The sequence below is a fragment of the Schistocerca serialis genome, chromosome 2 (genome assembly GCF_023864345.2).
Source record: "Schistocerca serialis cubense isolate TAMUIC-IGC-003099 chromosome 2, iqSchSeri2.2, whole genome shotgun sequence".
NCBI classification, from domain to species: Eukaryota; Metazoa; Arthropoda; class Insecta; order Orthoptera; family Acrididae; genus Schistocerca; species Schistocerca serialis.
In genome coordinates, this window is record NC_064639.1 from 540845814 (window position 1) to 540917902 (window position 72089).

The 72089-nt window shown below is 44.3% G+C and overlaps 1 protein-coding gene across 1 annotated transcript; it reads left to right on the forward strand.

The window, feature by feature from the left end:
• Positions 1–11194: 11194 nt before the first annotated feature.
• Positions 11195–41747, forward strand: LOC126456190 (brachyurin-like). Its single transcript, XM_050091944.1, has 7 exons — positions 11195–11224; positions 12369–12468; positions 16290–16440; positions 17797–17975; positions 28987–29085; positions 38174–38313; positions 41577–41747. The coding sequence occupies exons 1-7, from the start codon at positions 11195–11197 to the stop codon at positions 41745–41747; spliced, it is 870 nt and encodes a 289-aa protein (XP_049947901.1).
• Positions 41748–72089: the final 30342 nt, after the last annotated feature.

Here is a 72089-nt window from a genome sequence, read left to right on the forward strand (position 1 = left end):
GAGGATAACAGTATTCCTCATCATAGTGAATGTAGCTTAATATTAAAAGAAGAAAAAATTCTATGAAACTACACAGAGACAGGAAGAAAACAAATACACAAGGGTACACAAACACGTAATGGGATAACACCAATAGGAAAGGACAGGGTTCGTTTTCAGTGTAACATTTGGTACTGCAGTCCAACCCAAAACTTCATATATCTTTCCTCTTATTTCATCCTTTGTTTCCACCAAAAAAATTCTATCTAAGCATGCTTTCTGTATTTATATGTTCACACATTTCTTACCTCAACATTTATTTCCAAGAAAATCCTACCTATACCTGCTTTCTGTACGTTTTTTCGTATAGATTCTCAATGCATTTCTTCCAATTCATCGCAACTCATTCTCTTCTATAGTCTACCCCCTCTTAAGTTAACTTAAATCTACTGAGCTCAGATTCTAAACTAAGGGACGAGGCAATGCAGCAGCACAAAACAATTAACACAAGCAGCAATGACAAAAAATACAGATTGGCAAAGCTAGCAGCAGCAAATGTAATAACTTATATCAAAACATGACATAGCTCAAGCAGAAAAAATAGTACACTAAAGATAACAATGCAGATAAGGGAAATGTATAATCACATCTTAATGTCTATGTAATTAAAGTGGTGCACCACAACAACTTATTGTAAAAAAAAATATTACCATGTACTTGAAAAGAAAATTATGTGTTACTGTTACTAGGTCCTTCTTATTGTTCTTTCCTTTCCAAGTGCTCCTTTTTTAAAGAATGTGGATCATAAAATAATTATTTAATAGATCTGTTGACAGAAAGTGTTCACATTAGCAAATGCATTTCATTTTATAAAAGCAATGCTGCAACACAGCTGGAAACCAGATATCAAGTGAAATAAGCAACTACGAAAAGCAAAGTATAAAAATATCATTCAGTAGTCATGTGACATTTCATAAGTTAGTAGAAACTCTCTCAACTCTCGTAGAAAGACGCTTGTCATAATCAAGTGTGCAGATGTAAAAATATTTCTCGTCATTTTATTAGGCATTTCAGTAAATATCATAAATTACGAGCTCCACAGTATGCTTTCAACAAGGAAATGTCAGTAGCGCGGACAATGGCCTTCCCTTTCTTTTTTTTTCTACCTGTGCTTCTGATGAGGCACCCACTAATGACTTGTTCTCCCGGCGTCTGACACAGCTGCGTGCCCACGACGCATTGCGTGCAGGTGGTCACTTAACTATCTTACGGAAATATTTACGACGACAGTTTCTGCTACGGTGGCAGTCTCATATAAAAATATTTCACAGGTCAAGAATTAGCGTTGCAAATCTGTAGAAACAAAATCCTATAAATATAAGTGTCCAAAAAAAATATTCGTCAGCATTGTGATACAGTCATGCATATACACACACATTTAATAACTCTTAAAGTACGATTCTTGGTTTCCAACAACCTTTTCATAAATCAGAGTCCCTACCCACTATTCATTACTCCTTACCTTATTACACATATACGTATCCATCGACACTCGTCAATATTTCGTCATTATAAATATGAAGCATAATCAAATAACTCATATAGCCTCAGCCTATTAATCATAAACATACCTCAGCAGCATAATACACATCGTCGTCGTAAAAATAACATCATAACACCTCAGTCAAATGTCAAAATCGTCGTAGCTTCCTCCAATAATTAAAAAAATTCTCTGCTCATGTCAAAAGTGTCATCTGCCTCAAACGTACTTTAAAATCATGCTCCCTTACCAAATATATCATTCAAAGCTCTCATAGTATCACAATGGTTCCAAAAAAATATGAACAGATCACACAGTACAGACAAAATACAATTTCGTAAGTGTGAACTTATCCAACGGTGTAATTACGTAAACATGTGTCACTGACGTAGTAAAAAACATGTTTATCTCTCAGTTAAATGATCAGATAGCTGTGCAATTTGTGTGTTAGAGAAATATGGTACCGATGTGTAAAGTTGTATAAGCAAATACCATATTAGCTAGGGCTCCTTGTGCTTGCCAAACACATGGTACACAAAGCAGGCGTGTACCCCCCTGAGGATTAATGTAATTATACCCTCAGGTGTTACAGATTACACCAATGGAATGAAATATATCATGGAAAACTTTCTTTGTAATTCAAAAATCTTTAAAAATAAATGTTTTAAGTACAAAATTAATCACTGAAATGCGTGTCCTGTAGCGCTAAATGTGCATCTTGTTGTAAGATAATCTCTGTGGAAGTGTCGTAGTTATTTTCCTCCGAAAGCTAAGTTCTGCAGAAGTCAATGTACTTACCTCATGATAAACAAAAATGAAGTGCTTTGCGTATAGATATCGTAGTTATTATGCTTATTGGCGTGATGAAGAAAGTACTGTACAGTAACGTATTGTTATGCCACGAAAAAGGCTGTCTCATTGTTGCTATACCACAAAAGTTACTACTAAAACATATTTTACTTTGCAGAAGAATTCAGAAAACTGTGCAGATATAAAACAGAAACACCGCAAAATCAACATTGTAAATTGTCACTCATTAGTAGCGTCGTGATAAAATCGTGTAGCTGTCACATAAACTAACTATTGTCTCATCTGGTATCTCACAGAAAGTACTTTAAATCCGGAATGTATTTTCAAGTAAACCAAAATGTTGCATTAAAATCTCATTAGCAGTACCAGTATGTGTCCTAAGTATGTGACCCTGATAGTTGTTACGTAATCAAGCAACTAACAAGCAAGAATGTACAAATACAACACTGTGTCGTCTGTTCACTATAACAATGCATTCGTAATTTCTGTTTAAAAATGTTCCCTAGGTTCTAGACTGGATATTTAACTTCAAACATTGTTGCATGTTAACAGATTCTAAGTCTGACAAGCATACTAGTAATGTGAAGTGAAAAGTTATATGGCAAAGACAAAGTTAAAAAGCAGATTATCTCTCAGTAAGCGGTTTTACATGTGAAGTGTGGTGCAATCCTTTACTCTTCCTAGTACGCAGACTTTCAACTTCAAAGCAATTATCATGTTGTTTACATCGGTAAAGAATGCTAAATCTTTTCTCAAGGCTAGCGTCTTTGTTATTTTTCCCTGAGCCAGCGGCCGCACGCAGCTGCCTGCTGTGCGAGTCATTGTCTGTCTCTTTGTTGGCGCGCGTCGTTATTGGGGTTTGGAGACCTAACTTCTACAAATTCACCCTGACGAGAAGGCCCTGCTCTGTTTGAATCCCGCCAGTTCTGATGCAATTCAGGTCTGTCGTTACGATCATATCGTCTGTCGTCATGTCGGTAGATTCCATAGTTTCTTTCTTGTCGGTCACATGGTGGAGAATTTCTCCTTGAATCGTAACTGCGTGCTGATCCGTTGCGTCTAAAGTTATTCTGTCTCCCTTGATAGTATTTATTTTGGTTCCCATATTGTCTGTTTCTCTTATTGTGTCTGTGATAGTCATTACCACGGAGAGGTGATCTTTCCCTGTAGTTATTACTACTCTGCCAACGGTTGTCATACGGGTGGTGTCTGTTTTGGTCACGATTTGTGTTGTGAGAATAGCCTTGTCGTGTCAAGTTATTATTTCTTTCATCGTGGAATTGTGACAGATGTGACCTGTAATTGTTGTGCTCCTGTTTCCGCGTTCCCCGATTGTCAGTGTCAATTTCTAATTCTTGTAACAGACCCTGAAATGCTTCAATGTCGTCTTTGCAACGTCCTGCCAAAATAATATGTCGTAAATGTTCAGGCAGTTTGATTAAGCAAATGCGGATGAGTTCTGAGGGGCTGTATGGGTTTGTCAGGTACTGATTCTTGTGCAACATGTCTTCAAAATATTTCACAAGACTGGAAAATTCAGACTGTTCAAAGTGTTTCATCATCATGATGCTATGTTTTACGCGGTCTTGTGTGGCTTGAGACCAATATGCTGAGAGGAAGGCATGGTAAAATTCTCCCTCACTGTGGCAATCGTGAATGACCGATCGCATTCTTACAGCTGGTTCATTCTCTAAGTAGCCACACATAAATTCTAATCTGTGTTCTAACGACCAGTTGGGGGGAAAACAATGAGAGAATTGATGGAGCCATGCTTGTGGATGAATGTCGTTGCCATAATTCTTAAATGTTTTGAATTTACGTGTAGTAATGAACAGCTTATAGTCAAAATCGTCATGTCGGCGAGTCGCATATCGGTCATTGTTAGGTCGTGTCGGCCGTTCCATCTCACAATTCGGTGCACATTGCCAATTTCTTTCATAACTTCCGAAATGCCCTGTGTTATTATTTTGTGGCTGTTCCGTATTTCTGTGTCCCTCTTCCCGTATTGGGGCGCGAGTATCCTCTGAAATACGTAATTCTTGTACTACTTGTGCCAACTGATCTTGCACTTCCCGGATTTCTCTTTTGTACTGTGTATTGATTTGATTTTGATTTTGTTTGAATTTTCTAATTTCTACATACTCTTCAGTGTCAGTGAAGGCTACAGGTGTTGTGTTATTCAGATCATCATCTACCTTTGTAGATAAGTTAGTGAACTGATCTGAAAGTTCTGCTACTTTATCCGATAGTGAAATCATTTCCTCTCTATGTTTTTCTGAACCAAGTTACAGAGTGTCCATTTGTGTTGAAATCGTGTCTACTGTGACCTTTAAGTTTTCCTGAGTTTTTGCAAGTTGCATAACCGTATCGGTAGATGCAACTGAGTCAAATTTTGCTTGCAAGGTCTCATGATTTTCATGAACAATAGTTTGCAGTTCTTTTATGGCTGCTTCGTGATTCTGCAATGCATTTTCATGACACGAAAAAATAGGTTGGAAATGCTCACAAATTTGTGTTTTTACGTCATTACAGACTTTTTGACATTTCGATTCAATGTAATGTAACTCAGCAGTTAAATCCTCACGTGTTCGTTCAAGAGTTTGCTCCAATGAGTCTAACTTTTGAAGATTCTGTTCCATTGTGTCTAACTTTTTAAGATTCTGCTGTGTTTGTCTCTGATTTTGTTCCATTGTGTGTAACTGTTGCTGTGTTTGTTTCTGATTTTGTTCAAGCGTTGTGTCTAACTTTTGTAGCCTTTGTCCCATTTGTTGCATTAACTGTAATAACAATGCACTCGTGTCTGAAACATGTTCCTCAGTGCTTTTCGGCAGTGAATTTGCACCGGCAACATTCACATTTTGACAAGCGGAAAACGTGTCTTGACTCATTTGAGAAAACGGTGAGGACGCAAAACCTGAATCTACAGTGTTTGCAAAATTGTGTCCTATCATTTCAGATTCCTGAGGCGAGCTGTTGCCGACCGATCGATCGATAATGCTTCCCTCTTCACTAATTGTTTCACTGTCCACGCCATTGTTTGCCGCCCGCTCCATTTCCCTATGCACAATTATCAAATTACTACTTTGAACATCAGTTAATTCATTACTCGGTGGCGCTAACACACTGCTTTCATTTTCACTGTCATTTCTCAGTTTACTTTGGAGCCTAGTATTACGTTTTTCACACGCCATTATTGTTACAGTATTTCACACGACAACACAGAAAAACACAATTTGAAGAGCAAAAATAAAATAACATAGCAATGGAAATAATGTCTACTTAATTGCCAGCGCAGCTGCGAAATACTTGGTGCAAATCTACATGCATGCCACAACTGTTTTACTGTACAACAATGAAAGACTGCAACTACAAAGGAGATTCTCTCTACAGTTACGCGCTAGCAATAAACAAAATCTACACTAATTACACAAACTACAAGAAAAATCAGAAGATTCCAGTGAGGTATCCTCGGCTAAGGGTCGCCATATGAAACGTCCCCTTTGAACAATTTATACACGACTGTGCTTAAACTGACACACAATATTTTTAGCGCAACGCAATCTGACTTTCAAAATTCCCTACAAAAGAATGGCCCTGACTAACATTAAACTATACCTTTCACAAATCACTTACCTCACAAAAATCTTCGCTGCTCAAGCTCCTGCAATACAGCGAGCGCCACTACTGCCAGCTAAATAAAAGATTCAAACTACAGAAGGCACTAACTACTGATAGGGATAGTTAGCAAATGAAAGATATTAATAGAGAACGAACAATGTATTTACCTTGATATCATCATATATAAATATAGCAGTTCATGACAAATTTCAAAACTCCGCCATCTCTCTCCCCACATCCACCACTGCTGGCGGTTCACCTCCAACTGCGCAAAGCTACGCGCTGTTCACAGCCAGCTGCCTAACACTACAATGGCGAGTATTACAACAATGCAAACTAGCCACAGACTGCACACAGCACAGCCAGTGATTTTCATGCAGAGGTGGCGTTACCAATAAAAAAACCTAAACAGCCTACTTACACTGTAAGCTTTCCGGTCTCCGTATTGTGGGAGGGATTTCAATTCTTTACGGTCTCCTACTTAAACTTCTTATCCGTAAAGTTCAGTTTAAGAAGCGTTCTTTTAAAGACGCCTAAGCTCAAATACGTTGGAATGCTTCTCATTAGCTGCGCACAAGGAAATCTGTGACTGGCTGCCAGCTGGTGACTGTCAACAGTCTTCCCGCTCTCCAATACAAAGGAAGGAAGAGTTGCATTTCACGTGTCGTCGGCGACGAGGTCATTAAAGCCGGAACACGCGCTCGGCTTATATATGGATGGAGAACGAAATCGGACATATCATTCTGAGAGGAATCACCCCAGCATTTGCATTAAGTTATTTTAGAGAAACCACGTAAAACGTAAATCCGGATTTTCGGATGGGTATTTCAACCGTTGTCTTCCAGATTGCGAGTCTTGTGTCTCTTCTCACCAACGCAACAGGAGGAGTGGATCACTTTTTACACTATCTAAATTATCAGGACACCTAGTAGGGGACATTAATATGGGGTACGTCCACCCTTCGCCGTTACGACAGTTTCAACTCTGCTGAGGACAATTTCGGTAAGGTACCCGAATGTCTCTGTTTGAATGACTTCTCATTTTTCGGGAACAGCCGAAACCAGAGAAAGTAGCTATATAGAGATGTGAAACATCGGGGCTCTGGAGCGACGTCGATGTTCTAACTCATCTCAAAGGTGTTCCATTTTAGAAATGTCGTTGTCTATAAACCGTACTCGCGCAGACGCAGGGTGCGTTGGCACACTGATGCGAACAAGCATCGTCGCCGAATTGTTACCCTATTGTACGCAGTACACATTGCTTTGAAATGTGTCCATATCCTTCCGTAAGTTGTAAATAGGGTGCCAAAAGTTTTGTTTTTCAGTGTCCATTTCGTATCGAAAGAATCGTTTTGTCGACGCCCTAGCAGGCATTGCAAAAGAAATTCTGCGTGATGACAGTTGCAGAGATCAAGATAACAAAAACTTAAAACTGCATCTTCTTAGCCCTTACCTTTGTTTAAGTTTTTTTTTAAATGGACAATGTCTGTGTAAATAATTGGCTGCTTGTATGTTTCACTGGTCACATTCAGACACTGCACCTGCTCGGTATTGATTATAAGGTCACTGCCTTACTGTTTACGTCCTTGCAACTCAAAGGAATTTCTCTATTACAACGTAGAGTTCTAATTTTGGAGGGCGAGGTATATTGTGCATGACTGTCACCAAATGAGTTAGTTTCAGCTACTGGAAATCGCCTCATTCGATTAAAGACACTTGTTTCCGTTATCGGACGGATGACTTTGTGTATATTTATCAGATTTCTTTTATCGAGTATGGATGTGGAATTTACCAAGGTCAGGCTACATGTGATGCCCGAAGCTTCTGACTGTATAAAACCGCTACACATCGCGTCTTTCGCACTGGTGACCACAATGAAGTGCGCTTTAATTGTCATTCTGTTTCTGGCTTCTGCGTTGGTGAGTATCAAGTAAAATACCTTGATCCTAGCCATTCTTTAAGTTGTAACAAAAAGCTAATGGTAAGTGGATATTGTTTCATGGGCAGCATAATTTTACAGGAAACTGTTATCTCATAGCCCACTGCTGTTATGGATAAAAAGCACTGAGTTCGAAACTAATTTAGTTGTCGCTCAAGTGCCAGTAACTCGAATGCAGCCACTTACAGTAGATCCTTAAAGGAAGAGACACATTATAGCTATTTTTTTAAATTCCATCATTTTGAAACTATATGAAAATATTTACTACCAAGATTGTTGCAATCTGACCGTTACTACTAACGGACCTTACTAGACGCAATTCATACAGATTATTTCCGTCGCTGCAATTTATTGTTCGATGTACAAAATTGTTAAGGCTTTGGTGCCCACTCGTTGAGAAACTGCCTGTCGGCTCCTGTCTCGCGTTCTTCAGCCGACGTTTGTCTGATGATTTTTCTGACGATTCGCCAGCGCGAGTGGCTGGCATTGTCAGAGCTTCACTCTCCATTGCTGGTCGTGGACTGGAGTCGAGCTTGCTGCCGCAGATTGCATGTACCTTGCGTACCAACATTCAAGGGCTTTTCTGTGGTCATTTCTAGTGTGGTTCTCCTCTTACTATGGCCGTTCACTACAGTACAGGAGTACGGGATCTGTTCACTTTGAGGCTTTCTTTGTTCTTATTGAAGCTATCCTCATGCTTGTTATTTCTATAGCTTCTCTGAACAAGTAGGTGCGATAGCTCTTCTCTACAGCCAGAACTTTCATGTCAGCGAATTTTACTGTGTAGTCGGCCTCACACAGCGCGTGCTCTGGCACGGCCGATTTCTCCACCTGTTCCAACCTGAAATGCCGCTTATATTCTGTGATGCATTACAGTCATAAGTGGAACGGACGAAAAAGAATCGACGTACAGTGCCGGCTAAGAGACTTGCGGAGGTTGTTTAGCCACTTAATCGGAAAGTTTTTGTGCGTTATATTTCGAGTGTGTTTAGTGTGGTGCCACGATTCTCTTGTATGATGGTGCGAGAAGGGCTAGGGTGCTGGCACATAGCCCACCATTCTCCAAATGAACGAAGGGGGCCGTTAAATTTAACGTCCTCGTTCTAGTGACGTATGACTACCAGTCACCATAAAGAATCCCATATGGACTCATTTTATGTTAGGTTTCGAATTTACTCCATGCAAATGATGGAAAGTGGTGATCATGAACTTTATGGCACTACTGGTGAAAAAACGGCGCTGAAAATTCACCTAGAATTCGGACCACCTATTTCCCACTCGAGCACTACCGCACAAGCATGCGTCAAAGATCTCATCTACGGAAGCGGTATCACGTACATAACTGTCGCTAACTGCTTCTTATAATTAACTTGGAGGGGAAAGTGTTGTTCCTGGATGATACTGTACTTGGGAACACATGATGCTCCCAGGTCGGAGTTTCGATCAAGTGGCTGATTCTAGAACCACATGAATGAATCCGCACTGGAACCAGCAATAAGCAGTTTCCAGCATTTTCGACAGTTTTTGTTGTTGTGAGAGATGAGGCTGTGTTTTGTGGAGAGTTCGTGTCACGAGTAGTACGCATTTGAATGCTGCATAATATATTAAAGCTATTTAGAAGTTGCTGTTAACTTGTCAGTGATAGCCGTTTATCGAGAGCAAAATTCAGTGTACTTTGAAAATGTAACCTAACTTCTTGGCGGGTTGGAGACTCGAACTCGGGACCTTTGCGTTTGGTGAGCAAGTGCTTTACGACTAAGCTACAGAAGGACAACACAGGAGCTGTTATCACGGTCTTATGTCCACCAGAAGTGCTAGTATTGCAAGTTTTTCAGAAGTGCTTCTTTGACGTTTGGAAGTTTGGAGACGAGGTACTGACGGAAGTAAACCTGTGATGACAGGTCCTGAGTCTAGCTTTGGTAGCTCAGTCCGTAGAGCACTTGCCCACGAAAGACAAAGGTTCAGAGTTCGGGTCTAATGTGGTACATAGTTTTAATCTGCCAGCAAGTTTCATATCGGTGCATACACGGCTGCAGAGTGAAAATTTCATTCTCGTTACAAAACGTGTGGATGGTTAAGCCATACTTCATCGGGTGTGTACCTTCTCGTACCTTGAAAAGGAAGAACTTCTTCTCCTACTCTGTAACATACCACATTTGCGGATGAACTGAATTTCGTTAATGTCTTAACAGTTTTCCTGTCTTGAAAACTGAACTTTGTATGGATTTCTATTTTAAAATACTTTTAACTTGTACCTCATTTTTGATAATACTACTTAATTTGATTTCAGGTATTGATTATTGGATGCAATCAAGAAGTAATGTAATGAATACTATATTAGATGTAGAACTAACAAGATTTTCTCGACTGTAGCATTTTTAAATTATGATAGAGTATTTGCTCCTAAGTACATGAACATGATGTACCTTGAAACAGTTTTTCGAGTTTGGAAACACCCTAGTTTTTGGGAGTAAATTTTGTAAATTCAGAAAAACTTTGCAGCACACATAAAGCGAATCTTGTACTTTCAAAATGGAACAAAATAAATGTATTGAACATCTTTTATAAGGCTCGCTAGAGGCGAAAGTTTGAAAAGTGCTCCAAGGTACAACACTCTCCCCTATTATGTTGTGACTTTTATTCGTTTTTGCTTTGCACAGACTTAGAAGTTTCCTATTGAACACAATGTCAAAAGACAACTCTGTAAAAGGACGACAGGAATATAGGAATACAATGATCAGCAATGGAATAAAAGGTAGCTGCTCGTTAGAGAGATAACACTTGCGACACCTAGTCTGCAATTAATCACCGTGATGTTAGATTATTTCATACTGACAGTCCCCATATAAGCTAAGAAAGACACTATATCATACCTTATTAACGCACACTATATTAACTCAGTTGTATGGATGTTGTGCGTTCAGTGGCCTCTATGATAGGTGATAAATTGAGCACAGAATAGCTACTCATTTTCAATTCACTGTTGGATAGCTACAATCCATTACATTCATTATCATTTGTAGCTAAGTTTCGCCAAACATACTGTCCGTACCAGTACCATGGCTAATCTAACTTCAAGTGAGAACAACGTGGCCACAGAAACAATGGCAATGGCACCGAAGTCATGGATTGACGAGCGTTGTACATTTGGAATTTTACCAGTGGCATGGTGATCGCGTATCAGAGAACATACAAGATATTGGACCGCTGGTGCTATAAAAGTCAGGGATCACTTGCTAGTATCCTCGTAGAGGAAATAAATGCAGAGGTTTAAATTAAACGTCCACAGTCGATCCTGATAGGTGAGATATGCAAGATTCTGCTGTTGAATATGTTCACGTAAGGCAGCCTTACTGACAGTTGCATATTCATCAATATATCACTTCAGCACACTGGACGCAACAATATTTACCATTGCGAGAACATTACTTGACTTCAGTACTATTAAACACACTATGAAACTTGAGGATTTTTTTTTTTAAAAATGAAAGAAACTTCACGACATCGACGTTATTGTAACAGTAGCTTGAATCGTCATAGACAGTTGAGTTACTTAACTGGGGCGTTGTGTAGAAATTTACTACGCAAACGAGATCAAAGATTGTTTTACGCCACATGTCCTAAAGGAGGATGACAAGTATATGAGGAATCGTCCTTCCGAATCCAAGTTCAACATGTTCATTACTTCGTCGCTATCGTGAGAAAATGTGCTCATTTTGAGCTGTACTCGAATATGGTAGCCGTCAGTCCGATGGCTAGCCGACCGATGTGACCGAGCGGTTCTAGGCGCTTCAGTCCGGAACCACGCTGCTGCTACGGTCGCAGGATCGAATCCTGCCTCGGGCATGGATGTGTGTGATGTCCTTAGGTTGGTTAGGTTTACGTAGTTCTAGTCTAGGGGACTGATGACCTTAGATATTAAGTTCCATAGTGCTTAGCGCTATTTGAACCATGCGATGGTTACAAATCGAGGTGCTTTACCAATTTTTCTGAACTCTTGAGGATTTCGGAGCCATATTAAATTACTAGCAATCCTGTAACCTGGCCACGATCACAGGCGCTTTCTTTCAGATCGGCCATCAGTAAAGTAATCAGTATTTCAGACCAGATACAAACGATGAACAGTACGTAAGCTACTTAATAGCGGCATCCCTTAATATTTAGTGGTACAAATCAACAAACTGACGGCGTTAGAATGCAATAAATCACGAATATTGATATCAGTAGTCTCCAAGATTTCACTATCCACGTCTTTTCTTTTTTTTATGCGGGTTCAAGTGGGAGCGTAGACGAGAAAATCCTGACAGTGGTGTTCTTTATGATGCACTGTTTGCTCCTAACCGTTCTCGAAGATTTGCTGACCATCTCCTACAAGCCAGATTTGTGGTAGCAGCGGCCATATAATATTTAAGTCACGTCTAGGGACAAGACGGTCCCTGCCGGGTTACGTATGTCCTGTGCTGACCACTGACTTCTCCTCCAGGCAGCGGACCTGCGGCGGTCCGGCAGGCTTCGCTCCCTGCCCCGCCTCAGGAAGCTGCCGCGTGCGCCGCCTTCTCCCCCTGCAACCAGGAGGATCCCTGGTAAGTATATCATAGAACACAAATCAGTGAATATATCTTTATAAATAATCTGATAAGTCGGGCAACCACCGTTAAAGAACTTGCGCATAATGTGACGGACAATCAAAGCAATTAAAATCAAATATGATAAAACAGTCTATATTAAACTGAGTGAAAGTCCAAATCCGCATTACCTGTTTACTGTGTGTTTCCCTGTATGACGACCAGTTTCGTACCCTAGAGGCGTAACTTGAGGTCAACTCTGGGTATAGAATGAAAAGACATAAATAAAAGCGCTATTAATCAACATAACCTACCGAACAAGGTAATACCTCATGTGCTATGACTTCCAAGGTGCAAGTGCGTATAAAAACATGACTTAACCGGCAGATGGGCATCCGATACGAACCGTAGATAATCGGTAAAACATCTGCAAAACTCTGTCGAAACACGAGCCAGGACAGCACATGACAATCCACATCTGACAGACTAAAACCATCGTCAAAATCCTTGGGAGAAACAAAGAACTAAAAGACAAGCAATCCTTGGGAGTCGTCAACGTACTAAAATATATTGGCCGGCGTCAAATAGAACTGCACGGTTGTCAATATATTTTAGTACGTTGACGATTCCTAAGGATTCTTCTGAGCGGTGAGAAATCGTTTATGGGCTGCCACAAGGCTCTATACAAGGTCCACAATTGTTTCTCATATATGAAAATGGCCTCCTGTCTAATTACAACAATGAGAAATGATTCTTTTAGCGGATGACACTACTATTGTAATTAATAGAAACATAAGCCCCCCAGCAACAAAAGAAATGATAACTAATGATCCTGACAGAAGTACTAAGTGGTTTTCTGCGAATGATCTCACTCTCAATTTCAGAAAAACGGAACATATTCAGTTTTCCACATCTAGAGGTAATGCAGCGATTGTAAGTATAACGCATGGTCAGTAATTAATAACTACTGAGGAAACTGCAAAAAAATTTTTCTCCATACGAGGGATTAAAATTTAAACGGGAAACACGGATTTTGGAACTCCTGAAACAACCTAGTTCATTCACGTTTGCACTTCGAACCGTTGCAATTCCTGAGGAGGAGACACTTCAGTATGTTGATACACTTCGCACATTTTCAATAACGTCTTAAGGAATAATGTCTTGTGGTAACATATATTTAAGGAAAAAAGACGTCATTGCTCAAAAACGTGCTGTAAGAATAATGAAAATGATACATGATGCTTTTTCGCAATGTCATGGTCTTCCGTTGAGGGTCGGTGAACTCGGAGGCTACCGTAAACTCTAAGAATAATACTGCAGACAGGGGGCTGTTTTGCATCGTCATGTCTGTTAGCAAGACTGGTCATGTCCACCTTCTCTGCTACTCTCCAGTAAAGTTCAAGTACGTCATCGCGGCTGAGACGATAACCATGCTCGGCCATAATATGTACCCAGTTACATACTGTACCTCAAAAGTTGACGTGAGGTCATTCCACTACTTGCCATGTTATACAACATCAAACTACGAAGGATGATAAAACTAAAAAGTTAATTTTTCCAAAGAGTGGATCAGTGACCAAAAAAAGTTAGAACTTGCAAACCAAAGTTCAGGTCCAATATAAAAAAAGTTATACCTCACGCTGACTTCAAGTACGAACGTGAACTACAAATGGGACTCAAAAAATTTCACAAACATGCAGGTTCTAGCCGATAGGTGGTGCTAGTGTCCGGGGCGTAGCCTTCTGTTTTCTTCTCCCTTCATACTTATAAAAAGACAGACAGTCTTTAAATTACAGTCATTCTAAGTCAAATTATGAAACACGATTTAAATGAGTGTAGTCTCAAATTCGTAAATTTTGTTTTTAAATGGCGGCTCTTAGTCCATCTGGAGTTCATCTGAACTTGACAACAAGTATTCATTGAATCTGCTACACTATAATATCTTACACAACAGCCGCATGAACTTATGCATAAAGTACATTATCCATTAACATGATGTTCCAATTATAAAATTGGTGCTTGCTGTTATTATTACGCGTGTTCGATGAAAAGAGAACTTTTAGATTTTTTGTCTTGTGAAGATTGACGCTGTATAACAAACGCCTGTCGCTATTCACGTTCTTTTGATCTTTGCTGCCGATAACTGATGATAGCAGTAGACGGAGCAATGTGATAAACAAAGACATTTATTAAGCGAACTAGCCGTTTTCATCCACAAAATATTCACAATAATTGCGGACTCATACAGGAAACTAATTTTCTTTATTAATAAGTAGAAACAAAGCCCTGGGAGTAGACAACATTCCATTAGAACTACTGACAGCCTTGGGAGAGCCAGTCCTGACAAAACTCTACCATCTGGTGAGCAAGATATATGAGACAGGCGAAATACCCTCAGACTTCTAGAAGAATATAATAATTCCAATCCCAAAGAAAGCAGGTGTTGACAGATGCGAAAATTACCCAACTATCAGTTTAATAAGTCACGGCTGTAAAATACTAACGCGAATTCTTTACAGAAGAATGGAAAATCTAGTAGAAACCAACCTCGGGGAAGATCAGTTTGGATTCCGTACAAATATTGGAACACGTGAGGGAATACTGACCCTACGACTTATCTTAGAAGCTAGATTAAGGAAAGGCAAACCTACGTTTCTAGCATTTGTAGACTTAGAGAAAGCTTTTGAAAATGTTGACCGGAATACTCTCTTTCAAATTATGAAGGTGGTAGGGGTAAAATACAGGGAGCTAAAGGCTCTTTACAATTTGTACAGAAACCAGATGACAGTTATAAGAGTCGAGGGAAACGAAAGGGAAGCAGTGGTTGGGAATGGAGTGAGACAGAGTTGTAGCCTCTCCCCAATATCATTCAATCTGTATATTGAGCAAGCAGTGAAGGAAATAAAAGAAAAATTTGGAGTAGGTATTAAAATACATGGAGAAGAAATAAAAACTTTGAGGTTCACCGATGACATTGTAATTCTGTCAGAGACAGCAAAGGACTTGGAAGACCAGTTGAACAGAATGGATGGTGCCTTGAAAGGAGGATATAAGATGAACATCAACAAAAGCAAAACGAGGATAATGGAATGTAGTCGAAATAAGTCGGGTGATGCTCAGGGTATTAGATTAGGAAATAAGACACTTAAAGTAGTAAAGGAGTTTTGCTATTTGGGGAGCAAAATAACTGATGATGGTCGAAGTAGAGAGGATATAAAATGTATACTGGCAAAGGCAAGGAAAGCGTTTCTGAAGAAGAGAAATTTGTTAACATTGAGATTTAAGTGTCAGGAAGTCATTTCTGAAAGTATTTGTATGGAGTGTAGCCATGTATGGAAGCGAAACATGGACGATAAATCGTTTGGACAAGAAGAGAATAGAAGCTTTTGAAATGTGGTGCTACAGAAGAATGCTGAAGATTAGATGGGTAGATCACATAACTAATGAGGAGGTATTGAATAGGATTGTGGAGAAGGTTGTGGCCCAACTTGACTAGAATTAGGGATCGGTTGGTAGGACATGTTCTGAGGCATCAAGGGATCACCAATTTAGTATTGGAGGGCAGCGTGGAGGGTAAAAATCGTAGAGGGAGACCAAGAGATGAATACACTAATCAGATTCAGAAGGATGTAGGTTGCAATAGTTACTGGGAGATGAAGAAGCTTGTACAGGATAGAGTAGCGTGGAGAGCTGGATCAAATCAGTCTCAGGACTGAAGACCACAGCAACAACAACAAGTTCGACTGTTTGTCCAGCACATTGTTTTAATGCGCTAGAAAATTTCACAGCGGCTGCAGCCTGCAGGGTTAATTCTCTATCAGATGGCTTTCTTCCCGCAGCGTCTGCAGATGACCGCATCGTGCAAGGGTCGCTGGCGGCGGAGGGCCAATTCCCGTACCAGGCGGGCCTCATGATCGACACCTCCGGCTTCTGCGGCGGCTCCCTCATCTCCACCACCGCCGTCCTCACGGCTGCGCACTGCGTCGAAGTGTCAGTATATAAGAATTGCAGCAATAATGATATGTATATATGTAAAAGAAATTAATATAGTTACCAAAGTACGAAGTAAATAATAGTTTTCCCCGATTGCGCTTATTCAACAATAGCCTCAAAAATATCTTACCTTTCAGACAGCTTTCTTTCAAAAGTAGCAAACATTTAGGTAATATTTCCCTTAAGAGACCACATACCTTACGAGATAGTGCTGAGGTTTCTGTTATTGGACTAATAAACTGAGGAAGCTGGGATTTGCAGAATATGCCGGTATGTCTCCTTCTATTGTGTGAGCAAAATAACACTGGCGTGGAAAATGTTTACAATGAAACTAACTCTTGCTTCAACTATTTTTCGGGATAGTTCTGGTTTCTATTCGCAACAAAGTCCGATTCGCGTCATTTAGCCACCACGTTTTGCGATGCAGACTTCATTGTTTCACGTAAACAGTTCCTCACAAGTTATCCGCGAACTGCTCTCCGCACAACACTCGACAATAAACAAGCACTACTTTATCGAAAACATCATTTTGTGTTGCACTCAACTGGTCACTCACTCAGACGCAATGACACAGCGAGGTTCTTAGTACAGAGCATTTGGGAGAATCGTATTAACAGTAGCAAATTCCGTGTGAGCCTTTTAAATATTTTACGGACCAGTTTTATTTTGCACACTCTGTACAAGCCCTGCATCAGTTTCCTATCTCACCATTACGAGTTATTCCAGTGCCAACACAACTTTAGATGCTATTTCACTCACGATTAATTGGGCGTTGTAGAGAAATGCGCATTTCAGGCTCATCTCCTGGCGAGATTTCGACTGTTATTCAGGCTCTATTTGGTCAGTTCCTCTCTTCGACATGTAAATGCGTCCGAGGTTCCTTGATGAACTACAGTCGGAATGATGCAATGGATATGTCCCCAAAGAAGCGCTACAAAAGCCAGTACTGCAGCACGATAGGCAGTAAATTTGACACTCTAAACCACCGTTATGTACACATAATTTGTTGTCAGACACGCATTTAGGATTTAAAAAATGATCTTTGTAAATGAAAATATCGGATTCCCGGCTATCTTATGGACCCAGCAGCTGCTCTAGACGCCTGAAAGGGCGCCGCAGACGTATACACCGAGTTAAAAGTAATTGGAGCGTTTGGAACAATACCAATCGAAGCTTTAACATCGTGGGAATACACGATCTTTTTCATCACGATGATAAACTTCCTACGGGTCACAGGCCTGAACGAGTCTGTTTTCTCGCACTCTTTCTATCTTCCGAAGCCAGGCTGCATAGTGTCTGATTAGAGATGGTGACGTTAAACATGCCTAATCCGCCGCCCGCGCCTTGTTGCAGCGGTTCGTTCTTCACGGTGCTACTCGGGGGCTTGGAGCGGCTGCCCACGTCTGGAGACAACACCCAGTCGTTTTACACCTACGACGCCGTCATGAACGACGCCTACTACACTACAGACGACGGCGCCGCCTTCAACGACGTCGGCCTCATCTTGTGGTCCGATCCCATCACAATCACCGGTGAGTGTCTTCATTGAAATGTCATCTATGTTTGCGAGGTGCGATTCTGATATACTTACATACTTCTGTTCCAAGTATGGATACGGCTTCCAAGTCCAGATTTTACGTAGCAAAATCTGTGGAGTTAGCATATAGATACTTGGAACAATAGCTTAGAAATTTTCTTTCAATCAAGCGTTGTCTCCACAGTCACGTGGTTATGGTACACAGTAGGAATCGCCTGTAAGCTCCCTGAAGATTTTGAATGCCACCTCATTGCTAATACAGATAGCTCCCGTTAAAAGTATAATCGACTTTGTACACCTGAATCCCATCGGCAATTAACGCTGCTTAAAAGTTTAAAGAGATAAGCACAAGGGTCGTCTAGTTGTTTTCGACAAGTGCCACGAAGCTAGGAAGAACTGAAGAGGCACCGTTATTTTTCAAGCTTTTTTCACTGAATTGAATTGTATGCCCGACTCTCTGTTCTTATAAATTAGGCCTCCATGGCATTTTGAGATGCCGACCTGATACACCAAAGTTATAATAACACAAAAAACTTCGTGCTAGGACTTGTGACACGTAGAAACTATCGATTTATGAAACTTTGAAGTATTTTCGTGAGCGACCTTCTTACGTTTTTACTTTCTGGTCCAATATTCTTTGGACTTTCTTGGAGAAATTTAAACATTAATTGCGAATACTAGTAATCATGCTCAAAGATGCAAGCAGTACTGCTTTCTGTCATGACTAAGCACTGTGGCCTGGTTACCTGTAGAATCCGTAGGAAATGACCCAAGCTGTCAGATGTAGCTCTTATCTGAAGGTGGAATGTACTCTAAATGTGTATTCTTTCCCTACTTAATGTCAGCACACTTCAAAGCTACCGAAACTATCTAGAACCACGTCTTATAGTACACGGCCTATTAGTCATATAAATTAGACGTATGGTATTGACTCTTTATTAGACAGTGTATCCACATTTTTCAACCCACAAAGCATTTCAACTTTGCTGTCACCATCAGATAAATCTGTAAAAGCAGGTGAAACATGTGTAATATTAAAGTTTAGGTCTTACTGGGAAATGTAAATGAACAGCTTGGTACGAAAGTCTAGTCTGACGTTGGCAACTTGCACTGTACACTACGCTCAATTCATAGGTATTCCTACCCTAAGGTCCCCATTTTCGTACACTGCGCCGCAAATTGTTCCGTCTGCGGAACAGCTGTCTGCTCCATTACGTGAAGATATATCGGCATTTGAAAATGAAGACAGAAGAGATGCCTCCAGTCCTGCTAACTTCTGACTACAGGAAACCTTCTACTTTAATAGATCAGCGCACGAGTTTCCCATCAAGTGACTGCGTATCTGCTACAAATACGACACGAACTGAAGAAGTGTATAGCATATGTTGTTGTTAGATGAAGGAATAAAATACTTATACCATAGTCGATTACAGCAATATATGGTTGGGATTCCAACAACTGACGTTAACAAAGAATGGGAAAATAAAACTGCAGCAACAAAGGCAACAACAAACGGAGCACTCTGAAGAAACGGAAATGGAGGGGAAAAGTTGGGTTAAAAAGTTGGAATGAAGACCTTTCAGAAGATGTCAAGCTAATACAAGTAGCATACTTAAAAATGATACAGAATTGGAACCACTAAATTGAAGAGGAGTGCAAATGATGGAGCAGTAATGTTAAGTCTGTAACATGAAAACTGTAGGAATAGTTTTGGTATATATTAACAAATTCAACAGGAGACAATAGGCGGCTTAAAAATTTGTGAAATATCTTAATGGCGATGAAAGAGAAACTCGAATTATAAATGTAACTGAAGAAGGACTCGTGGACACAGCATTATAAAGTATTATGGCATACTGAACGCCATAGAGAGAGTGAAGAAGACCAAAGCATAGATACGGGTGCTGCGGGAATTCCTCCGGTAGATAGAGAGGAACTTAATAGACGATTGAAATCGTTTATAAATGGTAATGCCCCAGGATGAGATAAAATGAATTTGGAACTCTTCAGAAATCGTCAGATGAGTCTTAAATTTAGGTAGTTGCATTTATTTGCCCTTTGTTAGAAAGGAAAATCACACCGGAAGAATAAAGAAAATATAAGGAATTCTCGGTTTTTAGGAAAAGTGATAGAAGTTCTTGTAATAACTGACGTGGAATAAATTTGATAAATTTTGGTTATAAAATATATGCAAAAATAGTAATCAGTAGGCTTTAGGTTGTTGCACACTCTGTTTCACTGGAAGAAAAGGATTCAGAAAAGGGCTATCTGGCACTGATGGTACATTCATCTCAGATATTGAAGAAGAAAATTTAACTTAAAAGCTACAGTGCCATCCAAATTACATAAAGGCTCTTGATATGGTAGGAAGGAGGCAGCTATCGAACATAATGGAAAAGAGAGGCTACCCCAGAAATTTCATTCGGATTATCCAAAATGTATGCAAAGACAGAATCTGCCACTAGAACTAAGCCACCTCCGAAAAGTCTTCCGTGAAAATGGCAATAATCACCGCCGGGTATCGAAGGCTATTTCAGGTGAGACGCGCAGGAAAAACACTATCGAAGAACATAGCAGGAAACTTTACCTTTCTGTGGCACAGTGTCGGCAAAGTTCAGCCGTCTGCTGAAGAGATACAACATTTCATCAGTGTTCATGGCCCCAGAGAAGCTACGACACCTCATGAGGCCTGTGGAGGAAGATCTAGGGCTCAGAACGCCTGAAGTGGACGATATGCCATATCAGTATAGCTGCTGCTGCTACGTCGGCCAAACAGTTATCAACGGCAGACGGAACACGAGAGGTGCTTACGCATACGCTACCCGGAAAAATCAGACGTGGCTGAACACGCTTTAGATTACTGACAGCGAATTCTAGTCCTTTAAAAAGAAGCTACAGAAATAGAAACATCTGAAAACACCATCAATAAGGACAGTGTTTCTCAGCTCTGTACAGCCAAGGATGCGGTCATCGCGAGGTTGAAGTGGATGCAACGGACACGGAACGAAAACGTTACGATATTTGACGAGGAAGAGAGCACCAGTGACGCCCACAGTCAGCGGGGCGGCTATATAACGGCGAGGCAGCGGCGATACGGCGATCATTTCCAACCTGACCATAGCCGAGGTTAGCTCGGTCGAAAGCTCGTGGGTTTGTAACCACCCGACGCGACTGGAAGTCCGAGAAGTTTTCATTAATTCATATAGCCGGGAGACCATGCATTCATACTAAACAAAATTTATTTCATATATGAGAGATAAATTAACAGAAGATATTCTAATTAATGAAGGTTGTGGCCTCTCTCTAACACTCTTCAAAAATACGTACAGACGAAATAATTATAAACAGAAAGGAACATGTGCTGCCGGACTAAAATTCAATATAAATACTGCACTTTTTTCAAATGATTATTTCATTCAAGCTTCAGAAATCATTACATATTATGCTAAGTATCATTTTTAAAAGTTATAATTTTCAAATACGTATGACGGAGACAAGAAAGAGATCCAATGAAGCCAAGATAATAACTGACGATCAGCCAATAGAAAGAGTTTCAAGCTTCATTTCACCTGGTTGTGATTAATTCATTGACGATGATATCAAAGTGAGAAAAGAGCTTCATCAACTTCAATAAATGTATGGAACAAATCGGCAAACATTTAAGCTAAGGTGAGAAAAGAGATTCAAATTTTATGACCACGGCTGCTCCAACACTGATGTATGGAAGAGAGACATAGATGAATAAAAAGCTGTCGAAAGAAAATACAGTCATCTGAAATGCGATTTCTCACATCATTGAAAGGATCTGTATTGCTAAACAACCAACGGGTGGCATGGTAGCATAGTGCCAGTTGCAGGTTGCCTGTATAACAGTTTCCAGAAGCAACTAAAATTTGATTTACATTATTGCATGTAATTATTACCAAAAAGGAAAGTCTAAAATGCTGTCATAAACTACTAGAGGTACAATCTTATGTTAAAGGTTTAACACAGTAAGATAAGTCTTACAGATAGAAACTGTGTATGCTTTGAGGCGACGTAACTTAAGGCGCGTAAATACCTCGACTTCACTCACCCAGTACTTGAAAATGAGAGTGTATAATGACTACCGGTCTTTACTAAACGTTTTCTCGCTGACACCCGCCACAAAACTAAAGGAAATAAGTTTTTCACTTTCTACATTTTCGCTGTTCATGCAGTCATACTTCATAATCACGGAATGACGTTTGAATTTATGACTTTTTTATTACTAACTCTATTCCAAACATGTTCTGCAGCAAGCTCTATGTATACCACTTAATTTGTCTGCGAAATCATATCACTGCACGACACGTAATTCAGCAGATATTACGACGACATATACATTGAAAGGCACGAGAATTAGCTTTTCCTTAAAATTGAACGCAAATTACCCAGGCTACACTAATTCAGTGTTTGATAATGAGAGCACTTAGTGCTTTCTAACGACATTCAAATTTCAAAAATTTTCTAAACATTTTCTTACATGCTTAAGGTCAAGTACACTCCTGGAAATTGAAATAAGAACACCGTGAATTCATTGTCCCAGGAAGGGGAAACTTTATTGACACATTCCTGGGGTAGATACATCACATGATCACACTGACAGAACCACAGGCACATAGACACAGGCAACAGAGCATGCACAATGTCGGCACTAGTACAGTGTATATCCACCTTTCGCAGCAATGCAGGCTGCTATTCTCCCATGGAGACGATCGTAGAGATGCTCGATGTAGTCCTGTGGAACGGCTTCCCATGCCATTTCCACCTGGCGCCTCAGTTGGACCAGCGTTCGTGCTGGACGTGCAGACCGCGTGAGACGACGCTTCATCCAGTCCCAAACATGCTCAATGGGAGACAGATCCGGAGATCTTGCTGGCCAGGGTAGTTGATTTACACCTTCTAGAGCACGTTGGGTGGCACGGGATACATGCGGACGTGCATTGTCCTGTTGGAACAGCAAGTTCCCTTGCCGGTCTAGGAATGGTAGAACGATGGGTTCGATGACGGTTTGGATGTACCGTGCACTATTCAGTGTCCCCTCGACGATCACCAGTGGTGTACGGCCAGTGTAGGAGATCGCTCCCCACACCATGATGCCGGGTGTTGGCCCTGCACGGCGCCAAACACGCATACGACCATCATTGGCACCAAGGCAGAAGCCACTCTCATCGCTGAAGACGACACGTCTCCATTCGACCCTCCATTCACGCCTGTCGCGACACCACTGGAGGCGGGCTGCACGATGTTGGGGCGTGAGCGGAAGACGGCCTAACGGTGTGCGGGACCGTAGCCCAGCTTCATGGAGACGGTTGCGAATGGTCCTCGCCGATACCCCAGGAGCAACAGTGTCCCTAATTTGCTGGGAAGTGGCGGTGCGGTCCCCTACGGCACTGCGTAGGATCCTACGGTCTTGGCGTGCATCCGTGCGTCGCTGCGGTCCGGTCCCAGGTCGACGGGCACGTGCACCTTCCGCCGACCACTGGCGACAACATCGATGTACTGTGGAGACCTCACGCCCCACGTGTTGAGCAATTCGGCGGTACGTCCACCCGGCCTCCCGCATGCCCACTATACGCCCTCGCTCAAAGTCCGTCAACTGCACATACGGTTCACGTCCACGCTGTCGCGGCATGCTACCAGTGTTAAAGACTGCGATGGAGCTCCGTATGCCACGGCAAACTGGCTGACACTGACGGCGGCGGTGCACAAATGCTGCGCAGCTAGCGCCATTCGACGGCCAACACCGCGGTTCCTGGTGTGTCCACTGTGCCGTGCGTGTGATCATTGCTTGTACAGCCCTCTCGCAGTGTCCGGAGCAAGTATGGTGGGTCTGACACACCGGTGTCAATGTGTTCTTTTTTCCATTTCCAGGAGTGTATTTAACATATACTGAGGCCGGACGGTGTGGTCGTGCGGTTCTAGGCGCTTCAGTCTGGAACCGCGTAACCGCTACGGTCGCAGGTTCAAATCCTGCCTCGGGCATGGATGCGTGTGATGTCCTTCGGTTAGTTAGGTTTAAGTAGTTCTGAGTTCAAGGGGACTGATGACCACAGATGTTAAGTCCCATAGTGCTCAGAGCCATTTGAACCATACACTGAGGTTGTAAAGTGGCTATAATTTCCAACCCTACAATCACCCATCCTCATATTTTGCCGTGCCTACAAACACAATTAGGTAAAGGAGACTGTATGCCTTGTAAATAACTGTTAGCGCTTATTGCATGAAAGGTGTCGGAGTGTCTTTATTATCATACTAGTAGAGGTTGGAATGACAGTGGAAATGAAACGGCGGGCGGAACTCGAGCCCTGGGTGGAAGACCCACACAGGTGTGTTGGTCGTTCTTAAACAAAGGAAGTAGCAAGATGGGCGCTGGGACACCTGAGCGCTGGGGCACAATAGAGTCACGACCGGCCGATTTTGTAGCCGGACTGGAAGGATTATACTTCGGAAACTACGAAAATCTTGGACACAGGTGAGAGGAACGAGGAAGCGTCACCTAAGAAACCACGCATGCTGGGTTATTTCCAAGGATTTTTATTCACAAGCGTACCATTGTTCGAGTAGAGGTTTTTCCTCGCAAACTTCCCGCGCTGGACGAAAAAAGAACAAAATATGATTGGTCGTCTTTCGGAAGAATCTGTATATATGGAGAGTATTCCGTGGTTTCAGGAATATGATTAGTTTTCTGAATTATGATGGTGGGGAGCTGAGCCTTGCTGGGAAGCCAGCGGTGGAGAGACGTGGTCTTCCATTGTGAGCGCCTGTGTGTGACGGTCGCTCGACATCAGCTTTGTTGCCACAGATGGACTTTGTTAACATTGCTCTCAGGAGAGTTTATACTTAGAACAGTTAGGCACTGTACTGTTACGAACCTATACGATTCTAGACTTCACCTCCAGGTTGGAAGTCGTCGTTGAGTACGCAGCGTTCAGTAATTGGGAGCGCGTCTTCTGCCTATACTTACGTTGAGACGTTATCTGAACTCCCTCCTTGCGCCTGGTAGTTCGCGTTTCTCGTCTGTAGAACAAAGAGAGGAGAAGACGGTATTAGAGTATATTAGTCAGAGGACCGCCTTCATCCGTCCTAGTGTTTGAAAGAGTTTATTTGTGGCTTGAGTTCTTCCATCGTCGCAGACGAGTACGAGAACCATCACTTCGACGTACCGGATGCAGTACATACGGTGATATCGCAAATTGCTTCGGCATATGAGGACTATAAAAGCTAAACAGTTGTGATCACGTTTATTTCCGCTGAGGTTCCACACCACTGTAGATCACCTTTGAAAGTAGTGTCTTCTAGTGTTTGGTACGTAGGTGATGTCAGTCATTTCGAGTTATTGCTATTAAACCATGCAGTCATAATAAGGGGCAGAGTTGGGCAACTGATTAGTAATTTTAATTAGGAAATGCAAACTTTGTAATCTAAATGTTTTTTTTATCTTCAATAAATATATAAGCAGGAACAACGTTTATTATTTAGTAGGATTAGTTGCCTGCATTATTCATTTACGTTTAGATTATATTTATAGAATTAAGAGATCCTAAGATCTGCTCCAGGGGGTAGTCAGACAGGGCCAAATCTTCATTTAAGCGTTTATTCTTTTCCGTTGGGCACATCCATTTTACACCCGCCTGGAGTACCATCTTGGGAGGTCACAAAAGTCATGGGATTTCTCCTAATGTCGTGTCCGGCCTCCTTTCGCCCAGCACAGTGCAGCAACTATACGTGGAGTGAAATAAACGAGTCGTTGGAAGGCCATGCAGCAATAATGAGTCACGCTGTTTTGACAGCCGACTGTAGGTGCGGAAGTGTGCCGGTGGAGGATTTTGTACACGAACTGACCTCTCGATTAGTACCATTAATGCTCGATGGCATTCATGTCGACCCATGTGGGTGGCCATATCATCCGCTTGAATTGTTCAGAATGTTCTTCAAATCAGTCACGAACATTCGTGAACCACTAATATGGCACATTGTTATCCATAAAACTTCCGTCTTTCTTTGGTAAGATGAATTCTATGAACGGAAGCAGAACACAAGCATTTCCAGTCAATTATCGGTTCAGTCGGACCAGAGGACCCAGTCCATCCCGTGTACACACAGCCCACACCATTATGGAGCCACCACCAGCTCGCACAGTGCCTTGTTGACAACTTGGGTCTATGGTTACGCGGGACTGCGCCACACTCGAACCCTACCGTCAGCTCTTACCAACTGAAACTGGAACTCATCTGACCTGGCCACGGTTTTACAGTCGTCTAGGGTACAACCAATATGGTCACTAGCCCAAGAGAGGCACTGTAGGGGATGTCGTGCTGTTAATAAAGGCACTCGCTTCAGTCCTCTTCTGCCATAGCCTGTTAACGTTAAATTTCGCCTCACTGTCCAAACGGATGCGTTAGTCGTACGTCCTAATTTGATTTCTGCGGTTATTTCATATGTGTTGCTTGTCTGTTAGCACTGACAGCCCTACGCAAACGCCGCTGTTGTCGGTCGTTAAGTGAAGGCCTTCGGACTCTGCGTTGTCCTTGGTGAGAGATAATGCCTGGAAATTGATATTCTCCGCACACTTTTGACACCGTATATCTCGGAATACCGAATTCCCTAACGATTTCCGAAATAGATTGTCCCATGTGTCTAGCTGTAACTACCATTCCGCGTTCAAAGTCTATTAACTCCCGTCGTGCGGCCCTAATCACTTCGGAAATCTTTTTGTATGAATCACTTGAGTAAAAAAGACAGCTTCGCCAACGCACTGCCTTTTATATGTGTGCGGGATTACTACCGCCATCTGTATATGTCCATATCGCTGTCCCATGGGGGGACTGATGACCTTCGCTGTTTAGTCCCCCTCAAACATCCCAATAACCACCACCACCGCTGTCCCCTGACTTTCGTCACCCCATAGTATAGAGATGGTCATTAAACGTGTTTTAAAGCCTTGTTGTTCTCTCCATGTGTTCATGGCGTTACTAGTACTGTGTCACTCAGGCAGCTGTCGTGAAATAATTTGCTGCCTTACAGCTTACACCATCACGACTCCCTCACTCCACTCTGTGCCTTGCAGTGGCCACTCGCCTGGGGAAACCCCATGCCGTGGTCTCCGACTTAACCTGTAGCCCTTTTGAAAGCCGAGAATTACTACGTGGCCTGTATAGCGGAGGCTTAACTGTCACCATCTGGTCTAATCTGAGAGCTTTAACATGCTACATACTCGTAAATTATGTCCACCTGCACCAGGGTTCTCGCCGTCTGTCAAACCCAAGCGGTGTTTGTTATATTATAACAGATGCCGACAGCATCAGTAACGTAATAAGGCAAACACTGCTACAGACCTCTTTTAGGACATCATGGACGATGGACCGTAGGGTCTGGATGTTGACCCGATTGGAGAGACTGATAAACTCAACAAACAGCATCTCTGCACTGGAACTTTTTAGTATCACATTTCTCTTAAAGCAACTTGAGGACAAGATGACGACCGATGGACACTTTGCTAGGGTCAGACAAGTGCTACGTAGTGTGTGTGTTGTGGTGGGGGCGGAGAGTAGCGGGGGGGGGGGGGGGGGGCGTCTGCGTGTTTCAACTGATTAAGAATCAACTAATTAAGAATAATATAAATCACTCATTAACATGGTAGCTATGTATCAACAATCATCCCTTTATTACAGAATGTACTTAGATATCTTGTACATAATCAGTCTATTACGAAAGTAATTGCCTAGCTTGTTTCTACAAAGACGAAACTCCGATAAAGATCGAAAGAGACGAAATGAATTACAATTTGTGCTGCGGCCGGGACTCGAACCCAAGTCTTCTTGCTTTCTAGGCAGAAATGCCATCCATTTATCGGAGATAATAAAAAAAGACTTAAATGTCTCAATGAAACATTTAATTATAAAGACGAAGGTATTATTACCTCATTTCGCAGATGATGTTAGCTCTGTATACGTTTATTAAGTATTCTATGTGTCACCTTACGATAGTACATAAATAATTAAAAACATTTGCTAAAACGTAACAGATGGCTTTTGAAGCTCTACTTTATCTCTACCTATGTTATGTTTACATTAACACACAATGTTTCCCTTTCAAAAAATGGCTCTGAGCACTGTGGGTCTTAACTTCTGAGGTCAATAGTCCCCTACAACTTCGAACTACTTAAACCTAACTAATCTAAGGACATCACACACATCCATGCCCAAGGCAGGATTCTAACCTGCGACCGTAGAGGTGTTTCCTTTCACTATTCAGAGAACCTGCAAGTGATAACCTTACAAGCATGACTAAAACGTGAAGCACACAGAAAGCATGGTCTGATGTCAGCGTAACTTCGTATTCGTACACACCAACAGCAGTGTCACTCGTGGTGCATGGTGTGTGGAGCGACTGGGTGTGACTTCAGCTCAAGGCTGGTAGTGACTGGTACGAAATGGTCATCCTACGTCAATGTATTACCTCTCATGCGACTGTATTCTGATATTATTTTTCAACAGAACAATCCATACAAGGCACGTTTCTCTATGATTGATGTTGAGGTACTCCCACGGTCAGTAACATCCCAAGATTTCCTCTCCCCCCCCCCCCCCCCCCGATGGAACATACATGGGATCAGTTCGGACATAAACTCCACCCTAGAGGGAAGAGGCACTATTCAGGATATCAAGGTTCAGTTACAACGGTTGTCTGTCAGCTCAGGAGACGATTTAATGGCTTTATGACAGCCTTCACGAACAAATCAGTGCCTGCATCCAGGCCACAGGGGATGCAACAAAAAACATCACATACCCTCTCATCTCGAGAAGTATTATTTCGTTTCCGCCTCCCGTTGTGGGTGCTTCACTCTTTTTGTTGGGCAGTGCATAAGAAACTATCTGTTGTTCTGTTAATCCCTTGCAGTGACGACATTGCAAGTTATGTATGAACTAGTAGAGATGGAAGTATGCGTTGTCCAATTTTAGTTTGTACCTCTCTCGTTGCAGACTACGTGAAGCCTATCAAGCTGCCGTCGAGGCCGCAGATCAGCGAGACGTTCGCCGGCTACGACGCCACCGTCACCGGGTGGGGGCTCACCAGCAACGGTGAGCGATCAGCAGCAGGCTGCTTTAGCATCTACATCTACACCTCCAAAAAAATGGTTCAAATGGCTCTGAGCACTATGGGACTCAACTGCTGAGGTCATTAGTCCCTTAGAACTTAGAACTAGTTAAACCTAACCAACCGAAGGACATCACACACATCCATGCTCGAGGCAGGATTCAAACCTGCGACCGTAGCGGTCTCGCGGTTCCAGACTGCAGCGCCTAGAACCGCACGGCCACTTCGGCCAGCTCTACACCTCCACCTATTATCTGTAGATCATACCGCATGATAATCCAATTGTACCACGTATTAGTGCCTCTTCGCTGTTCAGTCGTGTGTGGATCGCGAAAAGAATAATTTTTAAGTGCCTCTGTGCCTGCTGCAACTAATCTACACGTTCCCTACTGTATCAATAAGCAGATGATTACAGTGAATTACTGATTCCTCACTACGAACTGGTTCTCGAAACTCTGTAAGTAGGCCTTCGCGGAATAGTCGACATCTATCTTAGAGAGCTTCCTACTTTATGTTTCTCAGCATCTACGTGATGGTCTCACACGGATGAAAAAAGCTTTGACCATTCATACTGCCTCTTTCTGTATACGTTGTGTTAGCCCCGTTTTGGGCCATATTCTACACTCCTGGAAATGGAAAAAAGAACACATTGACACCGGTGTGTCAGACCCACCATACTTGCTCCGGACACTGCGAGAGGGCTGTACAAGCAATGATCACACGCACGGCACAGCGGACACACCAGGAACCGCGGTGTTGGCCGTCGAATGGCGCTAGCTGCGCAGCATTTGTGCACCGCCGCCGTCAGTGTCAGCCAGTTTGCCGTGGCATACGGAGCTCCATCGCAGTCTTTAACACTGGTAGCATGCCGCGACAGCGTGGACGTGAACCGTATGTGCAGTTGACGGACTTTGAGCGAGGGCGTATAGTGGGCATGCGGGAGGCCGGGTGGACGTACCGCCGAATTGCTCAACACGTGGGGCGTGAGGTCTCCACAGTACATCGATGTTGTCGCCAGTGGTCGGCGGAAGGTGCACGTGCCCGTCGACCTGGGACCGGACCGCAGCGACGCACGGATGCACGCCAAGACCGTAGGATCCTACGCAGTGCCGTAGGGGACCGCACCGCCACTTCCCAGCAAATTAGGGACACTGTTGCTCCTGGGGTATCGGCGAGGACCATTCGCAACCGTCTCCATGAAGCTGGGCTACGGTCCCGCACACCGTTAGGCCGTCTTCCGCTCACGCCCCAACATCGTGCAGCCCGCCTCCAGTGGTGTCGCGACAGGCGTGAATGGAGGGACGAATGGAGACGTGTCGTCTTCAGCGATGAGAGTCGCTTCTGCCTTGGTGCCAATGATGGTCGTATGCGTGTTTGGCGCCGTGCAGGTGAGCGCCACAATCAGGACTGCATACGACCGAGGCACACAGGGCCAACACCCGGCATCATGGTGTGGGGAGCGATGTCCTGCACTGGCCGTACACCACTGGTGATCGTCGAGGGGGCACTGAATAGTGCACGGTACATCCAAACCGTCATCGAACCCATCGTTCTACCATTCCTAGACCGGCAAGGGAACTTGCTGTTCCAACAGGACAATGCACGTCCGCATGTATCCCGTGCCACCCAACGTGCTCTAGAAGGTGTAAGTCAACTACCCTGGCCAGCAAGATCTCCGGATCTGTCCCCCATTGAGCATGTTTGGGACTGGATGAAGCGTCGTCTCACGAGGTCTGCACGTCCAGCACGAACGCTGGTCCGACTGAGGCGCCAGGTGGAAATGGCATGGCAAGCCGTTCCACAGGACTACATCGAGCATCTCTACGATCGTCTCCATGGGAGAATAGCAGCCTGCATTGCTGCGAAAGGTGGATATACACTGTACTAGTGCCGACATTGTGCATGCTCTGTTGCCTGTGTCTATGTGCCTGTGGTTCTGTCAGTGTGATCATGTGATGTATCTGACCCCAGGAATGTGTCAATAAAGTTTCCCCTTCCTGGAACAATGAATTCACGGTGTTCTTATTTCAATTTCCAGGAGTGTATAATGCTTTCACGAGCACTTTTCAAGCAAATTATATGAATACTAAATGCACTTTTCCAAAGCCCTGTCAGTTAGCCAAAGTCTGCAACCTGCATTCTATACAAACGAGTCTATTCTAATCAGCCAGAACATTATGACCACCAACCTAATAGTCGGTATGTCCAACTTTCGCACGAATAATACCAATCATGTGTCGTAGCATGGAAACAATGAGGCCTTAGGTTACTGGAGGTAGTTGGCACCACAATTGCACAACAGGTCAGCTAATTCCCGTAAATTACGGGAAGGGGGCCGATAAGCTCTGTCGTCCCAGATGTGCTTGATCTGGTTCAGATCTATCGAATTGGGGGGCCAGGGCGTCAACTCTAGCTCGCCACTGTGTTTCTCGAACCACTGCATAACACTCCTGGCTATGTGACATGGCGCATTGTCTTGTTGAAAAATGTCACCACCGTCGGGAAACATGATCGTAATGAAGGGATGTACGTGGTCTGCAACCACTGTGCTATACTCCTTGGCAGTCATGGTGTCTTGCACTAGCGTCACTGGACCTATGGATGCTCACCTGAATGTTCCCCAGAGCATAATGCAGGCGCCGCCTGCTTGTCTCCATCCAGCAGTACAGGTGTCATGGAGCTGTATCCCTGGAAGACGACAGGTGGACGCTGTCATATTGACATGATGAAGAAGTTATCGGGATTCGTCAACCCATGCAACGCTCCACCAATGCGCCAACGCCCAGTGCCAATGGTCACATGCCCATTTTAGTCGTAGTGGCCGGTGGCGTGATGTTAACATTGACACACTTGGGTGCGGAGGCTTATCGTTAGGAATGTTCGGCGCACTGTAAGTTGAGACACACTTGTACTCTGCCTAGCACTAAAGTTTGATGTTAGTTTCGCAACAGTTCGCCTCCTGTCCTGTTTTGCCAGTCAGCCCAGCCTACGACGTCCGACATCTGTAATGAGGGGTGGCCACCCAATCTCACACCTGGACGTGATTTCACCTTGTTTTCGACACATGTCGAAGACAGGCAGCACAACAGCACTCAAATGTTCAAATGTGTGTGAAGTAATAAGGAACGAAACTGCTGAGGTCATCGGTCCCTAGACTTACACACTAGTTAAACTAACTTGAACTAACTTATACTAAGAACAGCACACTCACCCATACCCGAAGGAGGACTCGAACCTCCGGTGGGAGGGGCCGCGCATCCGTGACACAGCGCCTCAAACCGTACGGCCACTCCACGCGGCATAAGAGCACTTCTCCAACACCCGACAAGTCGTACAGTTCCCGAAATGCTCGTGCCGAGCCTCCGGGCCATCACTATCTACTCTCGGTCAAACCCAGATAGAACGTGTGCCTTCCCATTCTACACACGAGCACACTAATACTACATGCAGCGTGCGTTTGTCTTACTTGCAGTCATTCGTCGCCAGGTGACGGTGCTATCGACTGGACCGGTTTATTACGATAGTGGGACATAATGTCTTAGGTGATCAGTGTATGTGGTAATTCTGCTATGACCAACCTCGGTAGTGACCTTACAACAAATACTGAATTGCTTTACCTAAGGCGTGGCAGCAAAGCGTTTTACTCTAGTAGAGTATATAACCTGCAAAATGCGTCCAGTTTCATGGCCCAATCCGATTCTTTTTTTCCAGATGGGCCCCAGCATGTCAATGAATAATATATTACTCTACTTTTTCCGGCTCTATGTTGTACAATGAGTTTATTAGTTCCTTATCTGCATAAGCAAAATGTTTATTTTCGGCCGCTTGCTATTTTCAGAAATAATTATATATGTATACTGTATAAGTATACAAAGTACATGGAGGCGTAGGATAATACGATCTTTGTACGCAACTGTTATCGCCGACATTCTGCGAATGTGAAATGTAAAGTCATTATGAGGATATACACTCCTGGAAATGGAAAAAAGAACACATTGACACCGGTGTGTCAGACCCACCATACTTGCTCGGGACACTGCGAGAGGGCTGTACAAGCAACGATCACACGCACGGCACAGCGGACACACCAGGAACCGCGGTGTTGGCCGTCGAATGGCGCTAGCTGCACAGCATTTGTGCACCGCCGCCGTCAGTGTCAGCCAGTTTGCCGTGGCATACGGAGCTCCATCGCAGTCTTTAACACTGGTAGCATGCCGCGACAGCGTGGACGTGAACCGTATGTGCAGTTGACGGACTTTGAGCGAGGGCGTATAGTGGGCATGCGGGAGGCCGGGTGGACGTACCGCCGAATTGCTCAACACGTAGGGCGTGAGGTCTCCACAGTACATCGATGTTGTCGCCAGTGGTCGGCGGAAGGTGCACGTGCCCGTCGACCTGGGACCGGACCGCAGCGACGCACGGATGCACGCCAAGACCGTAGGATCCTACGCAGTGCCGTAGGGGACCGCACCACCACTTCCCAGCAAATTAGGGACACTGTTGCTCCTGGGGTATCGGCGAGGACCATTCGCAACCGTCTCCATGAAGCTGGGCTACGGTCCCGCACACCGTTGGGCCGTCTTCCGCTCACGCCCCAACATCGTGCAGCCCGCCTCCAGTGATGTCGCGACAGGCGTGAATGGAGGGACGAATGGAGACGTGTCGTCTTCAGCGATGAGAGTCGCTTCTGCCTTGGTGCCAATGATGGTCGTGTGCGTGTTTGGCGCCGTGCAGGTGAGCACCACAATCAGGACTGCATACGACCGAGGCACACAGGGCCAACACCCGGCATCATGTTGTGGGGAGCGATCTCCTACACTGGCCGTACACCACTGGTGATCGTCGAGAGGACACTGAATAGTGCACGGTACATCCAAACCGTCATCGAACCCATCGTTCTACCATTCCTAGACCGGCAAGGGAACTTGCTGTTCCAACAGGACAATGCACGTCCGCATGTATCCCGTGCCACCCAACGTGCTCTAGAAGGTGTAAGTCAACTACCCTGGCCAGCAAGATCTCCGGATCTGTCCCCCATTGAGCATGTTTGGGACTGGATGAAGCGTCGTCTCACGCGGTCTGCACGTCCAGCACGAACGCTGGTCCAACTGAGGCGCCAGGTGGAAATGGCATGGCAAGCCGTTCCACAGGACTACATCCAGCATCTCTACGATCGTCTCCATGGGAGAATAGCAGCCTGCATTGCTGCGAAAGGTGGATATACACTGTACTAGTGCCGACATTGTGCATGCTCTGTTGCCTGTGTCTATGTGCCTGTGGTTCTGTCAGTGTGATCATGTGATGTATCTGACCCCAGGAATGTGTCAATAAAGTTTCCCCTTCCTGGGACAATGAATTCACGGTGTTCTTATTTCAATTTCCAGGATTGTATGTCTTAGTGGAATGGAATTTGCTCTCGAACTAACATAACTACAAATAAAAACGTGCACAAAATTCATAAAATACTAACAACCCTTAACAGCACGGAAACTAAGAAACAATCCCGACAGACACTCGAAAACTGTACTGTGACACCTAAAAACCTAAATATCTACAAAAATAGATGTAAGAAGTCTACCTTATGTTTTATAATTTTATACGAAGAAACTGTAGTCTATATACTGCAGGATAACTTGAGAATGACAAACTGCTGAAACAATACTCGTTGCTTACATAAATAATAGCTAATAAACTCGTTGTGCAGCAGAAAACACTGCCCGAGTTATTTTTAATACTTTTGTTGCACCCGTGTAACGCAGTTCTCTCCTGCACTAATAACCAGACACTTACACAACAAATATCCACAGTAAAATAGTTCTTCGGTAACGCACATTTGCCGAGAGTTCCCCCAGAATCTGCAGACTCCATATTCGGTTGAGTCTTAAATATTCCTGTACTCAGGTTCGTACATCGTCCACCACCATAGTCCTGCAGACCATTAGGTGGTGGCCTCCCTCACACAAACCGGGTAGTTATACACTCATGCTCATAAATTAAGGATAATTGCAGAATGTGGTGCCACACACTGGCACTAATAAAATAAGCACATAGGGAACACACACGGTACAGATCTGTAAGTTCACGGTATTGGTGATAAGTAAAGAAAACCGTCCCGAAACACATGTGCCACAAAACGTCACTGTTTCCTGCGCATGTACCCTGACATTAATATGGGATATGATAGCCATGCACACGTACACAGGCCGCACAACGTGTTGGCATACTATGGATCAGGTGGTCGAGCAGCTGCTGGGGTATACCCTCCCATTCTTGCACCAGTGCCTCTCGGAGCTCCTGAAGTGTCACAGGGGTTTGAAAACGTGCAGCGATACGTCGACCGAGAGCATCTCAGACGTGCTCGATGGGATTTAGCTCTGGAGACCAGGCAGGCCACTCCATTCGCCTGATATCTTCTGTTTCAAGGTACTCCTCCACGATGGCAGCTCGGTGGGGCCGTGCGTTATCATCCATCAGGAGGAAGGTGGGACCCACTGCACCACTGAAAAGGCGGACATACTGGTGCAAAATGACGTCCCGATACACCTGATCCGTTACAGTTCCTCTGTCAAAGACATGCAGGGGTGTGCGTGCACCAATCATAATCCCGCCCAACACCACCAAACCACGACCTCCACACAAGTCCCATTCAAGGACATTAAGGGATTGGTATCTTATTCCTGGTTCACGCCAGATGAAAACATGGCGAGAATCACTGTTCGAACTATACCTGGACTCGTCCGTGAACATAAGCTGGGACCACTGTTCAAAAAACCTTGTACTGTATTCTTGACACCAGGCTGTGCGGGCTCTCCTGTGACCAGGGGTCAGTGGAATGCACCTTGCAGGTCTCCAGGCGAATAAAACCTGTCTGTTCAGTCGACTGAACTGTGTTTCTGGAGACAACTGTCCCAGAGGCTGCAGTAAGGTCCCGAGCGAGGCTACCTGCAGTACTCCGTGACCGTCTGCGGGAACTGATAGTGATATATCGGTCTTCTTGTGTTATTGTACACTGTGGACGTCCCATACTGTAGAGCCTGGACACGTTTCCTGTCTGTTGGAATCCTTGCCATAATCTTGAGATCACATTTTGTGGCACACGGAGGGCCCGTGCTACGACATTCAGTGTTTGACCAGCCTCCGGTCGCCCAAGTATTCTACCCCGCATAACGTCATCAATATGTGTTCTTTGAGCCATTTTCAACACACAGTGACCATTAGCACATCTGGAAATGTCTTCACACTTACTCGCTGCACCGTACTCTGCCATGCACCAATACACCTCTGCGTATGTGGACTGTTGCTAGCGCCACCGTGCGACGACCGTAGGTCAAATGGACTGCATGGTGATACCCCGGGGGAGTTTTAACCCACAACTCGCCCACCAGAGCGTTGTTTAACAATGTATCAGCATTATCCTTAATTTATGAGCATGAGTGTTGATAAAGTCCAATGTTGACTGTAACCATTTCATGGCAATAAATCTTTGTAAATTTTGTAGCGCGTTAATGCGGAACCGAATTTCCAGTTTTGGCTACCAGTTGCAAATCTGGCACTGTGAAAGCAAGAAAGACGTACAGAAACGTTTCCTTACGTAATGGACCGGTAATGGGACGTGTGTAGAAACGTTCAAACGAGTGATAAAGGCGTAATGTTTATTTTATAATTAACCGCCGCTTTCACAATTTGTTCAATATCAGCATCGGAGACGTCGACGAGAAGCTGAGCAGCGCCATGTTTGCAACTGGTGGCCAACACTGAAACTAATTTTTTCTAGAGTAAATCAATTCCGCGTTAACGCACCAACATAGCTCTAAAGTTTCGCTGCCATAGGGTAATTACAGCCCATACTTGACCTCAGTTAGTAACTGCATTACAATATCTGTAGACTATATGTAAACACATTAATGCGCATCTCTGTAGCCGAGGTTACCAACACATGGCTGTGTGATGGTACTCGACTGGGGGGGGGGGGGGTTCGAATCACGTCGATGGATGAAATTTTCAGTGTCGCTACTTGGCGGACAAGGGGAGGAGAAATAGTGCCGTAAAGCTCCTGATTGCCAGGCTTCGCACCAATATACTAGACTGAATTTAAACCTCTTCACACCGTCTCATTGGGGTTAGAGCATGTGGCACTGTTGATGGTGATTCGCCCGTAAGACAGGGATATTAAGCTTGGCAGGCTACTTAGTGCTATTCGAGTGCAGTTTGCTATGTGCCGGCAATGTTTTTCATGCTCCCCCTTCTCTCATCATGTTCAAGCACAACGTATGTAATAGCACACTATACACACGTCCATTATACTCCCCTACACTCAACGGATACACTGATAGCTCGCATCACGTATTACCCAGGAAAGGGACCACTATGCTCGGCGGAAGTAACTCCTTTCCGACTAGGTGTCTGAACTTAACCATAGCAGTCTTACACCCAACAATTCCATATATATATATATATATATATATATATATATATATATATATATATATATATATATATATATATATATATATGGGGTTATCGTCAATCATCATCATTTGTAAGACGAAACCGAAGTCATGTAAATAATAACTTTACACGTTGTCGAAAACTAATTCTTACTTTCTACCCGAATCATCAGTAGTCTTCTCCAATACAAGACTCATATTTACGTGAAAACTTAACTGAAAGCTACCAGCATTACATTCCATCAACGAACTCTGTTATTAGCAGATGAAATCAAACAACGCAAGTATTACCTTTCCTCTCACATTGTAATGATGTAATCGAATTTGCATGCAGAAAACAGCTTAGATGTAAATTAAATTTATGTACACGAATTTAATACTTGTTTTTATTTGTCTACAATTAATCTTATTTTACTTAATTCAGATGTAAGAACGTAACGATAGTTTTGAGCTTAATCTGTAAATAAGACTGCTTTACAAGACGTAACCATGTAATGAATACTCTAGTTTGCAGTATCGCTTAGAGAAAAGAAGAATAGCACAATTTAATAAGTTATATATTCGTAGGCTCTAGAGGTTAAAGTCAGTTTGCCGACGTAATCACACAACGCAACCTTGCTTTCAGATGACTGGCTGCTTCCCGGGTACCTTTCGTTCGCTGATGTGAAGATCTGGGACAATGCAGACTGTCAGGAACAGTACGGCGAACTTGTCGATCCTAACGCCGTCTGTGCAATGGGCACCAATGGTCAGCATATATGCACTGTAAGTATGCGTTCTGTGAAGATAACGCGGAAAGGAAGGAACATTTTATCAAGCCAGTAAGTTCACTGACGACACTACCAAAACAGACTCAACACCACTCGCCTCATGTTCTCATTAACTTCTTCACAAAGTCGCTTTGATCCGTTAAGACAGTCGTTGCCTATTTAAGTATCCTCTCATATAAATTAAACTTCTGGTGTCAAGTGATCCAAACAGTCCCGCTATCGTCCTGAAGTTACTCAAAGCCCTTTAAACGTTAAATTTTCGAAAAAGCTGAAAGTCCACTGTTGCCTGTTTGAATTATAAGGAAGATCAAATTACACTCCTGGAAAGAACACATTGACACCGGTGTGTCAGACCCACCATACTTGCTCCGGACACTGCGAGAGGGCTGTACAAGCAATGATCACACGCACGGCACAGTGGACACACCAGGAACCGCGGTGTTGGCCGTCGAATGGCGCTAGCTGCGCAGCATTTGTGCACCGCCGCCGTCAGTGTCAGCCAGTTTGCCGTGGCATACGGAGCTCCATCGCAGTCTTTAACACTGGTAGCATGCCGCGACAGCGTGGACGTGAACCGTATGTGCAGTTGACGGACTTTGAGCGAGGGCGTATAGTGGGCATGCGGGAGGCCGGGTGGACGTACCGCCGAATTGCTCAACACGTGGAGCGTGAGGTCTCCACAGTACATCGATGTTGTCGCCAGTCGTCGGCGGAAGGTGCACGTGCCCGTCGACCAGGGACCGGACCGCAGCGACGCACGGATGCACGCCAAGACCGTAGGATCCTACGCAGTGCCGTAGGGGACCGCACCGCCACTTCCCAGCAAATTAGGGACACAGTTGCTCCTGGGGTATCGGCGAGGACCATTCGCAACCGTCTCCATGAAGCTGGGCTACGGTCCCGCACACCGTTAGGCCGTCTTCCGCTCACGCCCCAACATCGTGCAGCCCGCCTCCAGTGGTGTCGCGACAGGCGTGAATGGAGGACGAATGGAGACGTGTCGTCTTCAGCGATGAGAGTCGCTTCTGCCTTGGTGTCAATGATGGTCGTATGCGTGTTTGGCGCCGTGCAGGTGAGCGCCACAATCAGGACTGCATACGACCGAGGCACACAGGGCCAACACCCGGCATCATGGTGTGGGGAGCGATCTCCTACACTGGCCGTACACCACTGGTGATCGTCGAGGGGACACTGAATAGTGCACGGTACATCCAAACCGTCATCGAACCCATCGTTCTACCATTCCTAGACCGGCAAGGGAACTTGCTGTTCCAACAGGACAATGCACGTCCGCATGTATCCCGTGCCACCCAACGTGCTCTAGAAGGTGTAAGTCAACTACCCTGGTCAGCAAGATCTCCGGATCTGTCCCCCATTGAGCATGTTTGGGACTGGATGAAGCGTCGTCTCACGCGGTCTGCACGTCCAGCACGAACGCTGGTCCAACTGAGGCGCCAGGTGGAAATGGCATGGCAAGCCGTTCCACAGGACTACATCCAGCATCTCTACGATCGTCTCCATGGGAGAGTAGCAGCCTGCATTCCTGCGAAAGGTGGATGTACACTGTACTAGTGCCGACATTGTGCATGCTCTGTTGCCTGTGTCTATGTGCCTGTGGTTCTGTCAGTGTGATCATGTGATGTATCTGACCCCAGGAATGTGTCAATAAAGTTTCCCCTTCCTGGGACAATGAATTCACGGTGTTCTTATTTCAAGTGCTTGTTCAACTTCAGAGAAAATCACAGTCACTGGCAAGCCTTCTACAATTTTATGCTACGAAAATTACGTAGATCTTACTTCCCTCGTTGTCGGTGGATCGACGGAAGTCCACGGCTGGGACACTATGTGGCATCGGGCTTTTACTGTTGCGACTTGGGCCCACAGTGCGCTTCACATTGAAGTCCTCGTTTCTTCAGCACTATGCACATTAATCCATAATAACTTGCCCGACCATGCTTCCAGATATGCCGACCATTACTTTCAGGTCGTACTTAGATCCACACACTAGCCGTTAGATGTAACACAGCTAGGACTAGCAGCAGAGGCGTGACAAAACAATCTCTCTGACTTCAACGTTAACTAAATATGCCCTTACTTGCCAGTGTTAAATATTACATAATTTAAACACAGTATTTACAATATATATTTACACTAGAGAATACATCGTATACAAACAGTTTCATGTGTTCAGTAAGCAAAAAAATTCATAGCAAGGACTGCGTTGTAGCGTCACAAGTGACATAAGTTCCTCCAAAAAATCGTAACACGACACACACACAAATGTCATGCTAAAAAATGTAAATGCATCTGATGAGGAAGGTTTAAACCTTAAACGCATTGTGGAGAAAAATACACAGTGACTGGTAACAGTAAACTTGTTGTTTCATTTAATGTCAATAGCACTCACGGTAAGCCTAACCTAAAATGTTCACATTCAAAGTTGCTGAAGAATGTTTTGGCTTCTGACTGGATAAATGGTGAGAGATATATTAAGGTTATAGTGGATAATTTGCTTCGATAGGAATCATAGTTCATACTTCGGTTTTATGTGTTTCCAAGTAAGGTGACAGCCCAGAGCTAATACTATGGATTTGGCAGTTTTCGATCGTGAGAGACGACTATCATACAATTCAATTAGTGTAGCATTGATCTTTATTGCAGCATATATGTGACAGCTTCAGTTTTATTTGTATTGACTTCGAGCTTTCATAGCGAACACCATTGAGTGTTCCTCCCAAGATTCCGGATTACATTCAGTTTAATACAATTTAAATTCGCATGAGAATTATCAATAACTGCCGGCCGAAGTGGCCGACCGTTGCCAGGGGCTACAGTCCGGAACCGCGCGTCCGCTACTGTCGCAGGTTCGAATCCTACATCGGGCATGAGTGTTTGTGATGTCGTTAGGTTAGTTAGGTTTAAGTAGTTCTAAGTTCTAGGGGACTGATGACCTCAGAAGTTAAGTCGCATAGTGCTCAGAGCCATTAGCCATTATCAATAACGGGTATCGCCAGTAGTTGTTAACTATGTAGTTGTTAATTCTGGTTCAGATGAGATTAGTACTAATGGTACATAGGAAGGAGCCAGAGAAGGTATACTGAATTCTAGCTTCTTATGATTTAACTTTAAAATTTGTTGACAGAGATGCAGAATTGTCTGTTAGACGCTAATGAGAGAATGTGGATTGTAGTGAGTACACAATCAGTGTTACAGAGTCTGTATTTTCAGAACTGAACAGTTCACTGTTTCTTGTTACAGGGCGATAGCGGAGGCCCATTGGTGGTGACAGACTTGGACGGCGAGCCACTGGTCGTGGGAATCACTTCGTGGGGTCTGCTCGACTGCGAGTCCACCTGGCCGGACGTTTTCATGCGCGTCAGCGCCTACCTCGACTGGATTAGCGAGAACGCCGGCGTCACCATCTCCTGAGGCTGGGCTCTAACATTGGCCCTACGTGCTGCCAACAACTGAGCGTGACGCACGAAATTTTGTTGATGAATAAATAAAGTCACTTTTTTGTATCTGCTTGTGGTTGTATAAACTTAGTTCCACATTAGCTAGTAGAGTCTCTGCCTGCCAACAGCGCGGCTTTGGTATATTGACAGACTTTTGGAAGCCTTGGACCCTTTATGAGCTTTCAATGAAACCACTAGTAAACACTTACTAAAGAAATTTGCACAACAATACGTTGGTCGTTACAGCTCTAACGCCATGAAGGATAGCAAATAATGAAATTCTACTTATTGTGATCACACTGTATAACACGAAGAAAAATGATTATATTTGTATGTGGTTAGCGGGGTCATCAGTATTCTGACAGGTTTGACGCGGACTGCCACCAATTCCTTTCCTGTTTGACATCTTCATCTCATGGTTGCACTTGTACCCAACGTTTTCATTTTTGGCTGTTTTCCAACGTTTCTCTTCCGCTACAATTTTTACACCCCACGGTTCCCTCAGGTTCCATGAAAATTGTTCCTTGAAATCTTAAATCATGTCCTATTACCTCTTCGCTCCTTTTTCTCACTGTTTTCCACATTGTTCTATCCTCGCCGCTTCTGTGGGGAAATCCTCACTTCTTGTTTCATCTCAAATTTCCAACATAACTTAAACGTTTTGATTCTCTTATTTTCTGGGCTTTGCTCCGACCAAGATTCGTTTCCATACGTTGCAGTGCTCCATACATATTTCTTTTCGCTAGCGTTTATCCCGGCGGTCGTCAAACTGAGTCCAGCAATCAAATGTTCCTGCGCCCCGCGATTCTCAGACGTGTTTTAAAATAATACTATCTGAGTACCCAGAGTTGCCTGGGTATGTATTTATTCCAGTCTTCTGTTGGTCCGTCTCTTCCTCCCCCCATTCCCTGCTCATCTCATCCTTCACCCTTTCTCGTTCCATCTATTCCTTCTCACTATTTCCGTACATTTTCTCTTTCCTCCCCTCTCTCTGTTTATCTTCTCTTTCCTCTATCTGTCTATCTCCCTCTCGCCCCTCTTTCCATTAATCTCTTCCCTTTCTCTGTACATTTCCTTCTCACCCACTCACTGTCCGTCTTCTCCTCTACTCTTTCGCTGTCAATCTCTTCCTCCCCTTGTCTCTCCTCCTCGGCGTGATTTAAAGCAAACTCTACAAACCGATCAAATTCCAAACAGCTGCAGAAGACCGTTCTCAATCGGACGTTTGCATTATTCCAAATGTTACAGAACAGAGACAAGATGTGAAATTACCGAACTATCAGTTTAATACAAATAACTTCCGGGAATTCAGCCAGGTAACACTTTCAACGGCCGCCGATATTTCGGCGGGAGAACACCCCGCCATTTTCAAGGCAAACTGCAACGGACAGGCGGCGTACATGCAAATGTAATACCTCGGTTCTCCGACAGAAGCAGGAAAGATAACACACACACACACACACACACTGAACACTAGTGCCACCAAAGATGACCAAAGTCAGAGCTATCGATAGTGAGACTATGAATTCGCAGGTGAGGCAGTATTGACTCTGTTCCTCTGTTTTTTGACAAGGGAGAGAGCCGGATTCCAAACAGAGTTTAAACAGAAACCTCCATCCCTGTTAACGAGGTTGCTCGCTAATTTAATCTCAACTGCCTCCCTAATGACACTGTCCCAATAGCTCGACATGCATGCCAATATCTCGGTGTTATTATATAACATGGGGTGACCAGTATCCAAGCAATGTTCGGCAATAGCAGATCTATTTGGCTGCTGTAATCGTGTGTGCCGTTTATGCTCAGTACATCTGTCCTCCACGGTCCTGATAGTTTGACCAATATATGCCATGCCGCAGCTACAAGGAATACGGTATACACCCGCCTTACGCAGTCCAAGATCATCCTTAACGGAACTGAAAAGTGCTCTAATTTTAGATGGAGGTCGGAAAACACATTTCACATCGTATTTCCGTAAAATACGACCGATCTTATTGGACGTGTTTCCTACGTAAGGCAAAAAGGCAGTAGACTTAGGTGTTGACTCAGAATTATCATCAATCACCCGATGTACAGTTGGTCGATAGCGCAACGCACGTTCAATCTGTCTATCACTATAACCATTTTGACGAAATGTAACTTCAAGATGGACAGCTCAGCTGGCAAAGTCTCAGCGTCAGAAACGACATGTGCCCTGTGTACCAAGGTACGAAGTACCCCTTCACGCTGAGCCGAATGGTGACAACTATTAGCTTGTAAGTACAAGTCGGTGTGAGTACGTTTCCTGTAGACTGCATGTCCCAATGATCCATCATCCTTCCTCCTAACCAACACGTCGAGAAAGGGAAGGCTACCATCCTCTTCCACCTCCATCGTAAAACGAATGTTCGGGTGGATCGAGTTCTGATGTTCTAGAAAGACATTCAAATTCTCCCTACCGTGAGGCCAAACAACGAAGGTATCGTCAACGTATCTAAAGAAACAGGCGGGTTTTAAAGGCGCCGACTCCAATGCACGTTCCTCGAAGTCTTCCATAAATAAATTTGCGATCACAGGAGACAACGAACTACCCATCGCAACTCCATCTGTCTGCTCGTAATACTGGTCATTAAATAAAAAGTAAGTGGATGTCAAACATGCCTAAAGAGATTAGTTAAATCAGCAGCAAACCTGGCTTCAATTAACCGCAACGAATCAGACAGAGGAACACGAGTGAAGAGAGAGACCACATCGAAACTCACTAAAATATCAGAGTCATTCAGCCTCAGTCCCTCCAAACGACGTAAAAAATCAACTGAGTTCCTGATATGATTTTCACACCGTCCTACTTGTGGACTCAACAGAGAAGCAAGATGCTTGGATACACGATATGTCGGAGCGCCGATGTTACTCACTATACCTGTCTGAATTCCCGGAAGTTATTTGAAAGTTGTATACGCCAGGAGAAACTCAGGTCTCATATCAGTTTAATAAGTCATGGCTGCAAAATACTAACGCGAATTCTTTACAGACGAATGGAAAAACTAGTAGAAGCCGACCTTGGGGAAGATCAGTTTGGATTCCGTAGAAATATTGGAACACGTGAGGCAATACTGACCCTACGACTTATCTTAGAAGCTAGATTAAGGAAAGGCAAACATACGTTTCTAGCATTTGTAGACTTAGAGAAAGCTTTTGACAATGTTGACTGGAATACTCTCATTCAAATTCTGAAGGTGGCAGGGGTAAAATATAGGGAGCGAAGGGCTATTTACTATCTGTATGGAAACCAAATTTCAGTTATAAGAGTTGAGGGGTATGAAAGGGAAGCAGTGGTTGGGAAGGGAGTGAGACAGGGTTGTGGCCTCTCCTCGATGTTATTCAATCTGTATGTTGAGCAAGCAGCGAAGGAAGCAGAAGAAAAATTCGGAGTAGGTATTAAAATCCATGGAGAAGAATAAAAACTTTGAGGTTCGCCGATGATATTGTAATTCTGTCAGAGACAGCAAAGGACTTGGAAGAGCAGTTGAACGGAATGGATGGTGTCTTGAAGGGAGCATATAAGATGAACATCAACAAAAGCAAAACGAGGATAATGGAATGTAGTCGGATTAAGTCGGGTGATGTTGAGGGTATTAGATTAGCAAATGAGACACTTAAAGTAGTGAAGGAATTTTGCTATTTGGGGAGCAAAATAACTGATGATGGTCAAAGTAGAGAGGATATAAAATGTAGACTGGCAATGGCAAGGAAAGAGTTTCTGAAGAAGAGAAATTTGTTAACATCCAGTATTGATTTAAGTGTTAGGAAGTCGTTTCTGAAAGTATTTGTATGGAGTGTAGCCATGTATGGAAGTGAAACATGGACGATAAATAGTTTAGACAAGAAGAGAATAGAAGCTTTCGAAATGTGGTGCTACAGAAGAACGCTGAAGATTGGATGGGTAGATCACATAACTAATGAGGAGGTGTTGAATAGGATTGGGGAGAAGAGAAGTTTGTGGCACAACTTGACTAGAAGAAGGGATCGTTTGGTAGGACATGTCCTGAGGCATCAAGGGATCACCAATTTAGTACTGGAGGGCAGCGTGGAGGGTAAAAATCGTAGAGGGAGACCAAGAGATGAATACACTAAGCAGATTCAGAAGGATGTAGGTTGCAGTAGGTACTGGGAGATGAAGAAGCTTGCACAGGATATAGTAGCATGGAGAGCTGCATCAAACCAGTCTCAGGACTGAAGACCACAACAACAACAACATTTTCGGTGCTCAGCCAGTGAAACAATGACACGAAGAATGACGGTTTAATTTATTACTTCTTTACTACTAATTACATTCGAGACACACTTTTCAGACAGTATTGACAAAAATCACTGAATTTACCAGCAAAATTATATCACTCTACACCATTCTCAGGAATATTACGTCATAAACAACGGCATGCGTGAAAAACTGCCACATCCTGCATGACGTTTCAAATTATTACTTCTTTACTACTAATGCTATTCACAACATATTTCGCAGCCTCACATACCACTGGCTATACCTGCAAAATTATACAGCAGATATTTAAGGAGAAATGACGTCATAAATATTAAGCTGCGTGAAAATAAAACTGTGGGAAGAAATTCGCTAGTGATGCAGGTGAAATATGTGTATTAAAAGGCGTGAAATATGGTAAATAATTGTGAAATATATATTTAGCACTTGCGTACGCGGGCAAAGCCACTGGTAAAAAGCGCATCCTAAACCACCGGAACGGTTACAACCAAATTTGGTACATTTTAGTCACGCTCTGAGAAGAAATACTATAGTGGGTAAGAACACCAAGCGTCTTATTGGGGTTAGCATGGTAACGTGGACAGAGAAGGGTGGAGGAGAGGTGGACAGACAGCGGGGGATTTGTGGGAAGAGAAGATGCACACAGATAGTGCGGAGGAGGAGATGACGGGAGAAAGGTGGAGGAGGAAACAGAGAGAGGGAGAGGAGGAAGTGGACAAAGAAGAGGAAGAGGAAGAGATGGACAGAGCGTTAGACGTGGTAGTCAAGAATGCCTGTAAGGCGACAAGGACACCATTATCAACACATCACAGAAACTGGATGAGGTCGTGTAATAGGGCTATCACAAGCTGGATGTTCTTTCTCCAATACCGCAGAAAGACTTGGCAGGACTGTTGTCACTGTACGTTATTGCTGGTGTCTGTGGTCACGAGAATTTTTGGTCACAAGAAGACTGGATTCCGGATGGGCAAGAGCCACTACCAAGCCGGAAGACGATCATGTTCGGCGTATGGCTCTGGCGCCTCGTACTGCATATGCAGCAGAAATTTGAGCAGCAGTTGCAACTACAAAGACTCAACGAATTGTCACACGGACATAATGAACTACTACAAATCAGTTATCTTCAAGGAAAGCTCCAAGCCAGACACCCTGTAACGTGCATTCCACTGACCCCAAACCACCACTAATTGCAGATTCAGTGGTGTCAAGCGAGAGCTCATTGGGTGACAGGATGGAGGGTAATTGTGTTTTCTGACGAAAGCTGGTTCCCTCTCGGTGTCAGTGATGGCTGCGTGTTGAATAGAAGGGGGCCAGTTGAGGGCCTGCAACCAACCTGTTGGCGTGTTAGACGCACTGCAGCTATGATCTGGGGTGCGATTTCCTATGACAGCAGGAGCACTCTCGTAATTATCCCAGTCACCTTGACTACAAAACTTCACATCAGTTTGGTGATTCAACCTGTTGTGCTGATATTCATGAACAGTATTGCATGGGGTGTTTTCCAAAAGGATAATGCGCGGCCACATACCGCCGTTGTACCCAACATGCTCTATAGAGCGTCGACATATTGCCCTGGCCTGCTCGATCACCAGCTCTCTCTCCAATTGAATACACAGGAGGACATCACTGGACAACTAAAGCGTCATACACAACCAGCATTAACAGTCCTTCTACTGATCGACCAAATGCAAGAGGCATGGAATTCCATCCCAAAAATTCAAATACCACACCTGTACAACACAAGGCATACACGTTTGCATGCTTTCATTACACATTCTGGCGGTTTTTTCTTTTTGTAACAGTCGTCTGTCTTCAGACTGTTTTGACGCGGCCCTACACCAATCTCAATTACTTGCTAGGTATATTCCAATCTCTGTCTTCCTATACAGTTTTTACCTCTTACAGCTCCCTCTAGCACCATGGAAATCATTCCCTGATGCCTGTCTGTGGTGTCACCGCCAGACAACACACTTGCTAGGTGGTAGCCTTTAAATCGGTCGCGGTCCATTAGTATACGTCGGACCCGCGTGTCGCCACTATCAGTGATTGCAGACCGAGCGCGGCCACACGGCAGGTCTAGTCTAGAGAGACTCCCTAGCACTCGCCCCAATGGTACAGCCAACTTTGCTAGCGATGGTTCACTGTCTACATACGATCTCATTTGCAGAGACGACAGTTTAGCATAGCCTTCAGCTACGTCATTTGCTACGACGTAGCAATGCGCCATATTCACTTACTATATGTCTTCTGAACAGATAATATTGTGAATCATGTACCGTCAAGAGCGACGTTTATCATTAATGGATTAAAGTTAAGTATCAAACCAGCTATGTCCGCTTTCTGAACTCTAATTCCTTGTCATGTTCCAGACCTCACGTCAGTATAGTACTTCCCTCCTCACGCCAGCCTGCGTGAGCTAAAACGCGTGCATTTCGGCCTCCTCTAGTAAAACGGTGTTGGCTCTTCAGCCAACACAACAATGTCCTATCATTCTGACCCTTCTCCTTGTCAGTGTTTCTTTCCTCTCCGATTCTGCGCAGAACCTCCTCATTCCTTACCTTATCAGTTCACCTGATTTTCACCATTCATCTGTAACACCACATCTCAAGTGCTCCGATTCTGTTCCGTTCTGGTCTTCCCACAGTGCATGTTTCGATACCATGCAATGCTGTGCTCCAGACGTACATTCTTAGAAATTTCTTCCTTTGTTTAATATTAGTACTTCTCTTGGCCAAGAATGCCCTTTTAGCCAGTGCTAGTTTGCTTTTGATGGTATCCTTGCTCCGCTAGTTTTTGGTTATTTTCCTGCCTAGGTAGCAGAATTCCTTAGCTTCATCTACTTCATGACCACCAGTCCTGATGTCAAGTTTCTCGCCCTTCTCATTTCTGCTTCTGCTCATTACTTTCACCTTTCTTCGATTTACTCTTAGTCCATATTCTGTACTAATTAGACTGTTCATTTGTGCATTCCATTTAGCAGATTATGTAATTGTTCTTCACTTTCACTGACGGTAGCAATGTCATCAGCGAATCTAATCATTAATGTCCTGTCACCCTGAATTTTAATCCCAGTCCTTTATTTTATTTGTATCATTGCTTCTTCGATGCTCAGATTTAACAGTAGGGGCGAAAGATTACATTCCTGTCTTACATCCTTTCTCAATCCGAGCACTTCGTCCTTGGTCGTCCACTCTTACTCTTCCCTCTTGGCTCTTGTATATATTGCATATTTCACTTCTCTTCCTGTAGCTTAGCCCTGTTCTTCTCACAATTTCGAACATCTTGCACCATTTTACATTGTCGAACCATTTTCCAGGTCGACAAATCCTAGGAACGTATCTTGATTTTTCTTTAGTCTTCCTTCCACTATTAATCGCCACGTCAGAATTGCCTATCTGGTGCCTTTACGTTTCCCAAAGCCAAACTGATCCTTATCCAAGAAATCCTAATTTTTTCCATTCTTCTGTACATTACTCCCTGTCAGCAACTTGGATGTGTAAGCATTAAACTGATTGTCAATAATTCTCGCATTTATCAGCTCTTGCAGTCTTCGGATTCGTGTGGGTAATATTTTTCGAAAGTGAGATAGTACATTCTGCACACCAACGTGAAAAATCGTTTTGTTGTCACTTCCCCCAATAATTTTAGAAATTATGGTAATATTATCTATCCTTTCAGCCTTATTTGATCTTAAGTTCTCTAAAGCTCTTTTAAACTATGATTCTAATACTGGATCTCCTATCTCTTCTAAATTGACTAATGTTTCTTCTTCTATTAAATCAGACAAATTCCTCTCGTGGAATGCTTCACTGTACTTTTTACACATATCTGCTCTCTCCTCTGCGTTTAACAATGGAATTCGCGTTGCACTCTTAATGGTACTATGCTTGCTTTTAATTTCACCGAGGTTTGATTTGACTTTCGTATATGCTGGGTCAGTCCTTCCGGCAACCACTTCTTTTTCGATTTCTTCACGTTTTTCATGCAGCCATTTCGTCTTAGCTTCCCTGCACTTCCTATTTATTTCATTCCTTAGCGAGTTATATTTCTGTATTCCTGAATTTCCCTGAGCGTTGTTGTACTTCCTTCTTTCATCGATCAAGTGAAGTATTTCTCCTGTCACCCATGGTTTCTTAGCAGTTACCTCTTTTTTACGTATGTTCCTCTTCCCAACGTCTGTGATTCCCTTTTCAGAGATTTTCATTATCAGTTATTAAATTATCAGCATTTCACATTTACAATGGCTTATCTCGGTTTACAATAACCTGTGATCTTACAGTGTTAGTCGCTGGAACATGTTACCCAGAAAAATGTTCGCGAGATATTTCATTACTCTACGTTAATTACTTTTTGGTGCTGTGGCTTTTTCCCGTCAGTCTATTAGTATTTAACTTTGTGACCAGGTTCACATCCTGACACTATAGTAGTATGGTAAACAAAGGGAGAAGAGTCGAGTGCACCACCTCTCTATGACTCGTGTAAGTATTGTTTAATGTGATATCGTATTTTAGCTCTTTGTGTATCATATTATGTGAGGTGGAATTTTGGTACTAGCCCAGCATTCGTCTAAAACAGCGTGGAAAAGCTACTAAAAGCTCGGTAATCCGCTGCGTGGATTGCAACCTGGTTTGACTCGCCCCCTTATTTCGCAAGCTAGGGCACTGCGCCTTACCTTACGTCATCAAGTCAGTGCTACAAATGTATATTTTCAGAAATTTATTGCCGGCCGGAGTAGCCGAGCGGTTCTAGGCGCAACAATCTGGAACCGCGCGACCGCTACGTTCGCAGGCTCGAATCCTGCCTCGGGCATGGATGTGTGTGATGTGCTAAGGTTAGTTAGGTTTAAGTAGTTCTAATTTCTAGGGGACTGATAGCCTCATAAGTTAAGTCCCATAGTGCTCAGAGCCATTTGAACCGTTTTTCAGAAATTTATTCCTCAAATTAAACTCGACGTTTGATACTAGTAGATTTCTTTTAGCCAGGAATGCCCTCTTTGTCCGCAGCTCGTGGTCGTGCGGTAGCGTTCTCACTTACCACGCCCGGGTTCCCGGGTTCGATTCCCGGCGGGGTCAGGGATTTTCTCTGCCTCGTGATGACTGGGTGTTGTATGCTGTCCTTAGGTAAGTTAGGTTTAAGTAGTTCTAAGTTCTAGGGGACTGATGACCAAAGATGTTAAGTCCCATAGTGCTCAGAGTCATTTGAATGCCCTCTTTGGCTAAGCTAGTATATTATTTGTGTTCCCTTTGCTTTCTTAATATTAGGCTTTTGCCCTGAAGGCTAGCCCGCATCTCGTGGTCGTGCGGTACCGTTCTCGCTTCCCACGCCCGGGTTCCCGGGTTCGATTCCCGGCGGGGTCAGGGATTTTCTCTGCCTCGTGATGGCTGGGTGTTGTGTGCTGTCCTTAGGTTAGTTAGGTTTAAGTAGTTCTAAGTTCTAGGGGACTTATGACCACAGCAGTTGAGTCCCATAGTGCTCAGAGCCATTTAATCCATACCTGAAGGCTACACAGCCAGCTTTCAGTGTTTTTGGAATCTTAGCGAATTTATAGAACGTTACAAAGTAAGATTACATTTCGTTAAGCATTCGACAATTAGTTTCAAAATTAATATGTTATAAAATTTTAAACATGGCTGAAGCGGCAACTGTTAAATATCTTCACAGTAAATGAAAACAGCCAAACAGTTGCAGGATACAGATTTATTGAAATCCTTGGCCAAGATTTCGGTGTATCTAAAGATACCTTCATCAGAAGCAAAAATAACCTGAACGGGAAGATCCCTTCATTAGCAAAAAACTTAACAACATAACTGAGATAAAAGAAAGAAACAGCCGCTTATAGCTTTAAATAACAATGAAAATTACCAAATTATTACAAGCACAAAAACTTTTAGTCACTTAATAAAATCACATCCTGCAGTGAAGATGCATAAAACAATCGTGCCAAAGGCGTCGTCAGTAGTTAAAATTAAAATATCGCCTCCATCTGTACAGCATAATTATGAAGAGATCGTCGATGCGAACACGGCATACTATTAGTACTTAGCGTGTGAACCAGCGTGAGAGGATGTGGAAGCACTGGGGCAGACAGCTTCAGCGAGAGAGGGTGTGCGCGAGACATTCGCGCACATTAAACCACAGGGACACATACCCATGCGCATCAAAATTTTTAAAGGTTGTCCTAATTCAAACCCTCTGTCTTAATAAATAAAACTTATCAGAACCAATTAAAACACCTACGTACAATAGAAAATATGAACACCAAATTTGCCCGTGTCCTAGTGTCAAGCAGGTGAAGCTTGCGCTAAGGAACACATTTAACGAGGGAGGGCACTAGTGTTACGAGCGAGAATCTCGGGTAAATTAAAGAGCAGGATACATACTAGCGAAAACGAACAAAATGTTGTAGGAGCTCAAAACCATCTGTTGTCATGAATAAAAAACATAACAGATCATTTAAACCACACATACACATCGAAAACCGCGGACAACAATCGTCAAAAATACGTAAAATCCCAACAAGACAGGAAAGGAGCATCTCACCAGTATCAACACACAAGAAAACTAGCTTCTAGTCAGCCCGACTTAATTATGTTAGAGCAAGAAGGGTTTTGAAACTATCCAAAGAAATTTTGTTTCTAAGCTGCACCTGTTCGTTAAGAACAAATCCATCTTTTTGAGATAGATGTTTGAAAATTTATAATTCCTCGAACAAGTCCAGTTCGTAACCATTACTCACTTCGTGTAGCAATTCTACGTCATCCAGTTTACGTGGCGTATGCTGTAAGAGCAATAAATGTTCAGCAAACGTGGAATTGTACACATTTTCCCCATTTTTACCTAGCATGTGTTCTTTATATCTTACTTTAACGGGTTACCTGTCTGTCCAACGTAATAGTTGGGGCAAGCGTTACAAGTATTTCTGTAAACTGCGGATTTACTGCCAAGTTCTTCCCGTACCCCAATAGTACACTACTGGCCATTAAAATTGCTACACCAAAAAGAAATCCAGATGATAAACGGGTATTCATTGGACAAATATATTATACTAGAACTGACATTTGATTACATTTTCAGGCAATTTGGGTGAATAGATCCTGAGAAATCAGTACCCGGAACAACCACCTCTGGCCGTAATAACGGCCCTGATACGCCTGGGCATTGAGTCAAACAGAGCTTGGATGGCGTGGACAGGAACAGCTGCTCATGCAACTTCAACACGATACCACAGTTCATCAAGAGTAGTGACTGGCGTATTGTGACGAGCCAGTTGCTCGGCCACCATTGACCAGACGTTTTTAATTGGTGAGAGATCTGGAGAATGTGCTGGCCAGGGCAGCAGTGGAACATTTTCTGTATCCAGAAAGGCCCGTGCAGGACCAGCAACATGCGGTCGTGCACTATCCTGCTGAAATGTAGCGCTTCGAAGGGATCGAATGAAGGGTAGAGCCACGGGTCGTATCACATCTGAAATGTAACGTCCACTATTCAAGGTGCCGTCAATGCGAACAAGAGGTGACCGAGACGTGTAACCAATGGCACCCAATACCATCACGCCGGGTGATACGCCAGTATGGCGATGACGAATACACGCTTCCAATGTGCGTTCACCGCGATGTCGCCAAACACGGATGTGACCATCATGATGCCGTAAACAGAACCTGGATTCATCCGAAAACATGATTGTTTGCCATTCGTGCACCCAGGTTCGTCGTTGAGTACACCATCGTAGGCGCTCGTGTTTGTGATGCAGCGTCAAGGGTAACCGCAGGCATGGTCTCCGAGATGATAGTTCATGCTGCTGCAAACGTCGTCGAACTGTTCGTGCAGATGGTTGTTGTCTTGCAAACGTCCCCATCTGTTGACTCAGGGATCAAGACGTGGCTGCACGATCTTTTACAGCCATGCGGATAAGATGCCCGTCATCTCGATTGCTAGTGATACGAGGCCATTGGGATCGAGCACGGCGTTCTGTGTTACCCTCCTGAACCCTCCCATTCCATATTCTGCTAACAGTCATTGGATCTCGACCAACGCGAGCAGCAATGCCGCGATACGATAAACCACAATCGCGATAGGCTACAATGCGACCTTTATCGTAGTCGGAAACGTGATGGTACGCATTTCTCCTCCATACACGAGGCATCACAACAACGTTTCACCAGGCAACGCTGTGTGTGTATGAGAAATAATTTGGAAACTTTCATGTCAGCACGTTGTAGGTGTCGCCAGCCGCACCAACATTGTGTGAATGCTCTGAAAAGCTAATCATTTGCATATCACAGCATCTTCTTCCTGTCGGCTAGATTTCGCATCTGTAGCACGTCATCTTCGTGGTGTAGCAATTTTAATGGCCAGTAATGAAGGAATCACTCTTTTTTTAAGCTATTGTTTACGGAAAAGGCAACTCTGTGATCGTATTGCTTCTGTAGAAGTCTTCATATCTTGTATGATAAGTTCCCCAAAAGTGAAATAGAAATAAAGTTATTACCCTCACTCTTTGTCGCTCTGTTATCTTGCTATATAGCTAGAGAAGGCCGAAATGCACGCTATAAGCTCACGCAGGATAGCGTGAGGTCTGAAACAGGATACTGAATGAATGCTATAAAGAAAAGTACGTAGCTTCAGGAATACATAACTTTCATCCATCATTTGAATACATCGTTCTTGATGAGACATGCTTCATACGATAACTATCAATTGCTATGGCGCCTTGCTAGGTCGTAGCCATTGGCTTAGCTGAAGGCTATTCTAACTATTTTCTCTGCAAATAAGCGAGGCTTCGTCAGTGTTGCATCGCTAGCTAAGTCGTCCGTACAACTGGGACGAGTGCTAGTAATTCTCTCGAGACCTGCCGTGTGGTGGCACTCGGTCTGCTATCACTGACAGTGGCGACACGCGGGTCCGACATGTACTAATGGACCGCGGCGATTTAAAGCTACCACCTAGCAAGTGTGGTGTCTGGCGGTGACACCACATATCTCCTAAGGTTGAACATTCTACAGCTGTTTTTTTTTTTCCTAACAATCTGGTCAATTAAGGTAGGGTTGTATCCATTGAAAATAGCTATGGATTTTCCTAAAGACATTTCTTTTTCTAAACAACCCTGTTCTAAAGGTGTGTTCATGACACGATGGACTGCAGAGTGACAGAAGGCAGTTTTGTGAGTTTGTGACTGACAAGAATTTGCTGGGATAATATAATCAGAAAAAGTATTTTTACGAAACATGTCGAAGCTAATTGTGTTGTCAGTTAACTTAAGCTTCAGATCAAGAAAATTGAGTTCCCTCTCATCGCTTTGCATTTCTTTTGTGAAATTCATTTTTGCGTGAAAACTGTTAAAAACATGAAACATTAGTTGCAGATCTTGGTCACTCCCTTGAAATATTATGAGTATGTCATCAACGTGACGAGCATTGAAAGAAAACATATTACCCAACACAGGTTGATTGCAAGCCAACAAACGGCCATCACTAGCACCGAGGTAGAACCAGCTTCCATGAGGAAACACGACAGACCTCCACCCTATCTTCCAATGAGATCTAGCCTCACACAAATGAAGCTGCAAATATCGTTGATTTTGGGTCAGTGGAATGCACGGTCCGGGGCATCTGGCCCGGAGCTGTTCGTGAAGTAACCGATTTTTAACGGTTCATTATCTCCCTGTGGTGTAAACTGCTGCTTAATTATTGATGCAGACGCTGTACGATGCGCCAGAGCCATACTGCGATCTCGACGGTCTTCCATCTCGGTAGTGGTACGTGCACGGAGCCCGGCCTTCTTGTGAACGTACGTTCTCATGACACCGCTGTCAGCAATCACGTACAGTGGCTATATTCCTGGCACTTCTTTGTGCAGTATCGGAGAAGGAAAATACAGCTTCTCATAGCCCTATTACACGACCTCGTTCAAACTTAGGGAGATGTTCGTAATGGCGTGTTTGTCGTCTTAAAGGCATTCTGGACTACATCAGCGCATCACTTACAATCCCAAAAGTAACTAACGGCCGTGACCGTTACAGCGTATATTCAAAAGAAACCTGATTTGCTTCCTCTTCTTCTAGCGAGAAATTTGAGTAGACATCATTTTTCCGATGTAAAAACACGACTACCACAACTCCTTTTTGGTATTGTGACTTTTTTCCACCATTATAGTTGGTAGCGGTTGATGACGTCCTATTAACGATTGAACGAAGTCAGTTTCCTGGTTTGCAAAAAGTTTACTATACTGTTGCTTCGTCCGTCACGTACTGTTTACCCTGTAACAAGGTAGAGTTCGATCAATTCGCCTACTCTGTAACCCACAGTTTTAATGTGAAGTTTATAGCAAATCTTTTTCTGCCGGTCGTAATTACTTTCATCTTTCTTTGGTTTATTATTGATCCAAACCATTTTCACTTTCCCTGAGCGACAACAATGGTTCAAATGTTTCTAATGGCTCTGAGCACTATGGGACTTAACTTCTGAGGTCATCAGTCCCCTAGAACTTAGAACTACTTAAACCTAACTAACGTAAGGACATCACACACATCCATGCCCGAGGCAGGATTCGAACCTGCGACCGTAGCGATCGCGCGGTTCCAGACTGTAGCGCCTAGAACCGCTTGGTCACTCCGGCCGGCCGACAGCAATGTCTTCAGAGAATGTCACCATTGATATCCTTTCGCCTTGAGCTATAATCCCACTCATCAAAGACATTCTAATTTTCGTTCCTGCTTCGTCGGTGTACAGGTTGAATAGCAGTTGCGAAAGACTACATCCATGTACTAAGCCAATTTTGATCCGAGCACTTTGTTCTTAGTCTTCTTCCCTTTTTATTGCTCCCTCTTGGTTGCTCCAAATGTTGCCATGTTGTGTATTACTCATCTTTCCTACAGCTTACACCTATTTTTCTGAGAATTTCGAAGAGCTTCCGCCGTTTTACGCTGTAGGAGCGTTTTCTAGGTGGGTGGATCCTGTGAACGTATCTTGCTATTTCCATTGATATTTCCACTAGAAAGTGCAACATCAGAATACCGCTCACCTTCTCTAAAACAAATCCGATCGTCATCCGTCAGATACACAATCTCCGTTTCGTTTCTTTTGTATACGAGTGTTATTATTCTGAGCAACTTCGACGCACGAGATAGTAAGCTTATTGTGTGATATTTCTCGCACTTATCTGCATATATTCGAATTTGTAGTTCCTGCAAACCAACCAGCACAGTCACTTGGTTGCCATTTTTCCGCAATGATTTTAGAAATTGCGAAAGAATGTTGTTTATGTCTTCTGGATTGTTTCATAGAAAGTCTTCGGAAGGCCTGTAACACTCAGTCTTCCTTCTTTCTTCGATGAATTGAAATATCGTTCCCAGAGTGCATCGGGGTCCTTTGATTTGGGGCCGAGTGGAGGTCTCCACCAGAGGCTTCGTCGACTCTGTGACGGAATTGACTGCAGATTTCTAGACTTGCGCCATAGGGTGGGGTATTGTAGGACGCCCCTAGATAGGTCAGGGGTGCACTACACAAAGGAAGCGGCTACTCGGGTAGCAACTTGTGGCGTGCACATGGTTTTTTTTTTTTTTTTTTTTTTTTTTTTTTTTTTTTTTTTTTTTTTTTTTTTTTTTTTTTTTTTTTTTTTTTGGAGAGGCAGTAGTGCGACTCACCAGTCGACGTGCAGGCAGGGAAATCAGGACGCTCTCAGTGTAAAGACACTTCAGCTATCTAGATATTAGCAGTAAATTTTCAGAGTGTTCGGAGTAAAGTTCCTGAATTTACTGCCCTCCAGGAGGCGAGTGGCGCGCAAATTATTCTCGCTACTGAGACCTGGCTGAACCCTGAGATAGGAAGTTCTGAAATATTTAGTGAGGGTTGGAACGTGTATCGGAAAGACAGATTAGACACCGTAGGAGGTGGTGTCTCCATTGCAGTTGGCAAAAACATTGTGTCTACTGAGGTCGAAGTAGAGTGTGATTGTGAAGTTATTTGGACACGTTTAACAGGGATAGGGGAAATAAAGTTAATTGTGTGGTGTTATTACCGGCCACCAGGTTCCAACGTCACAGTTCCAGAATCATTCAAAGGGAGTCTACATTCTGTATCGCAGAAGTACCCGGATCATGCTATATTAGTCGGAGGCGACTTCAACCTACTTAGTATAGACTGGGATGTCTATGGATTCATTACAGGTGGTACAGACAAGCCTTCGTGTGAATTACTTTTGCACACATTATCCGAAAACTGTCTTGAGCAGCTAAATCTACAGGCAACGCGTAATGGAAATATTTTAGATCCGGTAGCCACGAACAGACCAGACCTCATCGACGGTGTCAGTGTTGAGACAGGGATTAGTGGTCATGATGTTGTCATTACGACTATGGCTACGAAAGTTAAAAAGTCGGTCAAGAAGGCTAGGAGAGTATTCTTACTAGAAAGAGCAGATAAGCGGTTGTTAGCACCCCACTTAGTAAATGAATCGACCCACCGTGGTTTAACAGCGCAGTTCGGAGAATGCTCAGAAAGCAAAGGCAGTTGCACTCGCGGTACAGAAAAGATCGGGAGAATGAGGACAGGCAAAAGTTAGTAGAGATTCGTACTGCAATAAAAAGAGCGATGCACGAAGCATTCAACCGCTACCACCGTCATACCTTAGCAAAAGATCTTGCTGAAAACCCAAGGAAATTCTGATCTTACGTAAAGTCGGTAAGCGAGTCGAAGGCTTCCATCCAGTCACTCACTGATCAGTCTGGCTTGGCAGCGGAAGACAGCAAAACGAAAGCTGAAATTTTAAATTCAGCATTTGAGAAAACTTTCACGCAGGAGGATCGTACAAACATACCGCCGTTTGAGTCTCGTACAGATTCCCGTATGGAGAACATAGTGATAGACATCCCTGGGGTTGTGAAGCAGCTGAATGGGTTGAAAATAAAAAAATCGCCAGGTCCTGATGGGATTCCAATTCGGTTTTACAGAGAGTACTCTACTGCATTGGCTCCTTATTTAGCTTGCATTTATCTCGAATGTCTTGTCCAACGTGAAGACTCGAGCGACTGGAAAAAAGCGCAGGTGACGCTTGTATATAAGAAGGGTAGAAGGACGGATCCTCGAAATTACGGACCAATATCATCAACATTGGTTTGTTGCAGGATTCTCGAACATATTCTCAGCTCGAATATAATGAACCTCCTTGAGACAGAGAAGTTTCTGTCCATGCATCAGCACGGCTTTAGAAAGCATCGCTCCTGCGAAACGCAACTCGCACTTTTTTCTCATGGGATTTTGCGAACCGTGGATGAAGGGTATCAGACGGATGCCATATTCCTTGACTTCCGGGAAGCGTTTGACTCGGTGCCCCACTGCAGACTCCTAACTAAGGTACGAGCATATGGGATTGGTTCACAAGTATGTGAGTGGCTCGAAGACTTCTTAAGTAATAGAAGCCAGTACGTTGTCCTCGTTGGTGAGTGTTCATCGGAGGTGAGGGTATCATCTGGAGTGCCCCAGGGAAGTGTGGTAGGTCCGCTGTTGTTTTCTATCTACATAAGTGATCTTTTGGATAGGGTGGATAGCAATGTGCGGCTGTTTGCTGATGCTGTGGTGTACGGGAAGGTGTCGTCGTTGAGTGACTGTAGGATGATACAAGATGACTTGGACAGGATTTGTGATTGGTGTAAAGAATGGCAGCTAACTCTAAATACAGATAAATGTAAATTAACGCAGATGAATAGGAAAAAAGAATCCAGTAATGTTTGAAAACTCCATTAGCAGTGCAGCGCTTGACGCAGTCACGTCAATTAAATATTTGGGCGTAACATTGCAGAGTGATATGAAGTGGGACAAGCATATAATGGCAGTTGTGGGGAAGGTGGATAGTCGTCTTCGGTTCATTGGTAGAATTCTGGGAAGATGTGGTTCATCTGTAAAGGAGACCGCTTATAAAACACTAATACGACCTATTCTTGAGTACTGCTCGAGCGTTTGGGATTCCTATCAGGTCGGATTGAGGGAGGACATGGAAGCAATTCAGAGACGGGCTGATAGATTTATTACTGGTAGGTTTGATCATCACGCGAGTGTTACGGAAATGCTTCAGGAACTCGGGTGGGAGTCTCTAGAGGAAAGGAGGCGTTCTTTTCGTGAATCGCTACTGAGGAAATTTAGAGAACCAGCATTTGAGACTGACTGCAGTACAATTTTACTGCCGCCAACTTACATTTCGCGGAAAGACCACAAAGATAAGAGAGATTAGGGCTCGTACAGAGGTATATTAGGCAGGCATTTTTCCCTCGTGCTGTTTTGGAGTGGAACAGGGAGAGAAGCTGCTAGTTGTGGTACGGGGTACCCTCCGCCACGCACCTTATGGTGGATTGCGGAGTATGTATGTAGATATTTCTTCTATTATCTAAGGCGTCTCTGTAGCGACCTTTCGTGTGCTAATATTTACCTGTCCAACTTATCCCATTACCCTTTCTGGGGATAGGATTACTCTTCAACTGACCTTCCTGTTGTGTTAGTCACAATCGCAGTATTTGCAGCCTTAGAAAATCTCCTTGTCTCAGTAGTTGAGTATCACACTTCATCCCTCATTGATTGTTTCGGTGATTCTTTTAAATTTTAGTCTATTATTCATCCTTTCGAATTTGTGATGTTAAAAAAATGTTCAAATGTGTGTGAAATTCTATGGGACTTTACTGCTAAGGTCATTAGTCCCTAAGCTTACACATTACTTAACCTAAATTATCCTAAGGACAAACACATACACCCATGCCCAAGGGAGGACTTGAACCTCCGCCGGGACCAGCGACACAGTCCATGACTGCAGCGCCTGAGACCGCTCGGCTAACCACGCGCGGTGAAATTGTATATGAGTCTGTATTTGCTGCCGGGTACGCCTTACGATCCAGCACTTGATTTATGTCTCCGTGGTGCAATCACAGTGTAACACAAATGGAGTCTTCTCTTGTCTCCAGGACGTTTCCAGGTACGTATATCTCCTCCCCTTCTTGTTTTCGAACAATATACTAGCTAATTCCATCTGAACTTTACTGCAGCACTTGTCTTTCTCTTTATCTTTTTTTTCATTTTCCTACAAATACTGAATTTTCGTTGAATATCTCCTCCGTATCTCATCGTCTCTCGAAGATATAAACTACTTTCAACGTGAGAAAATGTACTACAAATAATAAATTGCCTATAAAACACCGTCCTGTACGACGTACTTGTATTGAGTCATAGTCGCAATTCCTGAAATCCGCTGCCCATGTCCTCTAATCTGTCGAGCGTGCACGGCAGTCGTGTATCCGCAAATAATCCACGAAAATCCACCGATTTGCCCCCACGAAAGGTCGCACCCTGCAGACAGGAGAGACTAGATTTGACGTTCAGGGGTTGAACGTTAGTGGGAAACGATGCTCCTGATATTGGCATACCAGATCGTTCAGAGATATCAGCCGAAATGGCCAGCTGTTCTGGCCAGTCTCGGAAATCCGCTCATGTGTGGCCATCTAATGTGACGGCACTTTTTCATATTACCGGCTATGCGAACCAGAGGTGATCCTTGTACATCCAACGCGATCCCACAGTGTCACGCCAGAGGCCGGGCCCACAAGATGATCTGCCAACGTTCATTCTCTTCAGAACTTCGAAATATCGGTATGTCAATCGTGGTGTTGTACTCAGAATCGGGTAGCAAGACGCCGACTTTAGCTAACGAACCTCTAGGTCGTTTATGTGATCTGTTCTTGTTGGATTCACCGAGAGACAGATTGTTCCTCATAAACTCCCAAACGTAATGGAATTCGTCATGAAGCCGATCGAATAATAATAAAAAAAAGGTTATTGCTTGTAAGTCAGTTATGGGTGTCACTTCTTTCGAAATCAGTAATGATTACTGATTGGTATACGCTGAAAAAATGTTATCTATCTACTGAATAGTTATTCTCTAACCAAATTTTTTTTAAAATCTTTGCGAGCACACACTCTAAAAAAAGGAAGTATATACAAGAAAAACAAAAGATAATACTGTAGTGTTGGCAGAAGAGCCAACACTGTTTTTCTAGAGGAGGCCGAAATGCACGCGTTTAATTACACGCTGACTGGCGTGAGGTCTGGAACAGGACAATATCTTGAGAATTGTAAATAAAGTACGTAGATGATGTAATACTTAACTTTAATCCACAATTGTAGAACATCTCTCGTTACGGTACATGCTTCATATAATAAATATCAATTGAATACGGCGCCTTGCTAGGTCGTAGCAAATGTAGCTGAAGGCTATGCTAACTATCGTCTCGGCAAATGAGAGCGTATTTGTCAGTGTAGCGTCGCTAGCAAAGTCGGCTGTACAACTGGGGCGAGTGCTAGTACGTCTCTCTAGACCTGCCGTATGGTGGCGCTCGGTCTGCTATCACTGACAGTGGCGACACGCGGGTCCGAAGTATACTAATGGACCGCAGCCGATTTAAAGGCTACCACCTAGCAAGTGTGGTGTCTGGCAGTGACACCACAAATACAATTAACACATTTTGATTCAGTATTACAGACATTACCACAGGGAATGGATAAGCAGAAGTGACCACCATTTCAATTGGTTCCCTCCTTGAAATGCATAAGCCATGCAGGGTATGTAATAACTGTTCCGATCGTATCAAGAAACATGGCATAGATTCTGTATGAAAATATAAATGCACTCAGTCATGGATGAATCGACAGCTGCAGGACAAAATATCATCTCGATTATTGACCAAGTTTAAAAGAAACGGATCAGAAACATCTAAAAAGTCTCACCCCATGGCAACCCACACTGCATGCTATTCTCACCAGAATCGATGGTTCAGCACCAGACCAGCTAGCAGCATCGAGCTATGAGTCATGGAGTAACATACTAATTCTCGAAATATGTATGTCCCTCTGTAATTCCCGCTTCAACTCTGACCACTTATAACTTTAGCTCTGACTTCTAACTGACTAAAAATTTTGCATTTTCTCAAAGCCCAGGGACTTCGCAAAAAGTTCATGCCAATCTTCCTCCAAAACGTTCGTTCAAAGAAATTGAGCTCCAAATTACCACCTTGTTCTGGTGTAACCACAAGCGCTGCAATGAATATGCAGAACACAAGAGAGGACAAGGAAATGAAACGACGTCGGCCAATGGTGCATGGATGAGGACCGCATCACGACAGAAGAGGCCTCTACAAGAGAAGAATACAAGCGCCGCTTCTGCCAGCCTCAGCTGCTTAGTATCGTTTCAGTATTCGAACAGTATACAGGTAGACCACTTCCGATTCGGAAGATTACGCTGCCTGGGCTACAATCAGGGTGCAATTGACGCTTTTCGAAGAGCCCCCCCGTCGCTGCCGTCTGTCCGCTCCCGCCACCGCCTCCGACCGCTGCCCGCCGCCCCCCACTGGTGCTCGCCGCCGCCAACCAGTGATTGCTGCCCCCGACCGGTGCTTGTTGCCACCGACCTGTCCTCGCCGCCGCCAACCGGTGCTCGCCGCCCCCGACCAGTGCTTGTTGCCACCGACCGGTGGCCGGCCGAAGTGGCCGTGCGGTTAAAGGCGCTGCAGTCTGGAACCGCAAGACCGCTACGGTCGCAGGTTCGAATCCTGCCTCGGGCATGGATGTTTGTGATGTCCTTAGGTTAGTTAGGTTTAACTAGTTCTAAGTTCTAGGGGACTAATGACCTCAGCAGTTGAGTCCCATAGTGCTCAGAGCCATTTGAACCATATTTGCCACCGACCGGTGTTCACCGCTGCCGACCGGCGCTCGCCGCCACCGACCAGTGATTGCCGCCCCCGACCGGTGCTTGTTGCCACCGACCTGTCCTCGCCGCCGTCGACCGGCGCTCGCCGCCCCCGACCGGTGCTTGTTGCCACCGACCGGTGTTCACCGCTGCCGACCGGTGGTCGCCGCCGCCGACCGGTGCTCGCCGCCGTCGACCGGTGCTCGCCGTTACCGCCGACCCGCCGACTGGTGCTTGCCACCGCCTGCTGTCAGTCAGCCCATCCATCTGTCCATCTGTCACCATCTGTCTGTCACTGCCTGCCATGTGCTCTCCCTCCTCCACTGTCATCTACACCTCCCCCTCCCTCACTTCCACTATCACTTCCTGGAGTGCCGCCCTTGGCCTGGCACCTTACTACCTCTCCTGCCATCCCCCATTCACCCATTCCCCCATCCCCTACCCTGCTGTCTACCTGCACCTCTACTCCTTTCCCCCAGGCTCCACACCTGCAATGGCTACCACTGCCTCCAATGCCCTCACATATTCCTCCACTGTCGCCCTCGCTGTCACTCCCCAGAAGGTCAGCTTCCCCTCTGTCCCTCCCCCTGTCACTTCATCATCTGCCTCTCCCGCCTGCATCATGTCATGCCTGGCCACGATTGCCACCGCAGAAGCAAAAGCACCTCCCATCACCTCCACTGCACCTACCCAACTCCACTATGCCTACACACTTTTATCCTGTCCATCTCAGACCCCAAGTCCTTTGATGGCTGTACACTCACCATGGAGATACGAAAGTATCTCCCAGGTGCTCCCATCTCTCAACTGATTTCCCACAGGGACTATGTCCTCATCAAGTCCCCCTCCCCCTCCTTTCATGCAGACCTCCTCTATAAACTCCTGTCCCCAAAACATCCCTGACACTGTTCCTCTCCTCTTCCTCTCCTCACCAGCACCAGCCTCCCTGTCACCCCCCCAACCTACACTGTCATGATCACCATGGGGGATGAGGTCGTGGCTGAACTAAACTCTCACACTGACCTTGAAATCTGCTCTGTCTGCCATATCCACAATGCATCCAGTTCCACTTATCTCAAGCAGGTCTTTTTGGAATCTGTCCCTTCCATTGACCATCTCCTCACCCAAGGTGCCCTGATTTTTCACCACTGCCACCCAGTTGAATCCTCCAAATCCCCTCCCCAATCCTACTATACCAGTGTGCCTCATGTATAATGATCACCTGACTCCCAAATGTAACCCCCCCCCCACCTATCCCCATTGCAAGGCCTCCCACTTTCTCAAAAGCTGCCCCAACCTTGCTCCCCCCCCCCCCCCATACTTCTTGTAACACCTACAATGGACCCCATCCCAGTTACTCTCACAAATGCAAGGCAAACCCTGTCCTGCCACCCCTGATCTTACTGCCCCCATCTGTCCCAAGCTCCCCCTATCCACCCCAACAATTTCTTCCATCCACCCCCACAACTGAAGACATCATCAGTTTCTTAATCATAGCCTTGCAAAACATTGACCCTTTCCAGTGTATCCATACGCTCCAACAGATCTCCCTCACCACCCATTCTGACTTTCACTTCAACACCTTCGCCACTTACTCCCACATCCAAGACCACCGACCTCAACACCCCAGTTTAAGTCTCTCCTCACCCCTCCATCACTCACCTCTCTTCCTGTCATGGCACGGCACGAGTGTTGCATCATCTTCCAGAACATCCACTCCTTCCCCACCAACAGATACCTCCTCAAAAACACTCTATCCCAACACTGGGTCGACACCTTCCTCATGAATGAAACCTTTCTCCAGCCTTACCATACTGTCTGCACCTCTCCCTATATCTTCCACTGAACCGATGCTCCTGGTCCCTGACTCAGGGTCTGTTGGCCACCTTAGTCCAGCCACAACTCCTCATCAATGTCCCCACTGAACACATTATCCTCAGCGTGTTTTTCCCCTCCCTCACCATCACCTGTACCTTCAACTATGTCTGCTCCACTGTTCCTATTCTCTATGACTTCATCTCCCACACTGAGTGCACCTTCTCCACCTATGTAACTGCCACTGACATCAATAGTCGCTCCCCTACTGCCCTTTGGCAGTAGCATCAGGGCATCAGTTGCTCCCCACAATCCACAGTGTCTTGTTCCTCTTCCCCAGAACACCATTCCAAAAGCAATATCACCCCTGATGTTGTCCTAGCCTCTGCCAAATTCCTTGGGCGTATCGCCATCGATATCCTTGTCCCACACGTAGTGAACACCTCCCTGTCCTTCTCACCATAATGTCTGCTCACCACCTGCCTCTGGCTCCCCACCCTGAACCTCTTCCCAAGGCAGTGTATGACAACCATCATGCCAACTGGGATGGCTACCAGGAAACAATCGCCACCCAGGTTAAAAGCTAATCTCTTATCTATGACCATCCCAACGACATCATCCACCCCTTTTCCTTCCTTACTGACACGTTAGAGGCCCATGTTCCTACTAAACCCATCCAACCTCACCATCCCACTCTCCCTCCATGGGCTGTCCTCCTTCTCCTCCGAGTATTCCACTGCCTCTATCATTCATTCCTGTGCACCTGTGACAGGGACACACTCCATAACTACCGGCAAATACAGCGACACGTTTAGAACCTCATTACAGGAAAGAAACGCTGAGACTGGCGCCAGACCTGCACACAACTCAATGCCACCCTCCCTATAAACTCCTTGAAGTACTGGTCAGCCTTCCATTGCCTTACTGGTTCCCATTATGCACCCCATTCCCCCTTCTCCATAACAACCACTCCCTTCGCGGCAACCTCATAAGGCCAACTGCTTCACTTCCTCACTTTCTGAGATCTTCTGCATCCCTGATGATCCCCAGTTTGATTATTCCCTTTTCCCCACCATCATGGAATGCACTGATACCTTAGGCACCCCACTCGCTCCCAATCTCCAGTACTTGGAGCAGTTACCTCCCTCCAGCATCAACACTCCAGTCACAGCACAAGACATTAAACTTATCCCCTGGTCATGACTGTGTCACCTACCACCAACTAAGAGAATGACCCGTCTCCTACTTGACTGTACTTGCTGATTTGTACAATGTCATCCTCTCCATCAGCTTCTGCCTCGACCTGCGGAAGTCTTCCCATGTCCTTTTGTTCCTCAGCTCCAACAAACACCCCTCCGTTGCCTCTTCCTATCGTCCCATCTGTCTCACCTCCATCTTCAGTAAGGTCTTCTTCTCCCATCATATCCATCACCACCTCTTCCCCTTACTCAGTGTAGCTTCTGACCTTCCCTCTCTGCTGAAAACCAGCTCCTTAATCTTATCCACTTTCTCTCCCTCCAACTTAACTCCTACCACTTGGCAATTTTTGTTCCCCTCGACCTCCATAATGCTTACGACTTTGTATAGCATCCTAGTCTTCACTTTAAACTCCAAACATACACCCTGCCTATCAGTTTTGTCCATTTGATTGCTTTATTCCTCTCACACTGTCTTTCCTATGTCACCATCCACGATATCAACTCCCAAACCTTTTATCCCACTGCCAGCGTCCCACAAGGCTCTGTCCTCTCCCCTCTCCTCTTTCTCCTATGCTCTGCCGATATGCCCAAACCACACCCACCTGTACACATGCTCCGATATGCTGATGACACCGCCTTCCTGGCTCTCTATCCTACACTTCAATGGTCCTAACGCCACTCCAAACCCACCTTGACTAGTTCACCGCTTGGTGCAAGTGGCTCCTTTGTACCGACCCCTTCAGTACCCAGGCAATCATCATAGGCTGAACCACCTGCTCCTTCTGTATCCATGATTTATACCTAACCATTTATGGTCATCGCATCCAGCTCAACCCCACCCTGAGATACCTTGGCCCTACCCTTGATCGTCACCTCAACTGGACCCCTCATCTCCTGACCATCTAGCAGAAAGTCTGTACATGCCTGCACCTCCTTAAACTCCTGTCCACTTTTATAAGGCTCTCCAAATCCTAGTATGTCATGCCTTCTTCCACAATCTTCCACACCTACAAATTCCTCATCCATCCTATCCATGCCAGTGATGCCTGGAACTCCACCCCCATCCCTTTCACTTTTACAGGGCTCTCCAAATCCTAGAATGCCGTACCTTCTGTATCTAGCATCCATCCCCCACACAACTCCTGTATGACATCATCCCTTTCCCCACTTCCTCCTTTTCCTCCAACATATCCACATCCTTTACACAGTCTGCAGGCTTGATCCCCCACCCCTTGGAGTCCTCCTACCTCTCCACCCACCCCCACCCATTGCTATGGCTCTATTGCTGTATCTGTCCCTCTCTCCATGTCCACACCCTCTTTCTTCTTCATCAGAGCAATTTGCAGCACCTCCCCATCCCAGATGACAAACTTTGCCATGACGTCTACTCTTCCTACTGACTGTAGCCTGGCCTTCCCCCCCCCCCCCCCCTCCCCAGGGTCATCCTTTTCCTATGGTCGCAGGTTCGAATCCTCCCTTGGGCACGGATGTGTGTAATGTCCTTAGGTTAGTTAGGTTCAAATAGTTCTAAGTTCTAGGGGACCGATGACCTCAGAAGTTAAGTCCCATAGTGCTCAGAGCCATTTGAACCATTTTTGAACCCTCCTTCACCCAGAGCGATTATTCCTCCTCCCCCGAGTCTCTACACCCCCTTCTCAGATATTTCCCACTCCTATCCTTCCCTCACTGACACCCTCCGGCGCGCCCCCTGCTCTGTCTCCCCTTCCCTCCCCCCTGTAGCACCACCCACTTCCCCCTTTCTACCCTTCTCCTTAGTATTCCACCCTGGCAGATCCTCCCAGTTTGTTCTTCATTGTCAGTGTGCTATGTCAGTATTGTGTCTGGTGCTATTCTACAGTGGTGTCAAGTGCTGTGATTTTAATCATGTGCCTGACTTGTACATAATGTTGCTGTCCATGTTTGTTCTGTGATACTCCACCCATCGGAACTTTTATGCTCCAGCTGTACTTTGCAGTGTGTTCTTTTGATCGTCACAATGGGTGGTTTTTGTGTCCACAACCTTTTTTAGATTTTTATCTCCATTTTACATTCACCCCCTTTTGTATGTTTATCTTCCATTATGTTCCCCTCTTTTTTCACCATATTTTCTCCTTTATGTTGTTTTAAATGTCCCCATGTTCTGTACTCACTGTCTCTCGGCTAAAGAGCAGCGCCTATGCTGATGCCAGCCCGCTTTTTACATTCACCCCCTTTTGTATGTTTATCTTCCATTATGTTCCCCTCTTTTTTCACCATATTTTCTCCTTTATGTTGTTTTAAATGTCCCCATGTTCTGTACTCACTGTCTCTCGGCTAAAGAGCAGCGCCTATGCTGATGCCAGCCCGCTCCGAATGGGGGACTGAAGTTCAATAAAGAAGAAAAAATAAAGAAAAACGGACAGGCCTAGCAGAGAACGCTACGATAACAGTTATTAGTGATCCACAAACTGTGTGTCAGACTTGCATGAGTATTATATATAGTAAAGGACTCTGATTTATTTTTATGTCACCCATCGCTTGCGACGACAGGATGTAAATACAAGTTAAGTATTGTCAGTCTTCTTGTAATAAAAACTATTTATGTGAATTTGTTTGAATTGTTGTACAGCATTCCGAGAACTCAGCATCCTTAAGGCACCCTATACAAGATGGTGGGCAAGACCCCACACACCCGTTAGACATTCCTTTCGTCCATCCAATAGGCCCTTTCCCATGTCGCGAGAGAGAAATTTGTTGCTTGCGTGGTTTTTCCCCTGGATGAAACCATTCCTCCCCCAGAAAAATGGCGAAAGAATAACTGCTACATAGGTTACCTCGTTAAATGGTGTGAGCGCTATCCTTTGCTAGGCCAGCTTCCTCCAGTTTCCCCGGAAGGCCTGCCAGCGAAATGGTCCACCAAGAACTTCTTTTTCACTGGGACAATGGCTTGTAAGGAAATTTAGTTTGCACTAGTCGGACACGCTGCATCGTTATCAAACTAGGCTTTCTAAAAAAGACCTGAAGCACTATGCGAGTGCTTATACTACAGAAACAAAGCGGCGACGCTGACAGAGAATACATCCCGCTAAGTGATCAAGACATTGGCCCCTCTTGGTGTGGCCTGCCTTCACTGCAGAACTCGTTTCATCCCTAGGGACAAGACTGCTGCCCGAAAAAGGCCCCTCTGTCTGCTTGTTCCATCGTTCGTTCACGTCTTCTGAGGATCCACTTATTAAGGAAACAAGCAACTAGACCGTTAGGTAAGAAAATGAAATGAGACGGATGTTAGTGGCTCAATCTTAGATTCATTATAACTGCCTAGGTACCACTAAACAACTGAAAATAGGCTCAGAAATACACACATTACCAGAAATCTGTACAAAAAATTGAAAAGTATCTGCCCAACTATAGGCTGACGGCTTGTAGTGCCTTAAAAGATGACGCCTGTATCCAGTATTGTTAGTCGCATAGGACAAAATTTAGATGTCTGAACCATAGAACACTCAAAGAAACAATACGTATTGCTTGGGGAGGGTTGGATAAGGCGTGAAACGCGGTACTTTGATAGTTGTACTCCATAGATGTTACGTATCTAATTGTTCTCCTTACTCGATTTGGCGCCAAAATTATTGAATTTTAATCTATGTACATCTCTAACTGCCAGGAGCAGACGTATCTAAACTGACGAGTTAAGTGTCCCTGAACTGAATGCAACCACAAATTACTTCCTTTATAGTCTGTATTTAAGAAAAAGAACAAACCCAGTACAGGAGAAGCGAGGAGGTTGAGGTCACGTTGGCAACCTCCCTACCAGAGATCGCGAAATCGAAAATACAGAGTTATTGCAGAGTAACTTACTGCATAAATTGATCGAAATTTTCCAACTATGAAAATTTTTAAACTTATCACATAAATTATCGCACTAAACCCAACAGAATATGTTTCTGTCACGAACTTGCGACTGCCAGCGCCAGCATAGTGGCACAGTGGTAATCTGCGGTGACTACGTAGTTAAGTTTGCCATATGGAAAAATCCGATGAGTAGCCAGAACGCATTCTTGTTGCATATTTGTTAGATCGGTTACTGCTGCTGCAATGACAGGTTATTAAGGTTTAAGTGAGTTTGAGCGTGGCGTTATAGTCGACGCACGAGCTATGGGACACAACATCTCCGAAGTAGCGATGAAGAGGGGATTTTCCTGTTCGACCATTTCACAAGTGTCCTGTGAATGTCACGAATCCGGTAAAACAACAAATCTCCGACATCGCTGCTGCCTGGAAAAGAGCGTACAAGAATGGGACCAATCGTTCAGTGTGACAGAAATGCAACCTTTCCGCAAATTTTCTCTGCCAGGGGACTGGGTGTTTCTGATGTCCTCATCATTCTGTCGTCATCATCATTTGTGACAGTGGCTAGATTGGATTGGGTAAAAACAATTGGACTGTGTAAAAATGGGACTTTGGAAGGGAAGCTGACGAACGCGCAGCTGAGCGCTCCACAAACTAAACATTATCATGTTCCTCCTTCCGCAAATTGCTGCAGATTTCAGTGCTGGGCCATCAACAAGTGTCAGCTAGTAACACCTATTTTTGACCTATTTTGTATCTGTATCGACATTTCTGTGTCAGTTTGTAGTATTGCTTATGTATGATGTTGTATCTATCATGGAAATTCTTTGACTCTGTATACATGTTTCAGTTATGGGATTTTTTGAACAATGTTGTTTAAATTGAGCTACTGAATTTAAATAACTACTGAAATGATTGTTATGTAATGTACTATAAATGATTTGGTCCAACACTAGGTAACGTAGGGTTATATGTAAAAGATGTGGGGAAGCCCCGCAGCTACGGAAGTAGCCTGGCAAAGTGGAAAAGATGTAGTTGCCGCTCAAGTGGCAACTTGTCCTTTGTTATGGGTCAGAAGTCTGGGATGAGCAGGGCTGTGGTTAACACCTCGCTAGCAGTAACGGATCATATTTCTGGAATTTTGAGGCCAGAAGAGCTTAAGGGCAGTATTTATGGCCTCGGATTATTATTATATCTTTATCTTGGCATGGTATTCGGGACTATAAATATAATTCCGACGCCAAGAAGATATGTAACAGGGCGAAGTCAACAGTATTGCCATGACTGCATCTATCTAATAATTAATGATAAGAATACTTACCATTTCTCATACATGTTAGTGTAGTTTTGCTAATGAGCATGTTTCTTCAAACCATGAAAGTTTAAGCGTCCTCAAGTACTAGGCTGGTTTGTTAATGGAGCAATACCACGGCTTCTTCAGAGCTAATGTAGTTAGATGAGCTTTCTGGTTAGTTGCTTCAATCCGAGTTTAAGAAAGAAC

Excerpts from the sequence above, each read along its gene's own strand:
- LOC126456190 (XM_050091944.1), top strand. The coding sequence starts at position 11,195 with ATGCAAGATTCTGCTGTTGAATATGTTCAC. Across the intron at positions 17,976-28,986 it reads CGATCCCATCACAATCACCG|ACTACGTGAAGCCTATCAAG; the intron begins GTGAGTGTCTTC and ends CTCTCGTTGCAG. Across the intron at positions 38,314-41,576 it reads ATGGTCAGCATATATGCACT|GGCGATAGCGGAGGCCCATT; the intron begins GTAAGTATGCGT and ends TTCTTGTTACAG.